The sequence below is a fragment of the Pithys albifrons genome, chromosome 8, assembly GCF_047495875.1.
Source record: "Pithys albifrons albifrons isolate INPA30051 chromosome 8, PitAlb_v1, whole genome shotgun sequence".
Classification (NCBI taxonomy): domain Eukaryota; kingdom Metazoa; phylum Chordata; class Aves; order Passeriformes; family Thamnophilidae; genus Pithys; species Pithys albifrons.
In genome coordinates this window covers 15,747,816-15,819,904 of record NC_092465.1, presented here as the reverse complement: position 1 = coordinate 15,819,904, position 72,089 = coordinate 15,747,816, and positions in this window count along the sequence as shown.

Sequence of the window (72,089 nt, the reverse complement as noted above, 5' to 3'; positions counted from 1 at the left end):
CCCCCCCCCCCCCCCGCCCCCCCCCGCAGGCAATTGTCACAGCAGGAGTACATGGTTGATAAATTGCCTAGTTTAGTAAGCCTATGCAGAATCATATACAACAGATTTTTTGAGATATTCAGCTAGACAGGTTGTGTTGATTTCAGAGGGAGCAAGACATCCTGAAACGTCTAAGCCCTATGACATTTTTCCAACATCTGAGAACATCATTCTTCATATTCTTACTCAGTTAACATGTCTACAGTATCATTCCTGGTTCCTTACTCTTAAGATTTACTCATTGTATTCTAACTGTTGTACCATGCTTTTCACTTGAGTTGATTGACTTTCATATCCCTCTTGCATCATCCTGCCCACATCTACTGGAACTTTATTTTGAGCTCAGTATCAAAAAGTTCTTTTTCTGACTTTTCTGATGTGGCTCCTCTACCTGAATACAGAGAACCTGTCTGACTTATTTTTCTTTTAGAGCCTATCAATCTTTTTGTTGGCCTTTTTTGAGGGTCTGTGTACCTGGCAACCAAGCAGGAAACAGGCAAGGAAGTGTTCTCATGCTCATTTTAGGAAACTGAGGCAAAGCAAGAGAAAGAATGAGAGAGCATTGTCTATGTGAGTCACCTAAGGCCTGTAGAGCATCAATCTCTGATCTGTAAAGTCGAAGAATACCCTAAATGTAACCACTGAGATTTCCTTCTATTCAGCAAATCATGAATGACATTTGTCTGGTGCTCCCTTATGCTAAGGCAACCTTTCATGTGATGGTTGAAGATTTCATACCTTATTTTACTCTTTGATCTTCTGCAGATTTTTTTCTCATAGTATTAAATAATTTCACTTTACCTAATACTTGACATTAAACATGGTAGAGAAAGATGTCTTTTTATGCTCCTAGCTGATTTAATCACAAGTCAACTTCAAATATCAAATCAGCCCTTTGCAAGTATTTGTGCACAAGGTTTGATGGTGGTGTGACAAAGAAGGACCACCATCCACCAAAAACAGAATAATTCTCTTCTGAACAGAAATAGGATGCTAGTGGTAAAACAAAATCAAGTCCAGTATTAAAGTCCTTAGACCCTGTAAGCCTCACTGCACCAGGGAGTCTTTCCATTGAGTCAAACGGGTGGAGGAAAACTACTGTAAGAAAACCAGGAAAACATTGCATTTCCTTTTCCATTCATGCTGGTATGTTGCTTAAATGTCATTCTCTCAAGTGCATCTGTGAATTTGAAAGAAAAATTCTTCCTGTGTATTTTTTGAACTCGACTGAAGAGAAATAGAATAAATAATTCTACTTGTAAGTAGTGCTCAAATGAATGGATTTATAGATTCTTTTTGTATTTAAAATATTAGTTAATAGAGGCACAGAGTACTGCACGGAGATCTTCCCTAGGTAGGTCTGGAATCACATGCAGGATTTCCTAGTCTCTGCCTTTGCTCTCTGCTGTGTAAAGGTGATCCTGAGAAACACTAGGACACGCTTGATCCATGGCGGGTTGTGTTCTATATTCCTGACATTAGAACTGGCTGAAAGTCACTTAAAATTTGTCCCAAGCTTATCCAAAGCATGAACTGATATCAGATGAAGTTGTCACCAAGCTCCCTAAAGGGCATCCTGGTCACGAATCGCTACATTAGTCATGTAGTAGGCCACTATAACTTCACAGTTCCTGCATGCACTGAGCCAGGAGATTGAATATTACTTACATTAAAAAGCAACAACACCCATAGAAGATAGTCTAAATTCTTTTTTCCATCTCCCCTTTCTCCTCTCATCTACCTGCAGGTGCTTCTGAAATAGAAATCTTTTGGATGCATCCCATGGGAGTCAGCGGGGGGTAAACCTTGACTCCTGTGAGTTTCAGGTGCCAGCTCTTTGGGCATGTTCAGATCCTGTGTCTAGACAAGATAACATCCTTCTATGAACCCAGGAGCTAACCTCTGGGGGATGTATTATTCATGTATAAAACACCAAGAGAAACTTTCACTGCATGCAGCTTCCTTTTTCTTTCCCTGCTCCCCGTGGGAATTTGCTTGGTTTAACCCTTTCGTACCTATAAGGCTGTGGCTTCTCTGCTTGAAGCTATGACTATTTATTCCTCCACCCTTCAGGGCTCAGTAGTCTGCACCTGCAAAAATTGTGGCTGGTTTAACAATGCCAGGTGAGCCTTCAGCACTGTCTTTAATGTGAAGTCCAAATCCAGAGACCTCCTCCTTCCCTTTGGAGAATAATAGTTCTTGGACTACATCTCCAGCCCTGTCTATAGTGCCCAGGTAGCACAAAACTGGCACTTCGCCCTGAAGAAAGCACCTGGAGTTCCTCCTGGGAAAGATGAATTCCAATAGCAAACTAGAGTAATAGGATTATGCAAGGCACAGAAGAAATATAAGACACTTTATTCTGATCAACTTGCAATAACATCAGGACCCTAGAAAGTCTCATGATAAAATGTAACTTCGTAAAAATTAAAGAATGGTTTGCATTCTGGGTGACAGTAACTGGGGGTAAAGCATCTCCAGAGAATAAGCAATGTGTAAAATCAGTGAATGCCATCTGGGCATGCTCTTCTGTTCTTGGCTGAACAAAGGGCTACAGACCCCTTTTTCACATTGTCATGGCCATGCACAGGCCATGGACAGATGCTACTGATTTCACATGAGCTAGTCTGACTGCGCAAATTCATCAACAGATCATTTTTAACCTGGTTACGTGGCCAGGTTATTTTATTTAGTCTCCAACACTGAATTGTTACACCATCAGACTTTTGCAAGTTCTTAAACACCTGAAGACTAAGTTAGTGCCTCTGCTTTCTGGTTTTCCTCAGCATATTGTCCTTTTTTATCTAAGACTTTTGTTTCAGACTATAATGGTCAGAGAGAAAAGCAGAAATAAACATAGAACAATTTTTCTGAGAAGATCCGCTTTGATCTGTATCTTGCAACATGGCAGAAGACATCTGTCCACAAAAACATTTGTCCCAATAGCTCAGTTGTTGAAAGATGCAAGGGAGTTACATGCCTTTATGAAGTCAAGTTGGCAGAAGAGAGAAGAAATTTGGTTCTACGGTGACCACTGTATCCACAAATTGTCTGGATCTTGGATATGACTGATCATGTGTATCTATGTATGGAAGGCATTTGCAGGCAATGGTAGCATGGTACTGCTCCCTGTTAATTGTATCTCAACTAAGTTGGAAAAGTCACCTCTAGGCAGGTGATGTGTTTACACTGTGTGGATTCAGCACCTCTATCCATTTATGAAAGAACAAGTGGCAATGGAAATAGGAAAATGGGATCCAGTAGACATAAGTTATACTTATTGAACAAAACAACACACCATGGATTTTTGTGGGTTTTTTTCTCAACTTTTCTTATATATTGAGAGCTGCAGACTTTTCATAGCATCACATCTGATTCATTACAGTGATAAAGGTCCATGGCTGGATCAGAATAGTAAAATTTTTGCTAGCAACACAGTAGAAAAATCAATTATTTTTAATGGTTCTACGTTTAGCAAGAAGGGGGATTTTGTGCTCTTACGACATGACAATAGTGAACTCAGATCCCAGTCCATTAGTAACTAAGCATGGTTTTAAACAAGTTCAGTCAAGGATAAATATTTTGAAATCAGTAGGCCTGGATAACTTGCACCCAAGAGTCCTAAAATGGTTGTCTGAAGAGATCTCTAGCCAACTCATTTTAGTTTTGAATAAATCTTGGCCTACCCAGTAAATTCCAGTAGATCATAGCAGTTAATTTTTTGCCAGTATGCAAAAGACCATTTAAGATGACCCAGCTAGGAGCAAGCCAGCTAGCGCGACACCAGTCTTAAACAAAAATAAAAACCAAACTAAACCGAAAAGTCCAATCACACAAAACCAGGAGTCAAATAATTGAAAATTAGAGAACAAATGTACTTATTGTCAGTCAATATCACTTAATAGAAATGGGTCATGTAGAACAAAGACAATTTCATTCTATGGTGATACCACAAGTTTCATTAGCAAATGTCCATGTGGAAAGATAACAAACCATTGTAGAGACTTTATATTTCTCAATATGCTCATTTCAAAAGCAAGATACTCTGTCTAATTACAATAAATTCTACACTAAATGGGAATTGATTAAACTGCTGTACAAAAAGATCTTGTGAATTAGGGTGCTTTTACAAGTCAAGGTTTTCTGGAGAATTTAGAAGAGGAGATGGGGGAAGCAAATCTTTTCCCAGTGTTATCCAATAGCTTGATCAAATAAAACTGCAAAGAGCAGCAGTATTCAGTTATACCTTTAGGTTTTGTTTTATTTTTTTAAAAGCACAGAACAATCTTTCCACACACAAACATGCCTGCCATGCAAGGAAGCAATGGGAAAGAGTTAAAAAATCTGAATTGTAGCCTAATTTTATTGGTTGATAATAGACACAGTATTTCAGCCCCATCATTAGATATTGCAAGAATATTTTTTCTCTTGAAAGGGGAGAAAGATATTGATTAAAAAGATGAAGATGCTTGATAAATGAAGCTTCTTCAAACAAAGTGCATACATGGGAACAAATAATTTTGAAGACACCCTCAATAAAGAGGACTGTTTTCTGAAAAGCAGTGGCTCTGAAAGGGTCATAGTGGGTAAGTGATTGAACATGTGGGAAAATTGTACTCAGAAAGTAGTTATGAATGGTTCACTGACAAAATGGAAACATGTTGGAGTAAAGTTCTACAGGGATTTTTTCCTGCTTCCTGTGCTCTTCAATATTTTCCTTTATGACTGAATGATGGAATACAGACATTTGTTACCAAGTTTGCAGATAACATCAAGCTGGGAGCAACTGTAAATGCTAGAAGGCAGGAGAACAGTTTAGTATGATTATAGCAAACTGGAGACATAACCTGAAAAAAATAAGGTGGTCTTCAGAAGAATGATTATAATTGTTCATTCCTTAGGCATAAACCGTAATTTTCCCAAATACAGGACGGATAATGCTCTCTGGGTAGTGAGGATCTAGGCTTGCACTGGAGCATGACCTGAACATGAGTCAACAGTGTCAATATTGCTAAAAAGACAAACAGTGTGGGGATGTATAAACACAAGTGTCACCTGCAAAATATGTGCAGTAATCCTCTCCCAGAGCCCTAACTAGAGCCCTAGCTAAAGGCTTTTCCAGAGCCCTAAGGGTAATTTCAGACCTGTGACACCAAACAAGATGTAGATCAACTGGAGGAACCTGAGAAGTGGGGGATAAGGTTGGAGATCTAGAAAAGAAGACATTGTTTATCCTAAACTCTAGACACAAGAAAGGATGCTGCTGAAAGGAAATGGATGTTCTGTTTCTCCATGCTCATGACAAGCCTAAGTCATGGCTCAAACAATAGGAGAGAATCCCTAGAGAGACAGGAAGGAGGGTAAATAGCTTTGTAATCAGAAGGCACTGAATCCCTCCAGAGCATTGCCTGGGGTGTTCTTCCCCTGGGAAGATTACTGAAGGTGTTTAAGAACAAATTAGACAACCAACTGTAGAGATAAAACAGCTGGAATGGATCCTGAATGACGATAGGGAGATAGGCATAAAAGGGATTTTAAAGTCACTGTAATTTATAAATATTTTAATGAAAGAGACAACTCAATAGATGTTATAATCATACACGAAGGAGTCCTAACTAGAAGTAGAGTGCAGGGAGGAGCTTTGTATCCAAAATGGTGTCACTGCTCTTGCTTTCTTAACAGAATGATGTAAATTATGATGGAGAAAATATTTCACTAAGGCTTAAGATTTGCAGGGGTAATGTAAGCTATCTTAAACTTGGTTATTATTTAGGTAATAATTTCAGTCAAAAGAAGTGGGGATATTTTTTAAATTAATGAAAAATGTTGGATTAATATTATCAAATAAAATAATTTATGGCTTTGAAATGATATTTCATTTTAAAATTTATAATTTTCAAGGTAAAAGTTTCACAGAATATTTAAAAAGTGTTGAATTACTTCAAAATTAAGCCTAATAATTTTCATTGAACCAGAATTAATTTGGGGATTTTGTTCTCAAAAACAGTTTATGGATACAAATAAAATAGAGGGGGTTTTCAGTAAAGCTTGTTATTGCCTAGTTGTACTTGTCAAGCCTTTTGAGACCTGGGAGAGCTTTACTACATAGGAGCGTACACCAGTCCATTTCAACTATTTCTCTCAGAGCAGTCTAAGAGTACTCCCTCTCCTTTGGACTGCAGACTTTCTCTCTCATTCAGTAATTTGCAGAAACCAGGGTCGTAGCTAATATATTCCTCTGTCTTAATAACATAAAGAGGCATAAAAAGCAATGAAAAATTGGCAAAAGTGAAGACAAGGACATTGATGGTCAAATAAAAGAGATGGCAAATGAAACACAGATGAAGCAGTCTTTGATACCTAGGAAAGCATGGCAGCAATTTCTCTAGATCTCAAGCTGACGGGATCCATGATTTGTCAACATATTCTTTCCTTTCTTTCCCTCTCTTCTATATACTTCTTGTGGATGTTATCTCCTGACAAGTGAACTTAATTTGACATGTGTTCCTCTAACCCTTCAATGAGGAGTAAAATGACTGTTTCCTCCTGCAAGCAGCATTGCAGCAAGCAGTCTCACCCAGCTACCTTCTGCATCTTTCTCTGACTTATCCTATCCACTCACTTCACAGCTTCCTCTTTATACTTATATCAGTGAGTCTGGGGTTTGTGGGGCCTTTTTTGAGCCCTCTTCTCTTCTATCCCTCTCCTCACCTGTTTGCATTTTTCAAACTCCCCTTATCAGTCAAGCATTTCCATGAAGAGATATCAGACTTTTCTTCCCTTATTAACATGGACTTCTGTTTTTTAAGCAAGAACTTTTGAAGTGAGGGTATCAGAAACTGTCCAATGGCTGTAGAGCCTCCTGAAGGTCACTTTCTGGTAAGGAACCCTGTGGGGTGTTTCCTTTGTATGTGGAGGCCTATTTCTAGGCCTATTTCAACTTCTACAGTTACTCACTTATGCCTTTAAACATGAGCCTTGAAGGGGACTCCTGCTAGATGCAGCTTCCTAATAGTTGATTTATTTGGGTTTGTTTTTCTGAAGTGCAGGGTGCCTATCTCCTTTCAGGCAACACATGCAAAATGAAGCGTCTGAGTTAGGTCTTGCTTGCACCAGGTCTCCTTGGCACCAAATAGGAAGAGCTAGGGGTAACAAACCAATGCAAACATGCTCAGAATTGTGCTCTCTGAATTTCTAGATATCTTACCAGGCTGAACAGGAAAAGGAGGAGTATGTAAAAAAATTCTGTTTTCCCTTGCTAAGCAAATCTGTAAAGCCTAGGTTCCTCCTCCAGTGCTTATTGAGGAAGTGAAAGCAATTATTTGTCTTCAAACTACTCTGCAGTTGTCATTTAATTCTGTGGCCTGTTAATTCAAGGACCCCAATAAATTTCAGTTTGTCCCAGCAAGTTATGGAAAGAATGTTATTTTGGAGGCTTCTGACAAGCCCCCTTTTAGGTTCAGCCCAGGGAGCTTTCAAAAGCTTTATTTTCTGAGTGATTCATTCAGGTTCAGAGCATAGGATAACTTGTTTTGATGGACAATGGGCTGCAGATGAAGCTCCTCTCCAAGTATACACAGGGACTTGTAATCTCAGTGACTCTTGCTCATCATACTCTCCTGACTTACTTCCTCTTGATGCATCTGTTTCCACAAAGTGAGCTTTGTTTGGACTCCTTATTAAGACACTGGCCCCTGAAGCTTATATCTCTGCCAGATTGCAACCATGAATGAATACCTTTGACTGTCCAGAGCAAAAGAACTGGTATCAAATCATCAAGATTATTTTCTGCTGTCAGCACTGTCTTCTGGAAGACATTTCCCACTCTCAACCATAGAGTATGGACAGCTTTGAATGACTGCAGGGCCACTTCAACCACCTGTCCTCCATCACCTTGTTGAATTGTACCAGGAAAACTGACAATGAAGCAGAACTCTACAGTCTAAACTGTCTTTCAGAAGCACTTCAAGAGCAAAGAACAAACTCACCCAGGCCAGAAAAAGGATTCCTGACAATGAATTTGGCATTGGATAAGGTATATATGTATTAATATAAAGTCTGTGTGAATAGAGTAGGTGAAACTTAGTGTTTCTCCTCAATATAATTTATTCTATGGCATTTTATGCTGTTCCATTTATTTCTAAATTAAAAAAGCAAGGAATTTAGCAAAAGCAGGATGCTTCACATGAGATGAGAGAGTGCTAATGTGAGTGTGTTGCGAAGAAAAGCTTTGCCTCTGAAATAGGTTTTATGCTTCCTTGAAGCAAGGAGTAGCTGCATTTGTACCAGCTCTGCAGCTTGCCTGTAAAGTCTTGTTAAATGCCACCCTGACACCCGATCCTGTCAGATCTCAGAAGCTAAGCAGGTTAGGCCCAGTTAGTACTTGGATGGGAGACCTCCTGGGAATACCGGGGGCTGTAGCTTCTAGTCCTGAGGACTTCACTGTCACTGTCCAAGCTCGCTCAGCCGTGGCAGATGAATCTTAGGAGCTAAAGGATGGGGCCAGTTCTGCGCACACTGTGCCTCACCTAAAAAATCCACTGCGCAGGCTCAAAGAACACACCCACGTGGATAGAGCCTTTCCCAAATATTTGTTGATGAAGCCGAACCATGATGATGACAGCCTGTCTGATATTGATATGTCTTGAGTGGTCTTTGAAAGCCTGTCTTTTTCTTCTGATAGATAAATATTACCCCAGATTATTTTCACCCATCTGCAAGAGAAATCATTACGAAATTAACCAGTGATCAACCAAACCACATGGGGAGCTCAGAAAAGGGGGTTTAGGCTTTTTCAAATGACTGGCTGTTCTGTCTCCATCTGGTTGTGTTTAGCTCTGAAATATAATTTTTGATGCTGATCACTGCTGGGTAGACCATACAATTAAGGTATTTGAAAAACAAACATTTCTAAACCACTGATCATTGGGGAGATGGCTTAGAAATGACAGCCTATTTTCCAAGAAGATGGTTGGGAATGGGAACCTGAAAGCTTAAGATAACATTGAAAAGGAAACAGAAGAAGTCCGGGGAGGGGGAAAAAAAACAAAAGAAGAAAAAAGAAACCAACCAAATAAACCCACCCTCACAAGGATTTTAACTGCTTCTCTAGTACTTTCAGTCTAATATTATTTGAATGTTTTAAGGAATCCAGCCTGATTTCTATTGGTTTCTATGGCTTCATGCTGCTGCACAAGAACTATATTATTGAGAAGACAAACATGCAACAGTTTGAAAATAGGAGATATTTGAAGTGATAGGAGGAATTTCAGCTCTGTAACTCTTCTTTGGACTTCACAATATCAAATTTCAAGCAGGAACTATGGCAGGGCTAAATGCCCAGAGACAAATGTGAACGTGCCTCTCTATTCTGGTACCCTGCTGATTTTTTTTTCCCACCTAAACTCGGCTCACTTTGGCTCACCTCCCATTATCCTCAGGCAGCTGCATTTTTCTTCTTAAACAATTCCAAAACTGTTCTTTACTGAAGATAAGTGCCTGGCTCCTTCTCACATGAAAGATGATTTAAAGCCAGGAAATATTTTAAAGTTCCATTTTAACTATTTTATCAGTTAAACAAGAAGATAGAGACAGTAAAAAATAAAGACCACATGATTTGGTGGCTGGTGCAGGAACACAAGTGTTCAGGAGTAAGCCAGAAATTAACAGCTATGACCTCTTGCACAGCTCAGATATAGGTGTGAGTGCTGCTGAAGCACTAATATATAATCCATTTAAATCAAGCCAAAATCAGGATTTCCATCTCAAGGAAGGCTCAACCTAGTTCTCAGATGAAAAAGCAAAGGTCATCCCTAGCAATAGTACTGCTATTGCAATCAACAGTTGTGAAAATAATTGGTTAAGGATAGGATGCATCTGGATTTCCTCGAAGTCCATGGTTGCCTTTGACTGAGGGGAGTAAAATTTTTGGATCCTGCAAAGGAAGGTGATGCAGAGGCCAGTGTAGAAGCCTCCAGAATCTGAGATAAGCTTTGACTAAGCCTTTTAATATGTGGATGCTTAAGCAAAGATAACCTCCAAGCTTTTGGCAGCCTTGCCTACAACTAGCTGAAACATGGAAGGACCAGGTAATTACCTAATGTGGTAAGAGCAGTTATGGGAAGTGTGTAAAAGGTAAGACAAACCAAGGCTTGCTCTCACATCTGGGATTTTCATATGCAATGCAAGTTCTTTCCCTTAATGTTTGCTGAGATATACCTACTGTTGGGATAAGTGTTAGCATGGTTTTGCTTCCTTCCCAGTCAATGCTCCAAAAGTCTTGAATGTTGTAGGCTTGTGGAAAACAGGGAGTGGAGTTTTGGCTCATTCTTCCAGACTGTTACTAGGATAGAGAGGCTGTCAAAATTCTTAATTTTACATTTTTTGAACAGTTGTTGCTCAAAATATGGTTATAGTCAAATCCACAGAGTTAGACCTCCCCAGACTTTGGGAAAACCGCATCTCAGCATGTCAGCTCTTCTAAGCAGTGTGCAGAAGTTGCTGAATCCCTGGAAAGCACCTAGGGAGCTTCCATAAACAACTTTTAAAATGATAATGATAGTTAATGACCTAATTTCCCAGCCAGGCAAAATACCTGTGGAATCAAAGTCCCATATCTGAATTAATCTAAACTCCTGGGAGGTTTTATTCTGGACTTAATACTCACAATTACTCCCTTCTGTCTGACACTTTTGGGGCCAAAAAAGACCCCAGTTTAGATATCCAAACAGTCAGACATAATTATTTATTTTCTGCAAATTACCAACATTGCAGTTTTGCATATCAGCAAGGAGTCTCAAGACAAATGCTATTTTACTTCACTGTAATGAGGCAGATGTATAGGCAGAATTCACTATCAAGCCTCAGAAAGACTCAGCTAAAAGAGGTTATATATCCCCCTAAATTTCTTGATCCCATTACAGTTATGCTGCTTTTTACTCTAACCCATGTTTTCTTTGCTGTAAATAGGTAATTTTACCCTTCATCTTTTTAATCAGTTGCTAAAGGAGTCACCATCAACCTCTTTATAACAACTTGCCATGTATTAAGACAATTTATCATTTCTCTCTCCACTTTCTTTCTTCTTTAAACAGGCTTGTATATGCAGTGAGTCCTGCATTTTACCTATAACTTCTACCTGTTCTAGAAAGGCATTCAAGCCACATTGTCATCAGTTCAGAATGAGGTCTATCTATGAGGGACTCGCTAGGCATATCTAGGCAATGTAAAATATCAGCATATTCTGCCTGCTCTTGCAAGACAGCCTTTTGTGGTGAGTTCCTTATAATTATCAGTTAATTGTCTCGGATCCCATGTTGCCAAAAATTTGAAGATGTGAAGATTGGATGCTGGTACAATTTCCAGCTCACAATGTACTTAGCTATTTCAGCAAAGATTTCTGCACCTTTCAACGGCATATGCCCACAAGCCTGTGTTCTGGTATAAATGACATTAATAGAGTTTGTAACTTGTGAAATTATGTCCCTCTCTTAGTCACACTGGATGGAGTTAGTTGGTTTGATTTAACCTGCCTTTTCTGGGAAATCTTCCTTTGCAAAAGCATTTGTGTAGCTAAAAAGTCACTTAAAGTGCATGCAATGTTCTTCAATAGCGTGAGACTGGGATTGAAAATCCTAATTCTAATCTATTAGAGGAAACAGGTTTTCCTCTTCCTTCAATTTTTTGTGAACATCAGAAAAATAACTGCCCAGTGATATATGACAGGTCTCCTTTGTGCAAATGCTTCTGATTTTGTGGCCCAGCTTTTCCCTCCTAGCACTTAGGTACTTCTGGTGAACAGACAAGTATTTGGGACCAGCTCTGGGCAGTAACCATAGGACTACTCACATGCCATGTACCAGAGAACAAGCCAGTCTTCTCCAAAATTGTACTGGTGAGATGTAGTGAATGTGGCATGAAAGTCCCCACACCTCACTCAGTGGGAACAGAATTTGTGCAGAAACTTGAACAATATCCCTTTGCACATCCTTCATAGAAGTAAAGCTATTTCACCTGAACTCTCACCAAATTCTTTCTCTGCACCCAGAGAAGCACAGCTTCCTCTTTGTGCAGCTTAAGGGTAGATCAGGCTTACAATTCAGTCACTAAAATCTCAGTGCAGTTTTTTAGTTATGATCTAATTAAAACTGATCTTCCTTGTATCTTTAGAAACTCTCATATTTCCTCTGACTGGTCCATGCAGAGAAAATCAGTTTCTCTTACTAAACTGATAAAGCCATGTGATGATATTTTTCATTTCACAGGTACTTAACCTGTTACCAAATTACAGGTGAGAAGTCACATAAATTATATGCATGCTATGTTTTATTCATTTTTGGTTTTAAATCCATCCAAATGTGATGCACCCAGAAAAACAATAAGGAAACAAATATGATCTATAGTCCGTTAGTTTTTTTACAGTGAGTAAAATAGATTCCTATAGCCATATGGAACTCATGAGCTCAAATATATCACACCATGGATTATACTTTGTGCAATTGAATTTACATGTACTTGATAACAAAAATTAGAGAGAGCTGATCAAATTTCTAAAACAAGAGGATGTTAGGAAACAGCCAGCTTGGACGACCAAGTCCAGGACCTGATTAGCTGTCAGCTTTGGTACATGTGAAATTGATTTGTTTCACTCACTCTACTATTGTATCTTTCCCCTTTTTTCAGTACAACTCAGTTTTCTTGTGTTGATTAGAGAGAATCACTAGGAACTCAAACACTCAGTCAGCATATATGCTATTTTATTTTCACTGTTTTATGAGCTTGAATATGCCAGCAAAAAAGTTTAAATACTTCTTATCTTCAGTTTCACAAATCTATATCTACATATGTATGTATCTAAAAATGAGGAATACTGTATAACTCAATATATTTCCCATTTAGGATGAAGATTTTTAATCTATTTGCTTATACAAATCTTCTGACTCTTCCTAAAAAAATATGGTAATTCAATCTGTATTTTGCATGAACTGTATTAATGTAGGGTTAGTGTTAAAATCATTTACTGTTGAGTCAGATTCTGAATTTCTTTTTTAAGCCAAATTATTATTGGCTTGTATGTGAATTTTGTCTGAGTGAAGACATCAAATTTTAGCCCTTGTATAACTCCAGGTTTCATGTAATTAATTGCAAAATATTTTAAAACTAGTTATAAGTGGCTAGTAGGTATACCATTACAGGTGAAATGCCATGATGAGTGGGATGAGCTACAAGTCATGTAAAAGACTGCACAGAAACATTTCACTGCAAGATATGACAGGAAATGAACAACATTACAACTTCAGTGAAAGTTTGTGTAAAGGACATATAGTTACCTTGCTGAAAAAAAAATTCAGTGCAGGTTTTAGTAATATTTTATCTTGACACCAACACTAAAAGAGCCTAGCTTTACAAAATGCAACAAAGTTGTCCAGAGCATGCCATTGATGGAAAGAGAGAAGGTTCAGTGTGAGGCTGGAAATAAGCTTATCACAGGAGAGACTTCAGCTTTGCAGTATTCTATAAAATTGGACTGGAAACTACAGTGACTCAGTGTTGGTCATGGCCCTGAACTGGTAAGGCAGTTGAACTAGATGATCATTCTTCCAACTGTAATATTCTCTTCTCTTCTTTCTCCTCTCCTCTCCTCTCCTCTCCTCTCCTCTCCTCTCCTCTCCTCTCCTCTCCTCTCCTCTCCTCTCCTCTCCTCTCCTCTCCTCTCCTCTCCTCTCCTCTCCTCTCCTCTCCTCTCCTCTCCTCTCCTCTCCTCTCCTCTCCTCTCCTCTCCTCTCCTCTCCTCTCCTCTCCTCTCCTCTCCTCTCCTCTCCTCTCCTCTCCTCTCCTCTCCTCTCCTCTCCTCTCCTCTCCTCTCCTCTCCTCTCTTCTCTCTTTTTTCTTCCATTCCATTCCATTCCATGTAAGAAGCTGAGAGAACCCATCCATTCACTCTGTACAAGACCCTTTTTTGACACCCAGCTAAATACTCATTCTATTTTTTCCTTAGTATTCATCTTAGTTGCTGTGTGAGTGCAGGACATACCAAACAAAAAAAAGCACAATCCACTAGCCAATTAAAATAGAGAACATTGGCTAGGGCTGTGGGGTGGGATATAGTTGTTATCTTGGTATGCTGAGAATGGCTTCTCATATTCAATTGTGTGCAACTGGCACTGAGCACCTACTCTGCAGGTACAAAGCCAAGTTCTGGCATTCCCTGCCCCACTGTACAAACAAAGTAGCTTAGTAAAGGTGTAAAGAAATAAATTAAATTAAAAAACAAAAAGATTTTAAAAAGAGCTTTGTGTAAGAAAAGTGATGAGACAGACGCCTATTACTGTTGGCAAGGAGTTAAATGTAGCTTTTAGGGAAATAATGATCTTTTGGGTTGTGACTGGCTTGCTGAGCACTTCCCTTGTCATATAATTGCCCATGAAATTGCAACCCATACGGTTAAAATATTAAACAGGATAACATTACAGTTTTTAATCCATGGCTGAGACAAAGCAGAGATCAGGAATAATCCTGTTCAGCAGCACCACGTTTACTGTCTGATGTGGGAGATGTTGATTAGCTTTTAAGTGGAAACATATTTTTTACAGTTACATAATCTGATGCTCAGATTTCCCCCTCCCCCTCGAAAAGATTTAAACTAAATATTATGAGAGATTAAAACATTCTCTAGGCCTTTGGTTTTGGGGGAAAGGGGTTGCACATGCAGCTGGAGTTTTCCTTTCCCTTGCTCCCAAGCCCATCACTCAGTGAAGCATATTTGTGCAGTGTGCTGTGTATAAGATCACACATTCAGGTCATCAGAACCTGACTCAGCTGTTACTCAGTACTTCCTCAGGCAAAAGCAATGGAATTTTGCCTGAAGCAAGACTAGGAATTGAGTGAAAATGGCAGGAGATATGAGGAACTGAGACACAGAAACTGGAGAAAGGATCTCTTACCTTGTTTATGACCCATGATGACCTGTTCCAGCAGCTTTGCACCTTGGGACACCCCTTGCTAGGCACCAGTTAGCCTTCTGTTGTTTTTCTTATCTTGATGTGGCCTCTCTTCTATAGATCTGCTTCTGGACATAATCCCTGGACCCTCACTACATCAATTTTTCTGCCTGTTGCTGTTTATGTAGTACCAAAAGACAGGGCTACCTGCTGTCCTGCATGCAGATTGTGTTGGGAAGAATTGGTCTTGGGTACTGGAAGGAGATGAGATTTGAGAGGACAATGCTCCTCAGTGAGGTCCTGGGGCAAAATGTTCCAGCTGTGGCCCTTAACGGAACATACAGAAATCAATAGAGTAAATCTATGCAAAAATTAAATTTAGAAATGTTCTTAATTTGATGTAGTTAGCCTAAGTTAGACAACATCATTTAGAGAACTAGTGGAGCCAAAACAATTTGCCCAGTCTCGTCAAAGCAGATGGGCTTCATTTATCTAGGAAGGGCAAAAGAACTGTAGCCAATAAGTTGTCAGGGTTGGTTAGGAGGGCTTTAAACTAGGTTTGAAGGGGGAAGGGATGGCAATTGGGCTCTCCAGAGATAGGCCTAAGGGCATAGAGCCCGAGTTGAGAATGAAATCAATGGCCCAGCTGAAGTGCATGTACACCAATGCACGCAGTATGGGAAACAAACAAGAGGAGCTGGAAGCCTTAGTGCATCAGGAAAACTATGACATAGTTGCTGTCACAGAAATGTGGTGGGATGACTCACGTGACTGGAGTGCTGCTCTGGGGGGCTACAAGCTCTTCAGAAAGGACAGGCAGGGAAGGAGAGGTGGAGGGGTGGCTTTATATGTTAGAGAGTCTCTTGACTATGTTGAAGTTGAGGTCAGCAGTGACAAGGTTGAGTGCCTGTGGGTCAGAATCAGGGGCAAGGCCAACAAGGCTGACACCCTTGTGGGAGTCTGTTACAGACCGCCCAACCAGGATGATGAAGGAGATGAATTGTTCTACAAGCAGCTGGCAGATGTCTCAAAATCTCCAGCCCTTGTCCTTGTGGGTGACTTTAACCTGCCAGATATCTGCTGGGAGCTTCATACTGCAGAGAAGAGGCAGTCAAGGAGCTTCCTGGAGTGTATAGAGGACAATTTCCTTCATCAACTGGTAAATGAGCCCACCAGGGGTAAGACCCTGCTAGACCTACTTTTTACAAACAGAGAGGGGCTGGTAGATGATGTAGTGGTTGGAGGCCACCTGGGGCATAGTGACCATGAAATAATAGAATTTTCAGTCCTCAGGGATGTAAGGAGAGCCACCATTAAAACCTCTACTTTGGACTTCCGGAGAGCAGATTTTGGCCTATTCAAAGAACTGATTCAGAGCATACCCTGGGAAACAACCCTTAAAGGTAAGGGGGTCCAGGAGGATTGGACATGTTTTAAGAAGGAAATTTTGAGTGCACAGCAACAGGCTATACCAGTGTGCCGAAAGGCCAGCCGGGGGGGGAAGACAGCCAGCTTGGTTAAAAAGGGAGATTCTGCAAGAAATCAGGGATAAAAAGAAAGTTTACAGACTATGGAAAAAAGGGCTGGCTACTTACGAAGAATTTGCAGATAGAGCTATGTCATGCAGGAAAAAAATTAGGGAAAGAAAAGTGGAATTTGAAGTAAATTTGGCTATTTCAGTTAGGGATAACAAAAAGTCCTTTTATAAATACATTAATAACAAAAGGAGGGGCAAGGAAAACCTCCATTCTCTGTTGGACTTGAAGGGAAATATAGTTAAGGAAGATGAGGAGAAGGCTGAGGTACTTAACAAATACTTTGCCTCAGTTTTCACCAGTAAGACAGGTGGCCCTCAAGAAAACTGGCCTCTGGAGCTGGTGGACAGGGAGAGGGAGCTGAATAGCCCTCCTGTATTCCATGAGGATATAGTTACTGACTTACTGAGCCAGCTGGATCCTAACAAGTCTATGGGACCAGATGGGATCCACCCCAGGGTGATGAAGGAGCTGGCAGAAGAGCTTGCCAAACCGCTCTCCATCATCTTCCCACAGTCCTGGCTCTCTGGGGAGGTCCCAGATGATTGGAGGTTGGCGAATGTCACCCCAATCCACAAAAAGGGCTGCAAGCAGGACCCTGGCAACTACAGGCCTGTCAGCCTGACCTCCGTGCCTGGCAGGGTTATGGAGCAGTTCATCCTGAGTGCAATCACACAGCACCTTCAGGGTGGACAAGGGATTAGACCCAGCCAGCATGGGTTTAGGAGGGGCAGGTCCTGTCTGACCAACCTGATCTCTTTTTACGATCAGGTGACCCACCTGGTGGATGAGGGGAAGGCTGTGGATGTGGTCTATCTGGACTTCAGCAAGGCCTTTGATACTGTCTCCCATAATATACTCCTGGAAAAGCTGGTAGCCCATGGCCTGGACAAGTGTACCCTCTCCTGGATTAAGAGCTGGCTGGAGGGTTGGGCCCTGAAAGTGCCAGTGAACGGAGCTGCATCCAGCTGGCGGCCAGTCACCAGTGGTGTTCCCCAGGGGTCTGTGTTGGGTCCAGTCCTGTTTAACATCTTTATTGATGATTTAGATGAGGGGATTGAGTCCATCATCAGCAAATTTGCTGATGACACCAAGCTGGGAGGGAGTGTTGACCTGCTGGAAGGCAGGAGGGCTCTGCAGAGGGATCTGGATAGACTTGAGAGATGGGCTGATTCCAATGGGAAGAAGTTCAACAAGGCCAAGTGCCAGGTCCTGCACTTTGGCCACAACAACCCCCTGCAGCGCTACAGGCTGGGCACAGAGTGGCTGGAGAGCAACCAGGCAGAAAGGGACCTTGGAGTACTAATTGACAGGAAGCTCAACATGAGCCAACAGTGTGCCCGGGTGGCCAAGAAGGCCAATGGGATCCTGTCCTGTATCAAAAATAGCGTGGCCAGCAGGACCAGGGAAGTGATCCTTCCCCTGTACTCTGTGCTGGTGAGGCCACACCTTGAGTTCTGTGTTCAGTTCTGGGCCCCTCAGTTCAGAAAGGATATTGAGGTGCTGGAGCGAGTCCAGAGAAGAGCAACAAGGCTGGTGAAGGGACTGGAGCACAAGCCCTATGGGGAGAGGCTGAGGGAGCTGGGGTTGTTTAGCCTGGAGAAGAGGAGGCTCAGAGGTGACCTCATCACTCTCTAGAACTACCTGAAGGGAAGTTATAGTCAGGTGGGGGCTGGTCTCTTCTCCCAGGCACTCAGCAATAGGACAAGGGGGCACGGGCTTAACCTCTGCCAGGGGAAATTTAAGCTGGATATCAGAAAAAAATTCTTTACAGAGAGAGTAATCAGGCATTGGAATGGGCTGCCCAGAGAGGTGGTGGATTCACCATCGCTAGAGATTTTTAAACGCAGATTGGACGTGGCGCTGGGTGCCATGATCTAGTAAATGAACTAGAGTTGGACCAAGGGTTGGACTTGATGATCTTGGAGGTCTTTTCCAACCCAATCGATTCTATGATTCTATGATTCTATGATTCTAATTCAGAATTGATTGGGTTAGGCCAATAAAAAATCCTAAACTTAAATTTGAACCTCTGCTATAAGTCAACTCTAGTTAAGAACACTGCTTATTTTTGACTTTCTTCCTTTGTCTATTTATTTCGTAGACATCCCTGCCAACGGGCACCTAAATAAAATTGGAGGGATTTTTCAGAAGCACTGAGCACAAACAAATGTAATGAAAATCAGAGAAAGCTGTGGGTGTTCAGAAATTTTAGTTGCCCAAACAGGGATTTGGCTTCACAATGTTAGACGCCCTTGTTTGAGAATTTTGGCTCAGAAATATACTACCCAACCCATTGTATGAGTATAATGTTCAGTGAAATGTCAAGCTCAGTTTAAACCTCTGGGAAACTAATAAAGTCCATGTACAATATTCACCTGGGAAACTGGCCCTTTTCATTTTCTTGCAATTACTTAGGAAACAAGACTCAGTGCAAGAATCATAATGTTGCTTTTTTTGTCCATTCTCTCTCTCTTTAAAAATTCTATTTTTAAAATATTTTTTCTAAAATAAATATCTGTTTATTTCTTTTCCTTATTTTCATCATTCTGGAATTTCAAGCACATAAAAGATGCCAGAGTAATAGCCCCAAAATCAATTTTCCAGGTTGAACTTGGAGGTGAAAGATTACATCAGTCACCAAGCCTGAGCTCTGGGGCCAGTTCAATCAACATGATGAAGAGCCTTCTGAGGAGCTGCATCAGCCTTTTTTCTAAAAGTGCTTTGTGTAGCAGGCAGTGCTGGCTGCTACAAGCTAGACAGATATAAGCATAAACCAAGAGACACAAAAGTGACCTGCATTTTACAGTGACTTTAGATGTTCAGCTCCTGAAAATGCAGCAATATGAAGCCCAAGGTGATCTAAAGAAGAGTCAGTGCTTCTCAGTGAAGGGAGAAATGCTGCACAGAACAGAGGGGTTTCGCTCCTATGTGCAAGTCCTCAGTACATGAGGATCAAGGGCTAGAAGTTGTTGGGTCATTGGTGTGTTTTGCATGTATCAAGAAGAAAGTGGACTGGAAATGGGAGGCAAGACAGGATAGAAAGAAAAGCTGAATATCAGGCTCTGTCAAAACATCCAAGAAGCTGGAAGCAGCGTTTGGCTAAAAGAAAAAGGACAAACATCAATCAATACAGAAGTTATTTCCAAGCTTCCAAGAGGGTATTGCAATCCAGATTTCTGGCCCAGGAGTCAGACCCTTGCCCAGCAGCAGCTGTGTTTTATGTACCCAGTCCTCCTTTAACATTTTCCATTTTAGCCAAGTCTCACCATACTTCCGTTCTTGCTCTCCGAAATTCAGATGAAACAGCTGCAGGGTGCACCATGCCAGGCAACTCCTTCTCTAATTTTTCTCTTTCACAGCAATAGTAAAATAATTAAGCTAGTTGATGCTGCATGAATGTGCAGGTTAATCATAACCAGACCCTGCTAGTGGCCCAGCTCCAGCTGAGCTCAGATGGGTGGCAGGGGCAGAGCCAGCTTCATGCAATGGTGGTCTATGGCACTGTACCGAGACATCCCTTGTATTATAAGTTCTACCACGGATGGGCTCTGATCTTGTTGATGCTCAGCCTTCTGCTCAGGACATCTGACTCCTCTCCTTTCCTTCCCAACTTCCAGCCTGAGGTGATTGCTCATATGAAAGCCACATACTCTTTGCTGCACTTAAGTATGAACAAGCATTCTGAGAAAAGGCCATCACAGGCCACAGGGAACATATGCATCTATTTATTTTCCACCAGTATTAATTAAATTTTTGAATTAGTGTGCTCTTAGTGTGAGCACAGACAGATGTATATGGTCAGAGGAGAAAATCCCAAACCTATGAACCAAATGACCAAATATCCCCAGGCTGAACTAATAAACTTGGAATTAAATTCCTTTTCCTTATGGAAACTCACTGGAAGAAACCATTAAGAATTTGGTTTTGGGAGGTGAGATGCACCTACATACTCAAATGAAATCAACAAAAACTTCAGATATTTAAAATATCTAATCTCAGACTCATAGGCCAGGGTTCAGGTAGTAAATACAAGACATCGAACTGAAATGTCCAAATCAGGTGTGTAATAACTGCAGGCTTCCTCTGTGAAACATTGGCACAGAATATTTCAGAGCTTTAATTTTCTGAATGGCTTTTTGGTTTATACATGGATGGAATTTACTGCTACTTAGCACTGCAGCCATGAGACTGATGTCCAAGGTCTTGGGGTCTGATTTTTCTACTTGTACCTGCTTTAAATTCCAGTTTCCTATTTTTGAACTGGAAATGGCTATATAAGGCAAAGGCTGCATCCTCCTTTGTCTCTGTGAAGATCCTAGCCCAGTTATAAAAATACTGCAAATTATGACTAATTAGATCAGGAGAGAGTGTGGCACTTTCCTTTTCATTTGATGTCTTGCATAATGTTAAATGGTTAAAACAGTTTAAAAAAAATTACAATTTACACATTTGACTGCTGAATATGAAGAATGAGAGCTGAAACAATGAAAGAGATGCATTCCAAAGGCTGATAATACAAGAAAAGTCTATCAGCTCAGCTTTCAAGCCCCAGTGGAGACCATTTGGGCAAAACAAAATGGAAGAAAACAAAACAAACAAACAAAAAAACCAAAATAAAATAAAATACAAAATATAAAATAAAATAAAACAAAATAATGTGTTCATCTGGAATTCACTGAGGGTTACTCCCTTTGAAAGGAATACAAGGGAATTGTACTCAATAATATGCATATGATCCAGAAGAAGTAACATGTCCTCCTGCAGAATCATTGAAGAGCTATTCTGTAGGTACAGTCCATGAGTAGTAAAGGAGTACCAAAATTTTTTTTACAACTTCTGCCAGTCTTCACCCAGCATATGTGCCCAGCAGCAGGCTCATATGCTCAGTCAGGAGCTTGGCAGCTGCTTTTGCTAGCTCGAATCTCCTATAAAGAGGAGGCCTTGAACAATATTAATGTTTTCTGTACTTACCCTCTGACAGCCCCTAGATTCATCATTAAATTGGTACATTTCCCAGCTTCGCTGGCCAGGCTCTTTGGCAACAGCAAATTCCCCTGACCTAGTTATTCCTAATCCTCATACCTGGTACACTGGGAAAAAAGTAGCCGTGCTGTCCTGAAAATATCTTCATACCTTTGTGAAGCCTTTTACCCATCTGGTGCCTTCCTCCCTGCTGTGCTAGGGGAAAGGGAATTCCAACATATTTTGTGCAATTCAAAGTCTCTCAAGAGTTGTCCACATGTCACCATCTACTGAGGCAAAGGACATTTCATGTGGTTTTGGCAAGAGACTGGCAGTGGAAACCTCCAGGATATGTACTGCTACTCAGTGGATGTGCTTGTTTTTCATTTGAAAACATTTTGTTGAGTTAAATCCTGGCTAGGAAAACTGCCTGTCTATCCCATTTATATTATTTTTCAGAGCAGAAGGAAATGTTTCTGCAGCATGGCACAATTGTAGAACCTGTCTTTGCCCTTAGCAACCACACAGATCACAACATTTCCATACTGAAACCCTCTAGAAGGGATTTATCTTTCCCAAGAGAACTCCCCTCCAGGTTACTCAAAAGTTAGTTGGTGATATCTGGATGACGGGCTCAGCTTCCTTCTTGTAAGGATGATTTCTCTGTCCTTCAGGACTCCATCTACAGTGTAGGAGTGAGCAGGACTTTGTGGAAGAATTTTGAAAGGAAGTTCATGGAGACTGATGGAGGTATTAAGGGAGAGGAAATGCACACATGTAATTTATGTTTTACTTGCTAGCATTAAAAATTGTTTAGAGAAAGATCCTTCAACAAACTCTTGGTTGTCATACTGAATGTTGTCCTTCAGAGGAACGAGTTTGTATGTTGGGATATTGACATTAGAAGTCTATATGCAGGTGACTACAAGTATTCATACCTACAGGTATTTAAGGTACCCCTACGGAGAAGATGTACATAATCATATTGATTCTCAGCCTATAATGTATCTGTTCTTATTATTGATTCCAATCCAGCATGGGTGAATGAATATAAAAAGGGATTGCGATATAAATATCACTTTTAAGTTCATTTAAAATTTGGAATTCAAAACAAAAAAGAAAGACAATCCCACAGCTTCTACCAGTTTAACACAGAAACAAAACTCTAGTTTTTCTTCCCCCCCCCAGTCTTCTTTTTTCCCCTTTATAATTTTCCCCTGTAGATTTTTAAACATTAGTCTGAAAATGTTGTTTTGAAAAAATGGAACATTTTTCCTCACTTGTCTTTCAGAAGTACTAAAAGTTAAATTCAGACTGAAAATGTAGAAACTAAACTGTTAAAATTTCTCAGAAAAATGTTAGTTAAGAGAAAGAAAGTCAATAAAATGTCAGTCTTGACCCAGGCAAATTTGGTTTTGGTTTTTTTTTTTTCTCACAGAAAAAGGTCCTTAATGAAAATTCCTCCTTTCTTCTCCCCTAAATCCTGCACAGCCACAGAGTCAGAGGAATGTGTCATGCTCTTCCCCCCTTTTTTTTTTTTCAGTCACAGGAACTAGTAAGGCATCTCCTTTTTCAAAACTGCTTGTTGTGTGTGTCACTTTGTGCTGTGATGTCAGAACAGAAAAGGAAGCTCGTGTTGGTTAGTGAGGCTTGTGTTAGTGCAATGAAGTGGAAAGACTCATGTGCTCTATGTTGTGTCCAGCACAATGCAAATGCTTTAGCTTAATTTAAAAGTAAAGCATACAAGCAAGAGGCACAATAAAATTCTCAAGCACTAACCACTAGCAGTTGTCAGCCTCACAGAATTTATTTCCTGTGTGAGTAACCTAGCACCCACCAGTTTCAGTGGAGCTATCTGTTTTTATCAGCTCCAGTTTGGTAGAATTTCAAATATTTCATATGAGCCATCTGTTCTGTAAAAGTTTTCTGCTAAAAAAAGTCTGTTTCCCAGAATGACAAAGTCACAGAGAGAAGTTTCTGAAATCGTCTGTCTGACTAAGCTTCTGCTGGAGTCATTCAACTCCTGGAATTTCCAAACAATTAATGAATTAATTATGCCATACAGTTAATTAAGTAATGTGAGAGCTTTGGAAAGGTATATGCTGCATATATACATATTTATTCATACACATATGCATGTATATAAGCACATATAGATCTCTTTGTTTATCTAAGTAAACAGCAGACTGTACTCCAGGGAAGTTCAGGGCTGAAGAAGCTGTTTATGCATTAGTGGCCTTGAAACTCAACCACAGAATACTAGGGAGAGTGTAAAATCATGACAGGGAAACCTGAAGCTGAGGTGATTTATCACTGGTGAATAATCCATTTTGTGAGTCAGAAGTGAGCTGCTTTAGCAGAACTGGTTTTAGGAAGAAGTGCTCAGCACTCCATCAGGCCTGTCTTTAAAAAATCTTCATGCTGTCTCATTTTCACAAATGTCAGTCAGTAGGCCAAATCATACCAAAAGGATATCACACTATGAAAAGGACTGGAACAGAAGCTGAAATGTGGTAGCAATTTCATTCTTGGTATATCTCTGGGAAAAGGGTGAATGCATTCCAACCCAAACACAGCCACTCACCTTTGTCTTCAGAACTCTGCTATTAGCCTTTAGCCTTTTGTGTTAGGTGTTGTTAAAACACTCCTTTCTAAGTCTCCCAATTTATTCCAACACATGCTATCCACCTTCCTGATAGTTAGTGTAATTATACATTCTTCTCTCAGTACAAATATCAGTGTAAATATGAATGTAAACATGGCCTTCCTGTGTCATGTAATTGCTTTTTCCATTAAATAGAATCATCATCCTTAACTCAATAGTTTTATTCCCCCTTCATAGAAGGGTCAGTGGAGAAAAATAGATTTGGAATTTGTTCAAAGCCACAAAATTTATTAACTGTACAGGTTTTCTTTGTGTGTTTCTGTGGTGTGTATTGGGTCCTCTTCCCCTTTGCCCCTCCATCCTAGCCTAATAAATATTTGAAAGTGTCTAAACCTGAGGCATAGGTGCATCTGATGTTTTCCCATGGGTGCTTTCATGGGATGTAGAAGCAGACTGCATGCCTTCCAACACTGCAATTCAAGCACAAAGACTTGTAAGCTACCTTTGTGTCTTTCATAGAGGTGTGTGGCTGAGATGTGGCTTGCTCTTCATCTATGATTTGTGTGAGCAGATCACCATCAGCATATTTCTGGAAGTCCTTTCTACCTCTTCTACCCTGCTCCAGGAGATATCAGAGTCCCTTAGAAAGCAGCCAAGAAAACTCTCCTGCCTGTTTTTAGTTTCCTAAGGTCCCAAGGATGTAGAGGAAATCAGGCATAGATAGATGGATGGTTAGGACCAGTGTAAAGGATGAAGTGGGCCCAGGCTCTCACCACCATAGTCCAGAACATAACTAAAATATGTTTTGGGCATGAGTTTTATGTTCAAGTTGGACACAGAAAGTACTACAAGGAGGTGACTGCAGGTGAGGGGAAGTCCAGCATAATTTTGCTCCCTGAAGAAGTAATAACAGAGCTCCAAGTAAGTTTGGGACAGTTAGTTACTAAGTTGGCATTGGTGTGATTTTCAGATACAGGCACCAAGAAGATTAGTCAAAGAGGGTGGCAATTGGCAGACACTGGTGTTATGACAGTTATGACGACACTTCTGCCATGACTTTAGGCCCTCAAGCATGAAATAAGCACAGCCTTGTACCTCTAGCATCAGACGTGAGCTGCCTGCAGAAAATCACCGCAGAGAATCATGTCAAAACAGGGACTGAGCATGAATATTGCACTTTATCCAGGGGAAAAACAAAGCAGAGGCCAGCACAGACAGGTGTGTGAGGCTTGCTGAAATATAAAGTGCACTTCAGGGACAGAGAGTGCAATAAAAAAGAAGGACTTGCCTTTCTTTAGACGTGGGCTCTGCATCATGTCTCTCTCTGGCTACCAACTCAAAAAGCTCCCCCATACCTGTGATCTGTGTTTAGTTTCCAGTCTATGTGTAAGAACCAGTAGTAATAGATTTCCAAAACAGGATTAAATAGGGCTAAGCAGTATTGGCCCCACAGCAGAGATCTGTGGTCAGATTTAGTGGGAAGGAGGGAAAGCCTAGAGATTGGAAAAGATTAGGGTTGCAGCAGTATATCTGGTCATCATCTCTCTGTTTTACTTTGATGTGGTTCTCTAGAAAAAACTGCAAGAACAGGTTTTGCAGCTCTTGCTAGACGTGAACTTCTAAATAAGGAGGCAAAATGGGGAGGAAGAACATTAAATCTCTTAGAGCTCTTTTGTGCATCTGACTCCTATTTCAATTTGGGAATGTTCTGAAACTATAGCAATGAGCTCATTGTCCTGGAAACAGACCTTGCGTGACATGGCTTAGCAAGGGCAACACTTGAAATGCTCATCATCAGTCCAGTGAAGGAGCTGGCAATGTTACTAACCTGCAGAGTTAGTATTGTTTTTATGGCACTGTCTTGTTTTAATGCACACATCTATGTGTCTGCATAAGAAGTGTATGTGTGGCTGGTGCTTGAATGTATGTAAAAGAAAGACTCTCAAGGCGTATGTCTAAATGGATTTTTTTGTACTCTGTACATTGTAAACTGAAGCTTGACACTCATCTGCAACAGTGGGTGGTGGAGGGCATTCTTGGGGACATACATTACACAAAAAAAACCCTAAGCAGGCGGTCTTCAGACTCTATGCAAGGCACCTGAGCAGCCAGAAGCAAGACAGAGCATGCCATGCTCAGTCACTCATTAACAATGCAACAGGCACAGGCCCAGAGTGGACCAAACTGTTCAAAGGTTTGGGCTAATTTCAGGACACCTACGTAGGCTGGTGGAATTGGCAGGATAGGGCAAAGTCCCCAAGGCCATCTGCTTGGGAGCTGCACACCTCTCTGTGGAAAGGAAGTATTTTTTCCCCCAACTGACCTACCACAGAGATGACAGGATGTGATGCAGAGGAACCGAATCACGGCAACAAGAGATGCACCTCTTTTATCCCCCACTGGTGCTAATCCCCTGCCCCACAGACCTACCAAGATATTCCAGCTGTTGTGGACAGGACTGTCTGCTCCCTTTCTTGGTATGGTAAGGGCCCTCCCTGAAACGCAATCTCATGCCTTCTCTGCAGAATGAGCACCTGGGGAAGTACCTGGAATCAGGTCATGACTAGCTGGACTGTGCTGACCACAGCCCAGGATTTACCATCTAACTAGATCAGGAGACAGATCGTGTATTTCCTTCACCTTTTGAGAGAAAGGGAACACAGCCATAGATTATCAAAGTTGTTTAGACACCAAAGTCCCAGGATTGGGACCAGCGGTACTTACCCAGGGACCCTGAAGCAGAAAATAATTTTGAATCAGTTTGCAAGCTCTGCCCCAAATCCACCTTGTCCTATAGGTGCTGCACGAACCTTGGTGCTGCCAGTTTTCCAAGCACCTGAAAAGGCAACAGCTGTTCTCAGTGCTGGGAGCATCCCTTTTTAATTCCCTTGTTACATCTGTTAACTCATTTGCCCCCTATGAGAAGGAAAATGAATCACGGATGTCTTTTGTTTGCTAAATGTTAACAGCCCTGTGGAAAAACCCTCATAAAATATTCATCCTATCCTGCTCCTCTAAATTAGACAGTTACAGTTCTAACAAGCCCCAGAGAAAAGTTCTTCATTCTCTCAGTCAGAAGTACAGTTAAACATTTCTGCAGGCTTTTCTGTATTCTGCATTACCCCCAGCCAAAATTTCTGCTCCTCCAAGCTCTGTGGTGCTTTTATTCTTTCATATCTTAGTGCATCTGGCATTATAACAGGAGAAATAAAGGTTTCCAAATGCATTCATCCACGTTCCTGCTTTAATGGTGAAGAAAAGGAATATATTTGCTATTGCAAATGCAAGGAGTGATGGGGGGTGTGTTTGCAGGTGTCACCAAGGGAATACTTGCCAGATAGGGAAGAGGGGAGCGTAGCCTAAGATATTTTCAAATCAGAAGCTAATTTCAAGACCTTGGACTTTACACCATCCTTTACTTTCTTAGTTGAAGGGATGTGTTTGTACTCTAATGAGCGCTCACCCTTCCTCTTTGTGTGTCAACAAGGCAGAACAGAGATGCTTTCACAGTCCCTGTCTGCCCATGTGCCTTCATGCTTTCCCACCCCAACCGGTTACATGTTTCCACAAGGACAGGGATGGTCGCAGCTGAATGGTACAAGCTCTCTCTGTGCTCTGACTCCTGCTAGCCCTTCCTTGTGGCTCCACCATGCCAATCCTGAGTGGATTTCTGATGACTCACAACAGGAGGGAAACCATTCTCAGATACTCTGTTGCTTGAAAGCATCAAGGAGTGAAAAAAAAGGGAGGGGAAAAGATTTAGACCGGAGGAGGGGGGAAATGGTTTTGATGCCAGCTCCCTTTCTGAATAATCATTATGGATAATGACTTGCAGATCTTCAATGTGGCCTGTGTTACTTCAGGCTGATTTGTTTCATACTGTGACCATGTGCTTTGCTGTGTTTCAGGTTCTTCTTGGAGTCTGAAAAAAAGAAATTGCTCTGAGCAAGCTGATGATGACTCCCTGGCTGCACTGTGAGCTCCTGCCTGCAAATCAAAAGATTTCTTGGTGAACAAAGGTAAAATACTATGAACAGGGTCCTGTTTGTAGGGTGGGGAGCTATCTCCTCCAGTGGTGTTCCCCTTCACTACTGCTCAGAAACAAAGCTGGTTTTTGCAACCCTGGGCAGGCTGCCTTGCATCCCTCACCCCCTGCGTGGTCACAGCCAGGAAGGGAGAGAAAAGTTCAGCCTGCATGTATGCAAGAGGAGAGGTCTTAGAAAGGTAATTCACTCAGGGAACTTCCTACTCCAGAATAATTAGCAGAGTAATAGTGTTTGTTGGAGGAAGCTTTTGGAGAGCATAGTGTTATCTCCTGGGACAGGAGCAAGTAGTTGGGTCACTGTTCCAAACCACGGACAAGTGTCACAGTCCACTAGGAGAGTCATGGAGGCCGACAGGGTTTGCAGAAAGAACAGGAAAGATTAAGGAGTCAGTCTTGGGGAACAGCTTGCTTCTGAGATGCAAACTTCTTGGTTCATAATTGAATAAAAGTCAGTCAATCTCCATCATTTTTGTTGGCAGGATTTGCTCTAATTTGGGAAAACACACAAGCTGATGGCAAGGGTGGAGTAAACTGGGTTTCAAAGAGATGGAAACAAAGCTCTCCATTTCTGTGAGCCACTCATTCTGGTGTGTGCCCTTTGTCATCAAGTGACTTTCCAGTCTGGCTGTAGAGCTGCACTGAAATTAGACAACAACCCCACCGAGCTTTTCAGGAGTGGGTTGGACTTACAGACATGCCAGAGCTTGAGAACCAAAGCCTTATAAAAAAGAATATCCTTAAATCTTCAAGGTAAACAAAAACCCACAACAACTCTGGTTTCACAGGACATAAAGTGCTCTTGTTTTCCTAGGACATATTCTATATGTGGAAACAAACAAAAAAAATACAACATTACAGCTAATAAATTTGTTAAGTGCAGAAGGGTTGTGTTTTTACATATAGCGGTGCTCAGTAGCACCATTAAAGTTAAAGGTCTGTCAACATATTCATTAATAAACCCCCAATTTCATGAGTTTATTAATCAGTCATAAAAGCCTGTATCTAAGTTCAGTTTGCCATATGAACCTTCAGGTCCCATCCCCCGCTTCTGTCTGAAACCTGTGGAGTACACACAGATGTGGTTCAAACCTTCAATCCACCCTGATTTTGCAGCACTGAACACCATTAGAAAGACTACTTATTTGCATCTTAAAGAAATAAAAAAGTGGAGGCACAAGTTTTTATGTTTATACCATGGAGGAACAGTGTTAGCATTAGATAATCTTTTAGCAATACAATGAAATTGTTTTGGCTGTATTTAGAACTGCAGGAATGTAAAATGAAGCAGGAGTACATTTCCAGGGTAGTGTTTTTGTGAAGAAGTCTGTCTTCATATAGCAGTTATGTGAGGGAGAGGCAGAAAGAGATTCAGTCTGATGTTTAGATGTGTAAGGCTCTATTTCCTCTCCTACTCGGGGTGCTTTGAGCTGCCCTTGCTCCTCAAAGGGAAAGATTACTAAGGGACAGGACTGATATTAAAAGAACCTCAAGAACGTTGAGAGGCTTCTGAAGAAAAAATCCAACAACCAAATCTCACCAAAAATTCAGTTCTCCTAGTCCAGGGGTCAGGTATGTGAAGACAAGGGCCTTCCTCCAGCTGTCTTAAAGGATGAGGAGGGCAAGGATGAATACAGACAATAAAAGTAATATCAGTTTTTCAGAGTCAAAATTATCAGTTTGAATAATCACAGCACCAAGCCTGCCAGAGTTCAAGAAGTGTTTGTACAACACTCTCTGGAATAAGATGTTCTTCTTGGGGCTGTCCTGTGCAGGGCCAGGAGTCGGACTTTGATGGTCCTTGCAGGTCCCTTCAAACTCAGAATGTTTGTGAGTCTGTGAATAGGAATACAATCTAATTTCCCTGCATTCCAGCACAGTGTTCTAACCACTAGAATGTTGCTTTGTGATTAGAAATCTTCCAGCTTTCAAAAGACACCTCACTGCTTGCTGTGCCCTATTATTTCAGTGTTTCTTAGCTACCTTCTATGTAGTTGTAGTGCATCAGATACCCAGATATTCCTCAGAATTCATATTCAGATTGCTCTGCATCATGGGAGCAGATTTTCAAGCCAACAATTGCTAGTCTGGATCCCAATGAGTATCAGAGATTTCTAGGAATGGTAGATGAGCTCCTCCGTGAAGGACTGAAAAAGACATCACCATGGACAGTCAACGTCGCGGTTCAGACCAGGACACCATGTCTCTATTTCTAGAAAATATGTATTCAGGTTTCTTTAAGTGCCAGGAACCTGAGTATTTGCTATAAATGTGGACTTAGACAACAGAAAATTCCTCTGTAGCATCTGGCCACATAGGATTATGGCTTGGAGACCTTTTTGAAATCTAACCAAGTTAGAGAAAACTGTGTGTGGGACTGGGCTTTGGAGGGGCAAGTACCTTATGTTGTTTTAAAGTTAAAGGTATTGGTAGGATTTCTTGGTGATCTCTTGAACCATTTACCTCTTCTAGGCTTACCCACTCCTTTCTGCTCCCTTTCTTTGGCAACATGCTGCAGATGCACAAAAAGGTGACTATTCATGGCCTGGCAGGTGGAAGATTAATTCTGACAGAGGAAGAATTTCTTGATGAAGTGACTTCAAAGGCAAAATACCATGGAGAGGGAGGGGGAAGCAAGCAACACGTGCGTGCGGGAAGAACAAGGAGACTGTGCCAGTTGGCATCAAACACTAGAAGGATAACCTTTGTCCTTAGGGTTGACACTGGCAGTTCAGCTTAGTACATTGGCAGCTCTGCCTGTACTGCAGTCTCAGCTTCCCCTGGTTCCTGAATGATTTGCATCCAGGGACACAAAAGGTGCCTGGCCCATGTCCAGTGCCTGCACCAGGCAGAGCAAAGAAAGCTTTGAAAGAAATTATAGAGGTATGTAACAAATCCCTCCTGAGAAAACTGAGTTCTTTATCCCTCCTTCCTACTCAGCCTGTTGTAGTAGAGCTGACTAAATCCCTGATGGTCTTGAGGTGTGTAAAGTGTCTCTCATCTTGTCACAGTTTGTAGTAGCCAGTGATATGTACTAATTTTAATAATGTTATTATTATTATTTGGATTCTGTCACATGGGCTTCCTCAGTCATGTGACTGATCTGATCCACCAACCTTGGTGAGCACCATGGGTAAAAGTCTGACTGACTCCTGTCTTCCTTTCTGGATCGCCTTTGAGTGGAAATTTCTCTCATGAGGTGGGTGTCTCAAGCTGATTATAGTGGCATTTGAAATAGGGGGAAATACAGAAATGCCAGAAACAAATTTCTGCTGTTAGGAGACACTATCTCATCTAAGACCAGAGCTTCTACAAGCTGCACAAGGAAATGAGCCGCCTGTGGGAGTGGAACAGGAATTACCCATGATCCTTTACAACTTTTCCACCAAAGCACTTTCACTCTCTTTCAGACCACACTGTTCTATGTTTCAGGTGTTCTCGACATGGATGAAGATAGGCAGATATGAAGTCCTGTGAAGGTAGCTAAAATTCATCCTGAAATATATTGTCTGTAAGAATCATACAGTTATCTTCAGTGTAGGAAACAGTACCTCTTGTAAGGCAGAGATAAATGCTCATCATAGTTCAGAGCAGGAAGTGAAGCAAAACCTGTATCAAGAACAAACTACATGGAAAATTGAAGGAGGCAGAAGCTACCACATTAGCCAAATAGCCAGGGCTTTGGTGGACAGCTTCAGCCCTTGTGATGAGTGTACTTTAGTTTCCTAATATATTTTAAAATGTGCTACACAAACATCAAGATAGTTCAGAAACTTCTGAATAGTTTTCCACAGAAGTCTTTCATTATGCAAGCCTAGGTCAATGAAGGCTCATCAGTCAAATAAATCTTTGTCTCCGGTGACTTGTTAACATCACTTCACCTGACTTTCTTTCCCTCCTTGTCTTGAAAGAAAGTGACTGACTGGTTTAGGCCATGGAAAGCCATACAACATGCTTTGAAATAATACAACCTAACAAACTTCGTGTAGGTTTTCAAACTTACCAAACATAGAACTTGGGCTGCTTCAGAAGATGAGTTTCAGAGATGGCAAATTTCTCTGATCTGGACAGAACTCAGGGAAAGATCAAGGAAAATCAGCATCAAATATTTTTATTGCAAACAAGCAAGGATTATGTATGTGGTCATTGAGAGCCCTTTCTTCAGCTTCTACCAGCAGGCCAGGAATAATATCATTTGTGGATTATGAAAATGTTTAACCAGATTGGTCTCTTGGTTAAAGGCAATGGAGCAATCCCAAATATGGTGTGTCTGATAATGTCCATGGCCATATAACTTGTTAAGAAAAGCTCTGATAGCTTTGAGCAAGACAGTTATTCTGGGACAATAAAATACAGGTTCTACATCTACTCCCCATCTTTTATAGCTGATTTTAGTAGCATTTATCCAACTGTAAAGGCAAGATAAAGTGTGAGGTAAAGATAAAATGAGGGTCAGAGACTATCAGCATCTAAGCCTCCAGTCTAAAAGGCAGATGGTATTGGATACATGATCTGTAAGAACTTCTATGGCACCATGCAACCTCAGCTGCTCATTCCAGCTGCTGAACCACAGCACATTGCTCTACTTGTTTTATATGCACTACTGTTGAGTTCCATGCTCTGAGCCCTTTGTGTTACTCTTTAAGGAGGAGGAGGATGTGATCAGGGAATTTGATCAGATCACAGGTTCCATATAGAATCAGAGCATTGCTGTCAGGGAAAGGAAAGGCAAATATGTTTTTTTGACAAACAAACTAAACAATCCCTAAAACATTTGCAGACTGTGATTATCAAACCTAAAAGAAAAAATATCATTCATAAGGGCCTTGTGTGCCTCCAGTCACCTGTGGACCACAGCTCAAGGATGACAGGAACTGAGAGACAAGATGCCAAAACAGTAAGGAATTAATCCCAAAAGTGTTACTTGGAATTGCTTTAGATCATCAATTAAAGGTTTCATTGTTTTAAACCTTTACTTGTATGCTGTTAGCACACACCCCTCTTCTGTTCTCTGTATACCATACTCTCACAGACTCTTTTCCATTCTTGTCTACATACTTTGCCCTACACTCTGCCCAAACTCCAACAGTAACCTAAAGGGAAAGAGGCTATCCTGAGGCTGTTACCCTTCTAAGGAAATAACCTCTTCCTAAATCCTCAGTAAGTACAGAACACATGCTGTCTTTCTCCTCAAGACACTCTCTCATCCTTTAAGCAAGAAACTAATAAACCCATAACCAAACCAAACCAAACTTCTAAAATTTTGAAAGAGATGTGACAGTTTTAAAGACACTGAGTAAATAGTTTATCCCACAAGGACAAACAATATTTTTGTTTCTCTAAATAAGTTGTCTTGGGCATGTGTGTGTGTGGCTCGGCTTCGCGAACGAAGACTTGGGAAGGGCTGTCCCCACGTGGGTGTGCCCTTCCAGCCTGCGCTTCCAGCCTGCACAGTGGATTTTAGGTGAGGCTCAGCGTGCGCAGAACTGGCCTCACCCTTTAAGTCCTGAGGTTCATCTGCCACGGCTGAGTGAGCTTGGACAGTGTCAGTGAAGTCCTCAGGACTAGAACCTACAGCACCCGGCATTTCCCAGGAGGTCTCCCATCCAAGTACTAATCCGGGGCTGACCCTGCTTAGCTTCCGAGATCTGACGGGATCGGATGTCAGGGAGGCATTTAACTGCCCTCTTGGGCATGTAGAATTACTGAAAACCCACAGGAATCTCATGGCTGAGCTCAGAGATCCTTTGAGACTGAACTCCCAAAGGGCAATGGTTCCAGCCCAAGACCAGCTCTGGAAGGTAATTTACAGATGTAAGGGTGTAAAGTCCTGGGCTTACAGCTCAACTTAGATCTCTAACTACAGGGTATGTTTGAGTCCTCAGAAGAGTGAGTAATACATTCATAGCTGGAGGTTTTACAGTAAAGATTTAAGCAGCACCTGTCAGGACTAATTTAAGCATTTCTGTTCCTACCATACGGCAGAAGGCGCACTAGAGGACACCTCATGGGCCCTAATGGATATAACCATTAAGTAGTAGGTAGAATTGCAGGCTTGTCCTCACAGTGTCCTGTTACCACTGAGGCTTGAGCAGACATCCCTTCATTTTGTGGCTCTGAGAGATGCTCTGATGCCAGGATCAGCACAGATTTAAGAAACTTTTCAAAGACTCCTAATGATTCTCCACAGGTTATACCACTTGAACTACTAGCTCAGGTGAGATCAAAAGGATTTGCTGAAGTCCAAGACTTCAGTAATGAGGAACTGAAGAGTTGCCCCAAATGACTTTCTTCAGCATTGGTCTTCACTACACCTTCACTTTCAATCTACTCTTTTACTGCTTGTTTGTGGGATGGTTACCACGTCCTTGTTCAGTGATTCCCTTCCCTGAGCATTTAAATTCCTGATGTGATGTGCACTTAAACTGAGTTCTAGCTTAGCACAATTTTTCTGTATACATATATATATTTACTGAACATTTTTTAAAAGCATTCGTGTGGGATTTAAGATAACATTGAAATTCCTTTTGCAGATGATTTATAAAGCTATTTCGCCGCTGTCTAGACGCTTTCAATATTTGCAATTGGCTGATGGAAAAATAAATGGTGAAGTATTCTTTACAAACCTCCACTGGAGAGGAAAAAGGGTCTCCATCATGTAAATACTCTTCTGTCAAGTCAGTCAGGAAGAAGCTTCTAAAAGGCAAAAGACATGGAGGATGAGTTCAGCTAGTGCTGTACTGAGGTGTAGAACTTGGATAAAGGAAAACAGAGTTTTTTATAGCTCCAGGGAGAAGAAGGAGAAAACAAGCTATTATGCCAGAGACATTTTTCTTGGGGTGATTGCAAAATTAGCTGGAGCTGAAGCTAATTGATTGTGTAGGCAGATGAAACAAACTTGAGATGACTATAAATAGCAACAGTCTTTCTTTCCATACAGCTGTAAATCTGAGCCGGAATGCTGTCTTAAATTCATTGTGAACATTTGCAAACATGGGAAGAAGTGTAGAGTAAAATAAAGGAAAATAAAGTAAAGTAGAATAAAGCACAGTCAAATGAAGTATACACATATAGAGCCCAACATAGAGAGAAATTGTCAGGGTCAGCCCTTACACAACACATGAGAGCTAGAATTTAATCTCACAGATATTGTGGCCTGTTGCATTTTACTTGTCTCGCCCCCTCAACCACAGCCTGGGAGAAGCAGAATTCAGTTATTTCTTTCTTTTGTCTTTACCAGATTTTATGTTAGATAATGTGTCTGCCTCTTCATCGAGGAAGAAAGCAAGTGAGGAGCTAGGTCTGTTTGTCTGGATACCAACAGAAAAAATGCCACATCCCACCAACCACTGGAAATGGGAAAGGCATTGTGTGCTTTATGAAAACTGTGAATACATGTAAGCTGACCCTTGCCATGCTGCTTTTTTTTCCCCTTCCTTAAGGTGAGGTAATTCGCTTTTTTCATGAGGATTAAGCTACGTTGTTTAAACTCTGCTCTACCAGCTGTGATAGCCCAATGCAGGAGAGATATGGCTGAAAATCCAAAGGAGACATGGCTGTCAGGGTTTGGGTTTCCTTCGTATGTGGCCAGTGGCAGCTTTTAGCATCTGTACATGGACCCTCAGCTTAGTGGTCTCCAGAGAAAATTATCTCCTCATGGTGTAAAGACTATGGGCATGGATGCAGCCTTTCTTGCATCACTCCCTGAAGAGCTACTTGGGGACAAAACCTTTGATCCACATAGGTGGTCTCTTCTCCCAGGCATTCAGCAATAGGACAAGGGGGCACAGGCTCAAGCTCTGCCAGGGGAAATTTAAGCTGGATATCAGAAAAAAATTCTTTACAGAGAGAGTAATCAGGCATTGGAATGGGCTGCCCAGAGAGGTGGTGGATTCACCATCCCTAGAGATTTTTAAACACAGATTGGACGTGGCGCTGGGTGCCATGATCTAGTAAATGAACTAGAGTTGGGCCAACGGTTGGACTCGATGATCTTGGAGGTCTTTTCCAACCCAATCGATTCTATGATTCTATGATAGGTCTGCTCTCGGTCATTTGTCTGCCCACCTGCAGGAGGGTGGCACTCTGTAAGAACCAACTGACAACATAATTCTCACAGTTCAAGGGCAAAAGAGTAGAATGCCATCATCTGAAATTGCAGAGTAATTTGAAATTAGAACATGAGTAGAATTCAGTTAGAATGAAAGATGTAATAGTTGGACTTTTTCAAAAGGGTTCATCAGGCTTTTACCTCTAGAATTACCATTCCAGTCATATCTGTGGGCTACACTTTACTGTGTTGTGTTGGGATCTGTTTTTAGCAGGAGAGATTTCCTACACTGAGGACTTATGGTTTACAGATACAAGCCACACAAGTGTAGAAGGAGAAATGACAAACACAAGGGTTTACCCATCCATTGGTTGGAGGTTGCCCGCTTCCCACGTCTTTCACAGGAAGGCAACTGGAGTCACTGTTTTACAAGTAGGGTGAGCAAGGAGTGCTCGTGTGGTTAGTTGGGTGTGGAGAGTGAGCAGTAACTTTTCCAGCTTGGGTAAATCTCTTGGTTGGCCATGCTTCTACTGTGTGATGAAAAGGGAGTTCATATGCCAGCAAAGGCTGTTCAGAAAAGAGGGGCAAGCTGAGACACTACATAAGGGCACTTCGTGCCACCATGTGCTCTGCTATCCGTAGTTTGTCTATTAGATGTACCTGAGAGCTGCCACCCTGGGGAGAAGACTTCCCTGGCTTGGCTGAACCCAGTCCAGCTCGGCAAAGAGCTTTTTTAGTGTTCTTCTGCTAAATACAATGTATTTATATGAATTTTAAAACTGTGCACCACACGGCCATAGAGACTGAGCCTCTCTGCTTACACTCAGAGAAAGCACATCATGATGTGACCATGATGCCTCTCTCTGACCCCTTAAAACCTGCTGAAGGTCTAGGATCTCTCCAAGGCACAAGTAGCCTGGATATTCCTAAAGCGAGTGCTGGATAGGCAGAGTTTATTCTCCTGGGCTCATTCACATGCTTGGGTTTGACCCAGCCTGCTGGGAAACATCTGCTTGATACATTTCAAGGCCTGCTGTATCAAAAGCACCAGCTGCTGCGAGTAAACCACTGCAGTGGTTTGACTCCTGAACCACCTAGGGGAAAACCCTCTTGGATTGTATTTCTCATGTCCCTTTAAGAAAATACCATTCCAAGAGCCTAGGAGTAACATCCCTTCCCCCCGCCTCTAAAATCATGCATGCAATCTCCATCTGACCTGTCACCTCCCTTCTGATGACTGAAAGCATCTGTGTTTATCTTCTCTTTTACTGGGTTTCACACAACAATGCTATGCTCTCATAGAGGATCCTTTTATCAGCTTCAGGGCCAGGAACCTAAAAGGAGTTAACCTGGAGGTCACTTTCTAACCATTTCACTACTCAGTCTGAAGAATCACCTTGGAGATTCCATGTTTAATCAAGATATTTTTACAGCTTTTCTGCTAAAGGGAGAGGTGCACTTTGATTGAAGATAAAATCCATCAAATGATGCAATTCATTTCATCTGGCGTCGCAAAGTCTCTGTCCTTTAGAGGAAACGACACTCTTCACATGTATGAGTGCATCATGTACAGGAAGGCTTCTTTTTTGGAGGATGGGGGAAGGAGGATTGTTGGACCTGTTCTTCAAGTCCACTTTTAACATTGCTCTCCTGCTGAACCCTATCAGACTACTCTGAGAAGACAAACAAGGCAAATAGCTTCCACTGAGTATACTCTGCCAGGTATGTATATCACGTTTGGTCTTTGGTTTCACCAGATTCTATAAGCATACCTTCCATTTAGAAGACTCTCGCCCTTTGGTATGACACTATCATTTCATGAGACATGGGAATCAATTATATAAACCCACACTTATTTGACTGTATCTGCTAGTGTGTTATATCATACATATTTTACTTGCAAAAAGCCTGCTCACCCTTATCCTGGATGCAGAGGTGAATAGGAAAATTTGAGTTTGCCATAAAGTCTGTGTCTACATATAGCCATGATCAGGGATCCTTTCCCTTTGCTTCTGCAACAGGAAGTATTCTTCCAGGTTTTGAAACAATCTAATTTCTATCACACACCATATGGGTCCAGCTCCAGTTTGGGTTAACACACGTATGTCTGAATGGGAATCAGGTCTATCTAAAATGTGGACCCCCTACCAGGATAAGGGGAGAGTTGCAAAAGCACTGCAATACCTGTATTGACACACTTAAACCATCTGTGTAGCAAGCAATAAGGAAAGGCTTGGTCTGTGTCTCTTACCCACTCACACTTCTTTCATGTTTTGCCCAGTTGGACATCTGGCATGGTTTTTGCTACACACCCAATGCTGAGCTTTTCATTTCAGGCAACCTGTTCTGATTCTATCAGAGCTGACTTCTGCCCTTATAAATGCATGAAACTCAAGACTTGTCTTGAGGCAGAGCCAAATACAAGAAATGTTGCTCAGCAATGGGTCAACCTCAAAGGGTTTGAAGCATCTGTTCTTTTGTGCTCCCAGGGATTTACATGCTGATGCCCACAGCTGTTGGTCTCTGAGTGAGGCAGATGGTATTGTCCTGGGTGTTTGGCCTAGCTGATTCCATCACTACAGGATTTTTCTGCAGTTCATCTTACATCTATTTCTCTCTGGAACCATACAAGAAGAGACTTGCTACTGTGGCATTAGGTTAATGGAAACTGAATGTAAGCACCTGGTATATCTTATAATACTCAATAGGCATCCCAGCTGAGATTGCATAGGGACCTAAAATCACCAGCTGCTGAAAGGCCTTGCAGAAAGAAGTTGCAGGAGTGTCTTATTTGTCACTTCAGAAAGGAGAACATTGTTTCAAGACGTAAAGAGAATGAGAAATTAACCTGGGAGGAGAATACCAATACACAAATATAATGAGATACCTTAGCCTCACACATGACAGTGATTCAACAGACAGCATGTACCTCAGACCCTCAGCCCAGATTTCCCAAAGCAAGGAGTTCCTTAAATTGTAATCAGCATTGACAGAATTAGCTGATCTTCAAGTTGTAGGTACTTTAAGTCTCCAGCTGTGCCAATCATACTCCAGTATGAACTTCAGATATGCTGTCTAGTTCTGCCTGTGGCACCATTATATGTGGTCAGCAATGTCGTATTCCCTACTGGGTATAAAAATATTTTCTTAAATGTGAATTCAACTTTGTTCATCTCACACCCTAATGTCTCCTCTCTTTTAAGAAAAAAACTTTGGGAAATTCTAACTCCCAACATGTGACTAAGAAAGAAGCCGTCAGAAATGTCAGTGGGTCTCAGGACTGAAAAGAGAGAATCAGAGATCTCAGTTCAAGGCAGACACAAAAACTTTAGAAGAAAATACAGGGGGGTATGGAAGCTCCAAGACAAGCCAGTAGACTGGGTGGGGTGGAGGGCAGCTGGGAAAGGGGTGATAAAGTAAAAATGGAAAAAGTTGCTGGGTGGATCAGTCTAAACAAGGATTTATGAGAGGCACAGAAGAAATATGAAGGGTGAATACCATGAGCAGTGGTGAGATTTGGCCATATCTAAAGGTTTGGGGTGAAGGAATAGATGGATTTCCCAAGAAAAGTTTGTCTTCCCTGCTCCTTTACTTCTGCATTTTTCAAGAGCTTGACATTTGTTCCTGCATCAGAACCTCCATCTTCATCTTCCCTTTATTTTGCACCATTTTGCCATTTGTCCTTCTAGTTTTGTAATCTCTTGCCTTACTCCATGCCCCTATTAATGCCAAGATGGCTTAGCACTGAATTCTCTGTTCACCCTAGCCAGGTTGTCTCCCTCTTGTTCATCATTTGTTTGCTCAAATCCATCTCAATGAGACCCAAATGCCCCAAATTCCAAGGGTTCCTTTTTTGTGTGTTTCTTTTCTCTCCTTGAAAAATCAAATGATGTTGCGAACTCTCAGTTCTGGAACATACCAACGATGGAAGATCTACATCATAGCCACCTGATTCTTTTGCGGCAGGCAGAATGACAAAGATAAAGAAAGCAAATCACCAAAAGTTTAGAAAATTATGGGTACACTTTAGTCATCTCTGGTAAACATAAAGGTCCTGTGACTTCTAATTGCAATGGATTCACTCTGCTAGTGCTGCTGAAATGTGATCTCTCACCACACCACCCCTTGTCCTCAGCAGGCTTGGAAGGCACAAGTTGTCTAGTTGAAGTAAAAGCAATTAACAGAGACATTTTTACTACCCTTATTAAAGGGAGAAGGAGACTTTGATAAGGCAAAATATCCACTAGATGATGCAATTAATTTATTTTGGCTGGCCAGTGCTCTTGCCTGAGTCTGTGTGTTACTAGAGGGTGGTGGAATGGTTGTTCTTTCCACTGCTTGGAGGCCCTAGGGTCAGGTTCTACTCCACCAATAACATGACTCATCTCTGCATAGAACAATTCCTCAAGTGATACCAAAGTGACCACACCATCAGTCAGCTTCCAATCATCTGAATCCAGTAATGATGGCTACTTCCCCAGAATCCTCTTTAGAGCAGCTCACATGTTTGTTCCTAACCACGAAATGAAAGTCAGCAGGGAACATGTTGGTTTTCACAAAATAACAAGTGAGAAAGGCACTAGGCTGGATATCATTTACATTTCTGTCCTCATTAATATGTCTCCTCACTACTGAATTAAGTTGAATGATCTTGTAGAAAGATACACTTGTCCTAATGTTAAGAATGGCACTGTGACTGTAGGCAAGCCACCCAACACTGGCTACCCAATGCAACCAAGCACCTCTTAGTTTAAGGCAGAGAAATGGTCATCTGACAACACTGATTCCATTTGCCCTTTGGGGAACATCAGTTTGCACCGATCAGCTGTAAAAATAATAAAAGATAGCAACTAGATAAATAGATTAAAAAAAAATTATGTGAAAACCCTTCTGCTCCACACTCCTCCATTCTCTCTTCTCTGGCTTCTCTTATACCAGAGTCTTCTAGGTCAAATGTGTGAGGGAGCTAATTACAGAAGGTGGGTAGGTTAAGACAAATATACTTCATCTTGGAACACTGAAAGAATTGAAGCAACATTCTCTGTCAATGTTCCAGAAGGTTATTAAGAAGTAAAGAGACCTCAGCCAACCCCACCTCAGGTAAATGGTGCCACTGTGGGGACAGCCCCAGAGTGTTTCTCTTGTTTAATGGATGTTAGGCAGGGGAAAACAATGGGATGGAGAATTTTCATCCTCTGTGTTGAAGAAAGCTCTTAGGGGCAAGTAACACAACTTGATTTTTTAATTAAATTGTTATGGTCTGCATAAGTAGAACTACTAGTTATGCAGTAGCTCCAAAGCTCATTTAGGAAAGCTGGGTTCTTTATGGCATACCAAATGGAACTTAAAAGGAAGATCTATGGTCAAACAGTTATAATCTAAGATTAGTTGGAAAAGTAATCTCTGATTCCATCAAAACTGCTGTTCAGCAGCTCTGTATCGACAGTTTACTGCCTCACTTGAGACTAAAGAAACAGGGGTGTTCATTTTATGATATATCCTGTATCCATGTTATTTCTCTTCCCTGTGGTACAGATAATCTAAGAGAATCTATCCGTATATCCTAATACATTCCCTCCACTTTGACATTTGTTATGAACTTTCTCCTGTGTCAGGATATAACTATATCATTTACAGGAATAAGAAACAACACTCATGAAAGCCTAGACCTGATGTGATCATGAAGGCTGATCTTGTTCCCTAGGGAATAGAACGTCAGCCGTCACATTGAGAAGAAATTTTGACAGTTCTTAGAAATCAATTCTCTTTTCTGGAGGTTTAGAACAGGATTTCCTGCTAATCAGAGTAATAGATCACTTTGGAAGAGCAACTTTGTGATTTCCTTGGATTTGACATTATTTTACAGTGATGAATTTGGTTTCTGGCTATACTACATACAACAAACACTGAGAGCCAGTTAGGCACATGAGTGTATTATGAAAATAGCATCTGTAGGATGGGGACTTATTTTTCCCAGAAAACATTCAGTATTTTAAAATATTTGATGTTTTTTGATGTTTTTTCACTTTCAAGCACTTGTTAGTATTTATTCTAAATGGGGTTCAGATGTGGCAAAGCCACGAGATACATGAAGATTGATTCGCTTCAAATGCTCTGGGCATTTTAAGGTCTTGACCATGCTGCATTCAGGAGCAGTTTCACTTTGCACATAGTTACCATCTATTTATTTCACTGGGAACTGAACTGAGATTCTACCAAAATTACTGTGTATTTTACCAAAAAAGGAAATGCTCAGTAATATCACCTGCTGGATAGGTGCACATGAGCCCAAGTCCTGTGATGAGCCACTAAGGGAACTGGGGTTGTTTAGCCTACAGAAAAGGAGGCTCAGGGGTGACCTTCTTGCTCTCTACAACTACCTGAAAGGAGGTTATAGCCAGGTGAGGGGTGGTTTCTTTTCCCATGTAAGATGTGATGGGACAAGAGAAAGTGGCCTTAGGTTGCATCTGGGCAGGTTTGGACTGGATATTGGGAAAAAATTCTTCACTGGAAGGGTTGTTGAGCATTGGCATTCTTGTGCTGCTACAACTTTTGTACATGATGGGGGAAACCATCCTTAGAAGTAGATCCACATATTCTTAGATGTATCAGCCATCAAGTGGTACTTATCCCAGACATCCCTTGTAGGTGGGCTTAAGCAGAATAAAAAACTAGATCATCAACAAATTGTCTTACATTTTCTATTGGAAATGCCAAGACCAGGAGTGACCTAAAACCCTGCCTCCTTTTCTGAGCATCAAGCAAATACCAGGATTTCCAACTTTTCCTTCCTTCCTAGACCTAAGCAGATGTGCATTTTAATATAAAAACTCAAGGGGGAATCAGTATTTGCAAAAATATTGCTGTTTTGTTACAATGGTAAGTGAATTGGAGGTAAAACCATATACATTAAAAAAAAATCAGGGACCTGAGACAGAATATTTTATTTCTGAATTGGCCCAAAACATTTTGAGTCAGATGAGTTCAGTAATGAATTACTTTCCAATTACAGTTCAGGGTTAAAATGCAGGATGTTTCCTTGGTAGATGGGACTCTCTTTGTTATTCTATAATGCAATACAGATGTTTCTCTTTTTGCCTTCTGCAAGGATGTTTATCTATATGGGTTTTCAGACTTTTCACACAATCCAGACATGGAGACTGCAAAGAGCAAACTTCCAAACTACATATCCCAGAAGGCTGTAACACAAGAGGCAAGTGCAGTCTGAACACAGAAGGGACTTGAAATAGAGCATTTTGGGGTCAGTTTGACACACCACAAGAGAACATTTTGATTTCAGAAATGTTGAAATATTTTGTTTAGTTTGAAAATGTCAGGCAAAAAGGTTTTTTGCCTTTTTGGATTTTTTCCCAAAATTTCCACCCAGAGAAAAAGTCTTGACATTTCAGCTCTTTGTTCCAATGTGGGATGAAAACAAACATTGAAATGTCAGGATTTGCTGCAGAATGAAAATTCTGAATTTTGCCAATTTTTTGGTGTAATACCTTGGCCCCAGTATTTACATTTTACTTTGAAGTATGGGTGGATGCTCAGAAAGTGGGAGGGATTTTGTAAGAGAGAATCATATGTTCATAAAAATTCAACCACCTATGTGTTCCAGTTCATTTAAAGGTTGCAATTAACAGGTAGTGGATGCAAATTGACTAGAAGATAGCACAATACAACATAGAAGTTCTTGTCTCTTTACTTAACTTTCATTCCTTCTATAAGCAGGGAAATTGCCTTTGGTCTGTTACTGACTTTAGCTTGATTAATGAAAATCAGGAACAATGGGAAGCTCTTTGTGTTGAAGTCATTGGGAGTGTTGCCTAAGTGAGGTCTGTTGAAGGAAAAAAACACAAATCAACCTTGGACAGCTTGGTCCAATGCAAGCTTTGGAGGTATCTCAGCAAGTATGGCAAATGCAGTCACATTCCCTATTGGATATTAGTAATTAAGAAGCATAAATCTGGGTTACTGTCACAATTTGCTCTGTAGAAATATCCTTAAAGGGATTTGGTTCTGCCAGCATTGAAAAATACATTGGTGGGAATGAGCTATAAGAGGATTATGTGTGAATATTGTTTTATGAGGAACAGGTACATTGACAATAGGGTTTATGGTTTTACTGCCTTCATGGATTTCTTACAATGCTACCCTTTGCATGGGCAATCATAAACTATAAAATAAAAAATGAAATACAGAAGAGTTGGACAAGGTTTTCAGTTAGCTATGGATAATCAGGCAGCAGAACATCAATACCCGTTTTGGAACCTCATATACAAGCACCTAGAGGTGGTAGTATATATCCCAGCTCCAAAGGCCAGATTGTGTTTAAGTGCAGAAAAGCACAGGGCTGATGAACATAAGAGCATCCTTCTTCAGTCAGCCAGAACCCTATCTGCAAGAGGCCTAAGGTAAGTATTGGTTTAGGGTACCAGGAAATGTAGCATGTACAGAGAAACTCTTCCTTGTCTCCTGTGGATATCTAGTCATTACTGGTGGGAAGCTCTGACTAGGCAATCATACTTGGAGCCACCAGTGGACCTGACCTTCAGGAGTTATCCTCATCCTTTTGGCCAGAGGGGCTGTTGGACTTCGCATGCTTCCTGGCAGCCACTATCCATCCCACTCAAAGCAAAGGTGGGATGCTGCATGTAGTCATATCTACAACCTGGAACCAGCAAAGGCACCCATTTGAACATCCCTAAATTAAGAAATCCCTTTGTGCTATCATGCAGAGTTGCTTTACCTCTCTGTTTTACAAGATTCTTTGGGTCAGCAGGACCATGACCCAGAACTCTGGAGAGGTGTTGAATTTTTGCCAAACAAGAAGAGGTAACTCTCACCTCCTGTTCTAAATTTATGATGTTACTGAGTTAACAGATCTGAACAACTTAATCTAGGAATTTCAAATATGTACAGTCAAAACTGGTCAGAGGGGCGTGTTCTTCATAAGGCAGTACAGAAAGATGGGATGAAATATTTTCAACATCTCAGATGGGCTTTTTTAAAAAACTCTTGAACAGTGAAGTGCCAGAGGAGATCACTTTGAGAGCACAGGAAACATGCAGATCTTTCAGTAATTTGAGAAGGGTATATTTCATAGTGCAATAAAGATGATAACAAGGTATGACTGCTAGAAATCCTTTTTAAGGCTGCTAGAATTACACCCTTATTATTTATTTCACAATATCTCTGGGATATAGGATGAACTGGGTTCAATGTAGTACATTCACTTTAGGAAAAACATTTTTTCCCCAAAAGATTTTTGCCTTCATGTAATGGAAACGAATTTTGCAACCAGACACTGCTTTCCTGAAGGAATAGAAGATTTTTTTCTCAGCTAGGCATAGAAGAAGGCCAACATTCTTCCACCTCCACAGTACTCTGCTTTGTCCATAACAGATACCAATGACTTGGACCGATAGGTCATTCTGACTTTATGTGTCTTGTTAAAAAAGACATGAGGAAAGTTTTGTAGCTAAGAGATCATGAGCCCACTTGCACTCAAGGAACAAACTGGAGGTGGGTGGGACTTTGAGAAAAAGAAGAACCTACCTTTTTTTCTCCCTTGAGGTCAAGGGGAAGTTGATATTTTAAAGATAGTCCCTTGCCTACGTAAATTTAACTGTCTGCAGTCTGGACTACTATTTCATAAAAGCTATCACATTTCTCAGGAATGGCCAGACAAACAAACTCACTGTCAAGAGACCTTCTACAAGTGTTTATTATTTTGCATGAGTGCCCCTGTTATTCTGGGACAAAATCACCACCTTTTCAGGCATCTTAACCCCTGAAGAGAGAAACTAATCACAGTGCCTGTGCTGCTCTGAGTCCTACCCATCCTCTGAACCCTGGGCTGCCTCATAGATACCTCCAGTCTGCCTGCAGAATGTCTCGATGGGCATGCTGAGTCCTGTTCTATCCAGCTGGCAGAGTCATATCTACCTGGAAGGATGCTCTCCAGCTATGCAAGAGGCCATGGCCAAAGTCTGTGGGCAGGAGGCAAGCATAGTCTTGAGGCCACCGTTAGCAGACAGCAAAGACACATCCAGAAAATCAAGTAGAAAACTCAGACGCCAAGTCTGAAGACGTAGACCCAAGCTAGCCAGCCATCTAAGTATGGAAGCCAAAAATAACATGCTGCAGAGCCTGAACAGTCCCTTCCCATTAGCCTAAGAGAAATTCTTCATGAAACACAGTTGAGCCAGTGCCTTACATATGAAGAGAACATGTCTTTTTTCTAAGATGTCAGTCCTTTGCCTAATAAATATTTTACATTCCTCCTTCCCTTCTGGAACATAAATGATTTCCAAAGATGCAAAATTGTTTTTAATGATTTGCATGTCTCATTTGTAAGGCAACAATTAGAAGTCTGGATTAAATTTTGCCATTCTTTTTTCCTAAGACAAGTCAAACCTTACTCCGAAGAAGTTTGCTCTTCTGGACACCTTCTAGCACCTGTTGCTTCAACTCAGCACAATGCTGATTAACATCCATCACAACACTGCATTTCCTAACCAGCCTTGTGTAGCTCCACTGTCAGACTAATCTGCAAGCTTTAAGCATCATCAGAACAAACCTGCTGCTGTGATTAATGAGGATCCATGGCATCGAGAGAGATGGATTTCAAGCTAATGCTGATGAAGAGCAAGCAACCAATTTTCTATTAAAGAAGTAAACACTGGACAATTCTACATCAAAAGAACTAACGAGCCCAAGGAGAAAGAAAACAACAAAAGGAAGAAAAAGAAAAAAATCCGTGCAGTTCTCACTGGGGTTTTTATTAAACTTGGATAACTGAATGTTCCCAGCTTCCTCACAAGGGAAATGATTTTATGGGCTAATGTTACAGGAGAGGTTTGGAGGCTGCCTCAGTGAATGGAGTAATGCGAGGCAGCATGGAAAAAATAAAGGAAAACAGTGGTAGAACACTGATAATGAAACAAGTCTTAAAAACAGAGAAGTAAAAAATGGTGTTGGGAGCTGAAGTGCAACAACTCGCAAGAAAGATTTTCAAAGGGAAACTCTTGCCCCTTTTTGCCTTAAGTGAGCAACAAGTCTGTTCTGATGAAGCAGTGAGGAACAGTAGACAAGGTACTGTATTCAGACTCAACTGATGAAAATCCTACTCCTGATTTTAACCCCAACATATTGTGTAACCCCAGACAAGTTCCTCCCCTTTCCTGGGACTCATCTTTCCTCCTACTCTTTGCCTGTCTTCTCCAGTGTAACTGTGACCTCTTGGGCAGGGAAGAAGGCAGTGTTCCTTGGTTGAGAACATTCTGGGAGTGTCTTACTTCATTCCCTAGCAGGCTTTGTTTGCTGCTCCTTCAGCTATCAGCAGGTGACTCAGAGGGGAGTTGGAGGCGGGGCTTGCTCGTTAGCAGGAGAGTGAGAAGGCTTTAAAGGGAGGGAAGGGAGCTGCTGGGCTCATTCCCTGGCAGGCTTTGTTTGCTGCTCCATCAGCTATTAGCAGGTGACTCAGAGGGGAGTTGGAGGCGGGGCTTGCTCGTTAGCAGGAGAGTGAGAAGGCTTTAAAAACATCTCTAGGGAGCGCAAGTGACCTGGAGCGCGGCAAACAGGAGCGGGCAAACAGGGGCGTGGCCCGTCAGTGAGGGTGTGGCACGGCAGTTTGCACGGCAGTTCGAACAGGCAGGGTGATCAGGCAGGGCAGAAGCCTAGGTATTCTGCAGCCTTTTTTTTTTTCTCCTCTGTTCGTTTGTTTCTTTGTCTCTTTCTACCTTTCCCCACAGCTTAAGGCAGTCATGCCTCCCAAAAAAATGAAAGCTGTTGCTCCTGTTACCAGTAGAGGGGTGTCAATACAGACAGAACCCTCTAAAAAGGATGCAGCCACTCAGGCCTCTGGCTGCATAGACTGTCTGAGCCTGGACCTACTACCAGAGGACAGTATGAGAAGCGCCTGCATGCGATGTGAGCAGGTGAACGATTTGCTGGGTCTGGTGGCAGAGCTAAAGGAAGAGGTCGATAGGCTCAGAAACATAAGGGAGAGTGAAAGGGAAATTGACTGGTGGAGTCACACCCTTTCCACTCCTAAGGAAGCCCAGCAGGAGGTGGTGAAGCCCAGCCCCTCCTGCCATCAGGCAGACGGAACAAACCATAGGGTTGGGGATGAATGGAAACAGATGCCTGGTCGTAGAGGCAAAAACACCCCCTCTCGACCCCTTTCACCTGCCAGGGTGCCCTTAAAAAACAGGTATATGGCCCTGGACTCAGACAGTCTGTTGGAGGACAGTCAGGAGGAGGATCTATCTACAAGGTCTTCTGGTTACCCCCAGCCTACCGGACGGGTTACGACTACAGATAAGAGGAAAAAGAGAACGGTTGTTGTAATCGGTGACTCCCTTCTGAGGGGAACTGAGGGCCCTATATGTCGGCCAGACCCGTCCCACAGGGAAGTTTGCTGCCTTCCTGGGGCCAGGGTGAGGGATATTACCAAAAGACTTCCTAAACTTATCCAACCCTCAGACTATTACCCACTGTTGGTTGTTCAGGTTGGAAGTGATGACATTAATAAAAGGAGTACCAGAGTAATTAAAAAAGATTTCAAGGCACTGACCCGATCTCTTCAGGGGACAGGAGCACAGGTAGTAATTGCCTCAGTTCCTGTGCTAGCTGGGATGAATGAGGAGAGGTTTAGGAAAGCCCAGCTTACCAATAGGTGGCTTAGGGGATGGTGCTATCGTCAAAATTTTGGGTTTTTTGACCATGGCGCAAACTCTGTGTTGCCCAGTCTCGTCAAAGCAGATGGGCTTCATTTATCTAGGAAGGGCAAAAGAACTGTAGCCAATAAGTTGGCAGGGTTAGTTAGGAGGGCTTTAAACTAGGTTTGAAGGGGGAAAGGATGGCAACTGGGCTCTCCAGAGATAGGCCTAAGGGCATAGAGCCCGAGTTGAGAATGAAATCAATGGCCCAGCTGAAGTGCATGTACACCAATGCACGCAGTATGGGAAACAAACAAGAGGAGCTGGAAGCCTTAGTGCATCAGGAAAACTATGACATAGTTGCTGTCACAGAAATGTGGTGGGATGACTCACATGACTGCAGTGCTACTATGGGGGGCTACAAGCTCTTCAGAAAAGACAGGCAGGGAAGGAGAGGTGGAGGGGTGGCTTTATATGTTAGAGAGTCTCTTGACTCTGTTGAAGTTGAGGTCAGCAGTGACAAGGTTGAGTGCCTGTGGGCCAGAATCAGGGGCAAGGCCAACAAGGCTGACACCCTTGTGGGAGTCTGTTACAGACCGCCCAACCAGGATGATGAAGGAGATGAATTGTTCTACAAGCAGCTGGCAGATGTCTCAAAATCTCCAGCCCTTGTCCTTGTGGGTGACTTTAACCTGCCAGATATCTGCTGGGAGCTTCATACTGCAGAGAAGAGGCAGTCAAGGAGGTTCCTGGAGTGTATAGAGGACAATTTCCTTCATCAACTGGTAAATGAGCCTACTAGGGGGAAGGCCCTGCTAGACCTACTTTTTACAAACAGAGAGGGGCTGGTAGATGATGTAGTGGTTGGAGGCCACCTGGGGCATAGTGACCATGAAATAATAGAATTTTCAGTCCTCAGGGATGTAAGGAGAGCCACCATTAAAACCTCTACCTTGGACTTCCGGAGAGCAGATTTTGGCCTATTCAAAGAACTGATTCAGAGCATACCCTGGGAAACAACCCTTAAAGGTAAGGGGGTCCAGGAGGGATGGACATGTTTTAAGAAGGAAATTTTGAATGCACAGCAACAGGCTGTCCCAGTGTGCCGAAAGGCCAGCCGGGGGGGGAAGACAGCCAGCTTGGTTAAAAAGGGAGATTCTGCAAGAAATCAGGGATAAAAAGAAAGTTTACAGACTATGGAAAAAAGGGCTGGCTACTTACGAAGAATTTGCAGATAGAGCTATGTCATGCAGGAAAAAAATTAGGGAAAGAAAAGTGGAATTTGAAGTAAATTTGGCTATTTCAGTTAGGGATAACAAAAAGTCCTTTTATAAATACATTAATAACAAAAGGAGGGGCAAGGAAAACCTCCATTCTCTGTTGGACTTGAAGGGAAATATAGTTAAGGAAGATGAGGAGAAGGCTGAGGTACTTAACAAATACTTTGCCTCAGTTTTCACCAGTAAGACAGGTGGCCCTCAAGAAAACTGGCCTCTGGAGCTGGTGGACAGGGAGAGGGAGCTGAATAGCCCTCCTGTATTCCAGGAGGAAATAGTGACCGACTTACTGAGCCAGCTGGATCCTAACAAGTCTATGGGACCAGATGGGATCCATCCCAGGGTGATGAAGGAGCTGGCAGAAGAGCTTGCCAAACCGCTCTCCATCATCTTCCAACAGTCCTGGCTCTCTGGGGAGGTCCCAGATGATTGGAGGTTGGCCAATGTCACCCCAATCCACAAAAAGGGCTGCAAGCAGGACCCTGGCAACTACAGGCCTGTCAGCCTGACCTCCGTGCCTGGCAGGGTTATGGAGCAGTTCATCCTGAGTGCAATCACACAGCACCTTCAGGGTGGACAAGGGATTAGACCCAGCCAGCATGGGTTTAGGAGGGGCAGGTCCTGTCTGACCAACCTGATCTCTTTTTACGATCAGGTGACCCACCTGGTGGATGAGGGGAAGGCTGTGGATGTGGTCTATCTAGACTTCAGTAAGGCCTTTGACACTGTCTCCCATAATATACTCCTGGAAAAGCTGGTAGCCCATGGCCTGGACAAGTGTACCCTCTCCTGGATTAAGAGCTGGCTGGAGGGTTGGGCCCTGAAAGTGCCAGTGAACGGAGCTGCATCCAGCTGGCGGCCGGTCACCAGTGGTGTTCCCCAGGGGTCTGTGTTGGGTCCAGTCCTGTTTAACATCTTTATTGATGATTTAGATGAGGGGATTGAGTCCATCATCAGCAAATTTGCTGATGACACCAAGTTGGGAGGGAGTGTCGACCTTCGGGAAGGCAGGAGGGCTCTGCAGAGGGATCTGGATAGACCTGAGAGATGGGCTGATTCCAATGGGAAGAAGTTTAACAAGGCCAAGTGCCGGGTCCTGCACTTTGGCCACAACAACCCCCTGCAGCGCTACAGGCTGGGCACAGAGTGGCTGGAGAGCAGCCAGGCAGAAAGGGACCTTGGAGTACTAATTGACAGGAAGCTCAACATGAGTCAACAGTGTGCCCAGGTGGCCAAGAAGGCCAATGGGATCCTGTCCTGTATCAAAAATAGCGTGACCAGCAGGACCAGGGAAGTGATCCTTCCCCTGTACTCTGTGCTGGTGAGGCCACACCTTGAGTACTGTGTTCAGTTCTGGGCCCCTCAGCTCAGAAAAGATATTGAGGTGCTGGAGCGAGTCCAGAGAAGAGCAACAAGGCTGGTGAAGGGACTGGAGCATAAGTCCTATGGGGAGAGGCTGAGGGAGCTGGGGTTGTTTAGCCTGGAGAAGAGGAGGCTCAGAGGTGACCTCATCACTGTCTAGAACTACCTGAAGGGAAGTTATAGTCAGGTGGGGGCTGGTCTCTTCTCCCAGGCACTCAGCAATAGGACAAGTAGGCACGGGCTTAAGCTCTGCCAGGGGAAATTTAAGTTGGATATCAGAAAAAAATTCTTTACAGAGAGAGTAATCAGACATTGGAACGGGCTGCCCAGAGAGGTGGTGGATTCACCATCCCTAGAGATTTTTAAACACAGATTGGACATGGCGCTGGGTGCCATGATCTAGTAAATGGACTAGAGTTGGACCAAGGGTTGGACTCGATGATCTTGGAGGTCTTTTCCAACCCAATCGATTCTATGATTCATCAGAAGTCCTCCGAGAAGCCAGAAACCTTGCTGGTGAAAAAGTTCCTGTTTCCCCAACCTCATCAACATGTTGCAGGAAAGCAGCTGAGCTCTTGGCAACTCTGTATGCTCCAGGCATCCTCGGTGGTACCAGGAAACTGCTCTGAAGTGGGGGATTTCCCTGAATGGCAGGGATTCCCCGCATTTTCCTGAGATCCAAGTCAGTAACACTGGAATCCCAAGATCCAGCGCAGTGGACTGATTTTTTTCTTTCTTTCTTTTGGTCTTTTTTTTCTCTTCAGAAAACAGTCAGACAAAAGTCTTTTAATTCCCCTTCTCCTCCCCTGTAAAAATAAATAATGAAAATTAAACAGTAGACTCTACTACATGGGAAATAATATTTGGCCTTTTCCTATAAACTGGAAAAACACCCCATTTTTTAATATGGTGGAATTGATAAGGAAGTCATTCCTGCTGAGGGCTGCGGGACAGAATCCTTATGTCCCTCCTTAAGCTTCCACATATGAACAAAAGAACACTAATGTCAAAATGGGACCACAAGTTCAGTTGTGGTGACATCCATGACTAGCAAATGACAAGGGACATTAAGGACACTGCAAATGTGTTATGAACCTTCCTCAGAGCACTCCTCAGGGCATCCTTCCTGCCTAAAGTCCTCTGTAGCGCTTGCCGAGTCACAAAGTGTGTTTCAGAAAAATATTTTCTTCCTAAAACTTTCTATTAAGGATTTTAACCTAGGAAAGCAACCTGTGGCAGTGATGCTGGCTTAGATATGCATGGTGAAGAAATATCTATTTTCATTAGTACTGAACAATCTGGTTTCACTGGCATTAATTTTGAAGGCTGAGTTTAGGATTCTAGACTCCATTTACTGTCTGTGGAGATAGATATGCACCCTCAGGGAGCAATTAATCTCATCTTAGGCTACATGTCTCAGACACAGGTGAAAGGCTGAAGACACCAATTTTCCTCCCCACCTTTTACCTCCTGCCTCCTCCCTCTAAAGGCACTCTAGAGTGATTAGCTCAACTTTAGAAAACTAAATTTTAGATATTCAGACTTAATTTCTCCTACAAGTTCCCAGTGTCTGTGACAGCTCTACCAGAAATCATAGGATCCCAGGTAACAACACAGACCAAGAATTCATCATATTTTTACAACTGTACTGTTACTCTCCTCGATGATGGAAGAGATATCTGTTGAAAACAAGTGTAATCAACAGTCTCAAGATGCAGCTCAGTAGATCACTATACTGCCAACTGCAGTATCTGAGAGGAGATCCCTAGGAACAGATTACTAGATAGACTCTCTGTTTCTTATACACTTTTCCTTCCACATTCTGAGGTAGGATACAGGAGCGTGGTTTGTAGGTCTGACACTGTGACAGTCACCTTTTTATTTCTTCCTGTAATAGCTCACCTAGAAGCTAATGGGATATAAATATATATTAATAATTACAGGCACGGAGAAGCAGAAATATTCACCCATGTGAGAGACGTCCCATTGAAATCTTTACCATTATCAGATACTGAGGAGAGAATTTCATAGAAGCAAGTGTCTGAAACCCCACTTCAGCATTTCAATCACTTCTTTATCTTATCTTCACCAGAGGGAGGGAAACAGAGGATTTTTGGCTTCTCCGTTCTTAGCCATCACAGGCCCTACATCTTTCAGGTCAATAAAGGGCTCACCCTGTGTTTCACCATGCTAGGGGTGGGATGTTAGTCACTACAGCACACGGAATTCTTCACAGTGCAGGCATGTCCAGCAGCACAGGATATGAGGATTTTCACCTTATGAATAACCAGCTCTTGATTCAAAGAGGTTCAGCCACACATAAACATAATACATTGCTTTTCTCCCTCTCCCCTTCTTTATTCTATCTAAATGCTGTGTTCTCTCAGGATTCCAATTTTTGGAAGCCAAGCAGTTACTGACACATGAGGAAAACTCTGAACATTTAAAAAAAACCAATAAAGATTCAATGAAATAGAAAGATTCATTAAAAAGAAAACATACTTTCTGCATTAAAATTTGGCTTAGATAAATGAGTGTGTTACAACACTCCTATACAGATAGGGTTTGGAACTTTCACAGCCAGCAACAAGAGGATTATGAACTAGGGTCCAAAGTAAAGTGAAGACTTTATCTCAGAATTACCTCCTTTTCTCTCACCTCAGTAGCTGCTCAAACTACCACTGTACTGCTTTAGAAAGACTCAGTCCTTAACATTGCCATCAAATTCTCCCTTTTGGACCCTCTCCCCACTCCATTGCTAACCAAGCCTTCACCTTATAAACATGCAGCACTTAATTTGATTTCCATCCCTTGGGATTTACATCTTTGATGTAATTCTACTAAGGTCAAAGGCATTATGGCAAGGGCTCATCTGGGACCTTGTGTACAGCTGTTGTGTTCCAGGCTGGAGGAACTCATATTCCTCCACCACACCCAATCTGACCTGGATTATCAATACTCTGATAACCAACTCAATTGCCTTTAGACTGTTTAGGGAATTTATCTACTCCAATTTTCTTCCTTCATTTTCCCTGGGCTACTTTACCTCCACTTCAATTTTTCACTTTTCAGGCCATGACATTCCTGATAATTCCTAGATCTCTGGATTCCTACCTCCTCCTCCTCCTGTTGTTGCTAACACACAGCTGTCTGGAGCCAGATTTAATTATACCACAAGAAAAATTAACCACAATTAAGTTACATCAAGGGTGTGATTTCAAGACACAGGAGCCAGAAAACCCAGAAGACTAAAAAAAAAAAAAAGGAAATAAGCCCCCAAAAAATAGAAATGAGGTAGAAAAATTTACAACAAACTTTGTCCTAACTCTGGAGTTGACCATCTCTAGCACAGTTATGATGTTCAAACACAGTTTACGCAACAGGGAGTTGACGAGGAAAAACTTTGGAAGGGAAGGAAAGGCCTGGGGAGGATCTGCTGAAACACTTTGGCCCTATAGGTTTACTGTGTGTGGGTTTGATCCTGTGCCAAGCTTCATGACACTTACATAGAGGTTATTCTCTGCAATGATGCACCATTGAAGCTAAATCACCTACCCATCATGGAATTCACAGTGATTTCACCGTGCTTTGATTGAGAACATGTTATCATTACCTTCCCTTTTTTTATTACCCCAAATACCTTTCCAGCTTACAGCATACTGTGTTCCAGGAACTTTTTTGCTGCCATGATTGTATGTCATTGCATAAATTCAGCAGTGAATACAATAGAGACCTGGTCTATCCCAAGGCCTCCAGGCACTGATGTAATAGAAATAATAAAGTGTAATCATAAGGAAGAAAACGACATGTAGCTCTGTCATGTGGAGTATGGAAATGGATATGGGTGACTGACACTGATGTAATTCATTCCTACCAAATGGAGGCAAACAGCCCAGAAAAAGAGTCCTCCTGCACAGCACCAGCAGAGTTATGCCAGCTTCAATAAAGCCCTTCTTTGCTGGAAGGAACTGTCCTAGCTATTGTAACACAGTGAAGTTTGAGGCTGTGCCTTCCTAGGTTTGGAGTTTGGGTTTTTTCTTCCATTGATTACTTGCAAAAAATATTTTAATTTACCTAAAAGAAGACAAATAAAGAAGAAAACATTGTCTGATGACTTGTGTGCTGGCAATATATTAGTAGGGATCTGTTCCTAGATCTGTTTCGCATCTCTTTTTCCCTCAGTTTCCCCCTTCATGAATAAAAGTAGAGTAGAAAAGTTTACAAGCTCTGCACCGCTATGGGGAATTCTGAGCTTAAAAGGATGTTGCTGGTTTGGAATAGTAAACTCAAACTTGACTAAACTCAAGTGTTCTGTTAGAAATTGTGCTGTGTAAAATGCAAAGGGCTAGTTAACTTTCTGTTGATTTATAATGGAGCTTTTTGCTTGGTTCTCAGTTTAAATTCAATCTCTGTGCCTGTGAATTATTCCACTGAGAGGTGGAACACATAGTCATTGATCATGTCTCATTTCATGTAGGACAGAGGCTTTCTTCCACCTGGAAAAGTGGTGTTAACATAAACCTCAGGTTCATAGCTTTATAGGACAAGTGGTTCTGTAGCTGGCAGGACATTTTTGTTGGAGGTTCAGTGCTGTGATTGGATAGGATCAAAACCAGAGATAAGAAACTTCACTCTGTAATGAACTTTTTAGTGGACCTTTCTGGTTGATTGTATTCCAGGTGATTTAAATGACGGGCTAATTAAAAACAGAATGTAACAGGGAGGTGAGGGAGGTGAGGCTAGGCAACCGGGGCATCTATAAGAGCAGACAAAGTTAGAAAGCAAGCCTTCCTTTCACAGGCCTTGTCTGGCAGCTAGCTGGGGTAGGAGATGAGAGAGGCTTTGTTAGTGGTGTATACCACCTACTTTTAGATACAGCTCTAGTAGGGAACTTTCTTTGTTGCATGTGGGAGGGGTTTGGCTTTAGCTAGTCCTCTCTTTGTAGATGGAGTCAAGCTCTTCAAAGAACAAATTTAGTCTCCATATTATCTACCCTTCGGCATTTCGGCATGACTCATCAGTGTACTTAGTTGAATACAGAACAGTTAATAAGTCAACCACAGGATTTTGCAAGCCGCCTTAGCACCGCTGTAGGTATCTCTTGAACACACCTACTCTTTCTGCATGTATAAGGGAAGAAAATGCTAAAAACAAGTAAGTGATCTTACGTGGTTCTGTTTGCTGTCCTGTGCAGTGAATCAAGGAAAACCCATTGAATCACATAATGGTTTGGGTTGGAAAAGACCTCAAAGATCATCTAGTTCCAACCCCCTGCCACTGAAGCTGAGCAATATGTTACTAATGTGCCTCTGCTCATGTTTTGAAAGACAGAGACTGGAAAAAGATGGCAATATGATCTGATCTGGAAGATCTGTTCGTCAGGAGAAACTGAAAAAAAAAAGTGGGAAATAGAATGTGCTGCTTGTTCCTTGACTCTGTTGACAGATGCACACACACAAGCAGCTTTTACAGCAATCAGGAGTAAGTGATGAGTTTTCTGCCATTAGATATTTTTTGCCAAGCACAACAAGCTTTTGAGAAAGCATGAATCTTTCAGCAAGTAACAGAAACATTTACAGTTAGGAACATGCATTGGGGGGAAATGAGATATTATGGAAGAGATGACCCTTGAGATAAATCACACTGAGAATCAAGGAAGCAAGTTGCTTTTTCTGCTTCTTTCCCTGACCCTCCTGCATGGCTCTGTATAAGACTTTTTCTTTCTGAACTTGTTTCCTATTTGATTCTAACTCACAGCACAAGGGCCTTCTCTGTGTGTACAGCACTTGCAACAAGTGACCTTTTGATTTTCCCTATAGTCTCTGAAAGCCCCCCAAAATAAAACACAACCTTCATATTCTACCTTTTTCCTTGGGACTGGAAATAAATTTTTTTCCAAGATAAGCTGTGGGTCTCTTCCTCTGAAGCATCTATTCTGGACACTGTTCCTGCTTTCTCCTTCAGTACAGAAAAGACTAAGCCTATCCTTAGAGAAAGTAAAAGCCTTTCCTCCAGAAAAAGGACTACAGACATAGGAAAACCACGTGGTTTCCAAAGCAAAAGAAATTTGAGGAGGAATAGTCCCTGAAAGACCACTTCTTATACCGTTCCAGAACAGTACCTGACAATGTGAGCTGCCTGCTCTGCTCCAGCTGGAGGCTGGCAGAAGAGGAGGCAGGGAGCAGATCACTGGGAACATCCATTCCTTGAGCCTTCTGGTGCCACTACTCATGGATGTCTGTTCCTTCACACTGTGCATCTAGCAGGAAAGCCAGCTTGCTAGATCCAAATCTACTAGGTCACTAAGCCACCTGGGGTTTTGTGCATGTCTGTGAGACACCAGATTATTATTTACTAGGGTAAGTGTTATTTTTTTCTGTACTCCTAGCATTAGGAATTGTCTTCATGCAAAAAGGATTTGTCTGTGCTCAGGAGAAATTCCAGAAGCAACAGTGGGCGGAAAACAACAAGAAAGTTTCAAGAGCAGAGGTGCCAAAGCCTGGGCTCTAAAGTTGTGTTGGCAACAGGGATTAAGGGCACAATGGAGCCTACGGAGGACTTACTGGCTATGCACACTGTTTGCACACCAAAAGGCAAAGGACAAGATATAAATTGTTCTTGAGGAGGAAGCTAAAACTTGGGCTGCTGCCCTATATATGGGTCCTTGTGCCCTCCTCATGAGTAGTCCAAGCAAAGATGAGTGTGCTACTGCTCTGTGTGGCAGGAGATGGGCAGAGCCTTGGTACTGCCTACAAGGGGCATGGAGGAGCCAGGGTCAAGCACCCAGATGATAACCCAGCAATGGCAGAACAGACCTGTGTTTGCAGGCTGAATCTCCTGCTGCTACTGCAGACAGTGCCTTAGCAGGAGCAATTGGAAGAAGCCCTTTAAATGAGGGATTGGACTGGTTTCCCTTTCCCATACTACACAGTTTTGGTGGCCTTAAAATACCTTTCTAAAGTGCAGGATATGGGTATGCAGTCAGAACATTTTTCTAGTTCTGGAAATGTTGTTCCTGCACTGAGCTGCCCTCATTCTCCACTTTCTTCTCTTCTCGCAGATGGAAATGCACGAGTAAGCCTACGTATTATTTGCAGACCTGCACACAGGCCAGATCTTCTCATGGTTGAATTACAAGCCAGCTACTCAGCCTGTCTCAAAGAAATGCTTTCTCTCATGAAACTTTCCAAGCTGGTTTAATCCACCTTGGGTGGCAAGCTCCATGAGCTCTTCCTCTGCTGGCATACACTTTGCATTCACCAGAGCCTAAATTAGCTCTGGGTAATTCCAGCAATGTCTCAGTCTGTGGAAAGGATTCTCCAGCTGAATACATCATGCTGCATGCTCCCCTCTCTCTACCTAGGTAGTCTCTTAAGTTCAAGGGCTGGGAAGCAACGGGCTGAAAAGGAAAGAAGGAGCAAGCCAGTTACTAGGAAATATTAGCATATCCTCTCTCTCCAAGGCAGGAGACTGAGTGGTTTGAATAGATGTCTCAACAGCTGTTTCACAGGAGGCCATTGCAGCTGGGGATTCTTGGCAGGATCAAATGGATCTGTGCTTTTTCCTTCTAGACAGGGATGCCTCTTCTCTTTTATGTTCTTCCCCCTATCTCCAAAGTGTCACCTACAATTATAGCCCCCTTATGGGATGGTTTGTGGTAATATCTCCCTTTCCATCTATAGGGACAGGGATACTCTTGTGACAGGATTCACCAGAGGGTGCTGTTACACATAGGCTTTTATACTTTCTCTAGCCTGGAAGGATAATATAGCCTTTTAAGGGGATACTGAAATGTTACCCATTTTAATATGTCAGTTCCTCTTCTGACTGGGAAGCTGCAAAAAGTAGCAGTTTTTAACTTTTCTTCCTCCCTGTTTCCTTGTGAGTTTAATTTTGGGGGGTTAAACTGGTTTTGGGCTTTTTTGTTTTTTTGTTGTTGTTGTTGTTGCTTGGGTTTTGGTGGTTTGTTTTTTTTAACTGTCAACACAAATTGATTCTTGTTGCAATTTTCCTCCTCACAAGGAGGAGTTAACTGACTGCTTCTGTTCTGGGACCACTGTGAATAGCCTAATTAATTGGTTTTGCACTCCAAACCTGCATGCCATGGGCTGGGTTTCTACTGTGGCAGAAAGCACCTGCATTTGAATTGGCTAGATAGAAAGAAGGATGCCATAGTTTCCCTTCACCACTAGCATGAAGACCTCTGAAGTCTTGCTTGAACTCAAAGGACCAGCTGCATTTCCAGCCAGCTGAAGGAGTTAGGAACAGGCTGCAAGAACTGTCCTTTCTGCAGCATGGGGACAAGCAGCCCAAATTAGGACACATTTATCAGTCCTGCCTTCCCTGAGTAGAAGAGAGTGGTAAGGATGAGGCCAAGGGACTGCTGTTCCAGTCAGCTACGGCAATTTGACAAGCACAATAAGAAGCATGTTGCAAATGGCTCTCAGTCTTGCAAAAGAGACCTGTTTGTTTCCCCTGTTTAATTTGGGAACCTTGCATCCAAGCACACTTGGTATGCCTCCATGCGTAAGCCTATTCTGCAACCTATTGATTTCCTTCACCCTTGGCAAGAATATCACAGCGGATTTTGGCTTTGCCTGTAATCTCTTGAGTGGATGAGACTAGAAATTCAAATGAGAGCTTAGCCTGCTGACTGTCTGCACTGGCCACATGATGGCTGCTCCTTTGGCTCTAGTCTGGAGCTGTCTGTTTGAATGAGAAAACTTGGGTACAGGGCAGGAATGGCTGGTTCCCATCTGTGCTCTGCGCCTACAGACAGTGTGGATGAAACTGGTTCCAGGGATTTGACTCTGCAAACCAGATCTGGAACATAAGCATGTCTTCCAGAGGCTGCATAGGTATAGGCTCTGTTATTTTTGACATATGTCTGGTTTTAATCTTGAAGCGAGGCCCTGGATGAAGCCACTTGGCTCACCAACAGTACTGCATGTTGCCTTGAAGTACGAGCAGAAGATACTGGATCTATTTCTTCCTCTCCCTGTGCTAGATCCAACCAAAGAAAATATGAGTTTGTGGTGAGGAAGTAACATCTTATTTTTGGGATGGTCTTTTGGGCACCATATGGCTTCAGTGAGACCAGTGACCACACGTGCAGTAGAAGGTTTGGTGATCCAGCATAGAGTTCTGCAGAGAGAGATTTTTTGATTACACATCTTTGCTTGTAATGTGGCTTCCTCTAAGCTTTTCAGTTTGGAAGTGCTGTTAGTCATCTTGGATTTTCCTGCCCTGCCTAAAACTAGCTGTAAATATGAAAATACAGTCACATATATATTTGCATAAAGGTAAGAAATCTTCTCCAAGTCAGCAAATACAAAGGCACCAGTAAATTCCATTTCATCGTTACTTTGCTAATCAAATGAGCCTTTTTCAATTCACTTTATAGTTTGAAAGGTCACAGAAACCACTGCCCTGAGCCATTAGTAAGAGAAGGTAAGCAATAATCTTAATAGTGGTAGAATGTTTATCAATTTCTATGTGATTTTTTTATTTCTTAGAAAAATAGTGGTAAACTAAAGGCGAGACTCCCAATAGTAATCCCAGTGGACAGATACCTTTCTAGTTTATTCCAGCTGGGAAGGGAAGTGATGCTCCCTTTGAGTATTGGCATATTTGCTCCACTCTGCTTTGAATTGCCTGCAAAGAATAATCCTGAGTTAGCCCTTTCTGTATTGGTGAATTTGAAACAATCTTTCTGTTTGTCAAGCCTTTACAAGAAATGTAAAGCTTCTCCATCAACTGCATAGTGCTCAAGGTCACTGAATCAGTTTTCAGGACATCAGTTTGATTCCACTAAATGGAGAACTGGCGTTCCAGCAGTCAGACCTGAACTACCACTGCTGGAGAGAGGTGGGGAAGGAGGAAGTTTGCCTCTTTGTGTGATTCACCATATGATGCTCTCAGGCTCTGAAATGAAATCCTGACAATAACACATCTGTCCAGCAAATGAACCAGAAAAGGTCCATTGCACTGCTGTCAGTCAAATTCATTAAATCCCCATTTTCCTACCCTCTATGACCTTTTAAAAGTGTTTAGGAAGTCAGGGAATTATATTCTTGATGGGATTACAGTGTCTTATTTTAACAGTATTGAAGTTAGCGTTTTCATCTATAACCTCCTTAGGAGTTTGAAAGGTTGCATTCATTGATACTTATTGAGTGCTGTTCAGACAACTGAACTGGCTTGTGAAAGGCAAAATAACTTAGTTTGTTCTATTGATAACCATACAGGATAGGAAGAAACAAGTAAAACCTAGATGCACAACTATTTTGGGGGAGAAGTGAGGTTTCCAGAAGTTCTTGAGATGTGACACTGATTAAATTTGCTGCCTCTAAGAACTATGTTAATTGAGGGCCTACAGGTCTAATAAATTCTCTTTTAAGAAATCAGAACTCTCAGCATGGATTTACCAGGCACAAATCAGGTTCAATCAGCTTAAATGTGCCTTTGTGATGAAATGACTGTGTTGGCAAGGGGAGAGCAGTGAGTATAATATTGATTTATTAAGGCTTTGGAGACAATCTGACACAGCACTCCTGTTATGAAGCTCATGAAATACAGGCTAGATGATCAAGCTGTTATGTAAAGAAAATTGTCCGGAGTGCTGAGTTCAAAGAATGACATTTAATGACTTGGTGTCCACCAGTGGTGGCTGGTAACTAAAGGAGAATCCTTGGAATCTGTACTGTGGTTAATATTTTCACATGCATTATGACACAGAATGTATCCCCATCATATTTGCAGGTGATACTGAATTAGGGATAGTGGTTGGTGTTTCATATCACAGAACTTTAGGGTAAGATGGAGAAATCTGAGGGTTGAATTGACAGAAACTTTACAAGACTGAGGAAGAAGTACCTATAAAGCAGAATAACCCCATGCATTGATATTATCTGGGAAGCAATTGGCTGAGCAGCAGCCTTCCCAAAAAGGACTTTGGAGTTTATGATGGGTACTAGGATAAAGATGTCCCAGCAGTGCAGTGTCACTGAAAATGAGGCAAATTGACTGCTGAGCTATGTTAGAAGGAAGGTGGCCAGAAGCCTGAAGGAATCTGGGGATATACACACACTGCAGCAAGCTACAGGAGCTTGATCTTCACTTCCTCTGCCTCAGCCCAACTTGCATGCTTGGTCCTCTATCCTCTGATATCAATCATTTCATCTTTGTTCACCTAGGGACTTAAGGAAATAAGATCAAAGCTTCCTTAGATACCACTCTGTAGGTTCCAGTTACACCTATAGTTGAAATGGAGACATATTTATGCCTTGATTTGCTCCTGGGAGTTCCCTCCTCTTCCTCTTTCACTCCTCCTCCACACCTCAAAGCTTGCAGTCAACCTCAGTTGACTATCAAAAGACATTAGAAATGTGAGATAGCTGTCCAGATGCTCAGAGAAATGACCTGAGAAGAAAGAGTCAGGTGATGCATCCCAGGAAATGGATACTGTCCTAAGAGGAAAATGCATTCATCATTCAGATAAATTCTGCCACAGAAAAGCCATCTGGATAAACAAGAGCAGAGTTACACAACCATTGTGGAGACTTTCATTCCTTCCTGGTCAGTTGTGGAAAGGCAGATATATAACTCAGGGTTTCATTTGTAGACAGAGAGAGAATAGGACAGTGAGAGAAGAAAACACAGGCTGGGATTTTTGAGGGTAGCAGCAAACAGGGTTAGTGCTGTGCTTCCTTCATCAGATCCTTTACATCACCCACAAGACTTGTAACTGGAAGCTGGTCAGAGGAAGACTTAGACCAATACAGTTATGTTACCAGGAGACATAAAACCAAGAGAGAGGGGGAAATGGGACTCTCAGAAGTCCACTTTCTCCAGCTTCTTCACTGCTAAACAAACCAAGGTGAGGTATCACTGCAGGACCCACCTCCTTCCTACAGCTCAACCCCACTGCTGTTTAGCTAAGAGCTGCTTTTAACCTGCTGGAATTATTGGCTGACCATTTTGCATTACCTGTCCTAACACAGCAGCCCTGTGTCTCCACATCTCTTCTGGCTGCCCCTTACCCTGCTCCCCAGCCCTTCATCAGGAGCTGAAAGATTTCCAGATCTCTCCTTCATGTCCTATCACTTCCACAAGGAAGAAAGCAGTCTGAGGTGTTTGTTGGCTCAAGAAAGCAAAGGAAGAGTTTGATGGAAAAGTGAGAAACTGAAGTTCAGTAGAAATAACTGGAGCATTGTGATGGTTTGCTACAAAGACAGCATGGAGGAGGAATAAATTCACACCAAAGATTCACAGGCTGACTAGAGCCTCCATTTTCTGCAGTGTTCCCATTTATAACCCCAAATAATAGGAGAAAAATTAACCAAATAAAGCCAAATGTTACCTGTCCCCAGTGGAGGAGCAGACCTTTGAGGAAGAGTCGATTTTTCAATTTGGAAAGTGTAAACACTGACATCTGACTGACAGCCTCAAAAAGTGGATAAATCCTGTACACCCTGAAAGCCAAGTAAGGCCCAAGTACTGCCTTAGTACAACTATCACTACCCTTCACTAAAGAGAGAAGGCTGTAGGACAGGCTGAGAAGTCAAAACAGGCTATGTGAATTCACATATTGGCCCTCATAAATAGTGGAATATTGTCCCAGAGAGAGGCTGTTATGAGAACAGGCTTGGAAGCTAGCTAGAATGTGGCAAATCTATCGAGCAGCTGAGATAACAAGAGCACACGCAGGAGAGTTAAGGGCAGAAGGAAATGGGTGTACAGTGTATGTCATAAATTACAAAAAGAGAGTAAGCAGGGTGTGCATGGGAGACTGAATACCATGAGAAAAGGTCAGAACCAGACAGTAAAATGAAAAGGTACATGTGTGATGCAGCAGAAGCCATAACTTAACCAGCTTATGAGAAAATTCACAAGGAGATGGGAAAGGAAATATTTTTTATTTACTTTTTTTTTTCCTCTGCTGCCAAATACTGTGGGGCATTAGCTGGGACATGCTCTGTGGATAGCAGAACAAACTCTCCAGAGGCTGAGTTCTTATATCACTGCTCTGAGTCCGCCAGTTAAAGCTGAGGCATCTCAGGGCCACAGCACCTACAGAAATCAGCATTCCCTACAGGACAGGCCTGGGATGCTGGACTGCAGTGCCTGCTTCTGTGAGAGGAGGTGGTTACTTATAAAAATGAAAGCAGCAGGAGGCAAGCGAGTTGAGGTACTGGGACTGGCCTAAGTGATCACTTCCAGCATAAAGAGAGATACTACAGGTAATCCCACACTATTCATTTCCTCCCACTTTCCTCTGGAGAGATGAGCATTTTTGGAAAGCAATTTAAACTCCTGCTCTTGGCTCACCTACCCTGACAGTGCAAAAGCTGGGGGTCTTGACTCAGGGTTGTCAGTCCTGCATCAGTGCCATCACTGCAGGAGAGCTGTGAAGTATTTAGAGCAGTAACTTACACCACGGAAGACATGGGCTATAGTCTTTATTTTTACTATTCAAATCGTCTGTGTCCTGTGACATGGTTTGTCATTAATAAACAGTGAAAAATATTGCCTCCATGTTCTGAAGATGTAGAGCAAGTACAGTGAGATGCTCCAACACAACTGTGGAAACCATGGATTTCTTCAGCTGAGAAATATTGCTGTATTCACACACAAAATATATTCATATAGTGTTGCTTGCACAAGGGATGTGAGAATCAGCCTTTCAATAGTTGGGTGAACCTCAGGATTCTGGCATTCCCTGACTGAAAGTCTGTCCTTTAAAAGTATATATCCATATTTCATACAGAAAAGCCAGAGTTATGCTCCCAGCCTCCTTGGTTGCTGAATATAGTTGCTTCTCCAACTGGAAAGCAAATAAAAAGGGAGTTTCACTTCCCACCCACCCACCCAGTTCCCCCCCAGAAGGCCTCATCCTGCACTTTAATGTTTTGGTGGCTTTTGTGCTTTTCCCAAGTTTTCCCCTCAAGCACCAGCTCAGTTGCAGAGCTGCAGGCAAGTGCAAAGAAAAGCAGCCCGTTTTCACCAGGCACTGTGATGAATCTAACCCGCTCCCCTCCCCCACTGCCACCCTGCTCGATGTATTTAAAATCTCCAAAGATCTTCCTTTAAGATACCAGGGCTTCCCATTGTCCTGGCTTTTATTGGATTTCAGATTCCATTCAGTCAACCTCCTCAGCTGTTTAAATTCTTGAAATGCTAGGATCATATTTCACCTGATCTGGCACTGAACCATGCTCGCTATCTCACCCCAAAATTAATTAAACCATAAATTTTCAGAATAAACATGCAGCATCCCCTACCACTGAAACAGTCTGGGCTTTGTTGAGCAAATTGCTGCAAGAACAAAGCTGCCTCTTTCTCTTTCTTCCCACCCTGTACTTCTCATCTCTTGATGTGTATCAGCGAACACAGTAAATACAGTACTCTCCTTCCCTCATACAGAGAGATAATTCTTATTCTGCCATTGTCACCTTTGTATGGACTCAAAAGAAACTGCAACAGCTCACAGGGTGAGATCTTACAGCAGAGCGTTAACTCTATAAGAAGAGGAGCTGTTCTCCAAAATGACACAAAATTATTTTCCCTTTTGCAGGCACCCCTAGAAAATGCTACTTTATTTTGCCCCTTACCTCAGTTTCCCATCTATAGTACAGTGATTTTTTCTGTTTAACACTGGATCTGGGCAGTTAAAATTCATTAATGAAGCAGAGCTTATTAGCTAATTCACCCAAGGAGATTACTTAGGTATGCACAAAACTGTTATTGATAATCTTGTAGCTGTCTCAGAACAAATAGTCGCTCCCTCTAAACCCTTCCTATCCTATAACTGTGAAATTTAGGCTCTGATAGTAATTTTTAAGGCTAATATCTGCCATTCCAAAATACATACTATTTAAAACTACTGATGAGATAATAACTAAAACAGGGTTTTCCATTTCCTATTCTGAACCTGTAAGTAGTCTAAAGGCTGCAGAATCCCTCTCAGATCTGAAGAAAGCCTTACCCCTGAATTTTGTTTAATTTTACTTTTCAAATAGCCTGATCATTCCCGTTACAAAGCACTACATCTCCCCATGGATCAGGACCAAGAACTCTGCCCCTTCACCAGCATGATTCAGAGGAGACCTTTACCCTTATCCTCAGATCTTCTAATACTGTCAGAGCCCATAAAGAAAACTGGACTGCTGCTTTGGTGGGAGACCTATGGAACATTGCCTGGCTGCTATAGGTATTGTAACCAAAGGTGGCATTTTTATTCATTGAATCAACTGTCAGCCAACACCCTTGCCTGGTATTCAAGGTTGTTGTGGGTTGATAGATATAAATCTAATCTCCTGACCAGCTTTGGTCTTTAGAAATTCTCTGGTAATATGATTGCAGTTCTGGTGCAAATGCCAGTGTCCTGGCTGCATTCCAGCTCTGCTGATTTACATACACCCTTCTGACTCAAACTCTTCATTATCTTTCAATAGGATGTTGTGCTCTTCTTCAGTTGGTCAGCCTCTGTCTAGTGCAGATAAACATTGTTTCTCTCTAGCCAAAATAAAGTGAGTTTTACATTCATTCTAAGGTGTTTTTGATGAAGGGTGTCACAGAAAGGTGAATGTGGGACCTGACAACTTTCATTCCAGGAGAAATCTGATCTCCTGTGCTACAGGACCTTGACTGTGAACTAAGATCCCTAGGGTATGGATCCTCAGTTGTACACTTGCTCCTGCCAGGATATTCCAGTTGGCCAAAGGGATCAAACGTAGAGTCTGGTGTCAAAGTATCATCTGTTGTGGTATATTTTCCTTATCATCTGCTGGCTTGGTTCTGCTCAGTCCCAAGGTTTGCATGCAGAGTCTCCCAGCTCTGCTAGCAAACTAGAAATGTGATATATTTGTGGAAAAAAAAACCCCAACAACACAGGAAAAATCTTTTCTCTAAAGAAGCTTTCTTTCTGTTTCTGTTCTCAAGATGGGAACCAAAAAATAAGACCAGAGAGAGGGGAATACAGGAGAGTTTTTACATACTTGAAACTTCAGAACTGGCAATCAATTCCAGGTCTGAGTTTTCCTTGAAGGATCCTACAAGCTGTTGTCTATTGCCTATTTTTCACCTGTTGCCATGGATGGACTGGTGAACAACTGTGCACTGTGAAACAAGAGAGCAGACCCTTGGTTTCTAGGGCATTAATCAGCTCTATTTCAGACAAGAGCATTTCCCTGCACTTCAGTTTTCCCTCACTGCAGGATCTCCTGCCAGGATGTCCCGCTGCCTGCTGGAATTAATATGGCTTAAATATCCCTCAGGATTCTACTTGAGGTCAGGAACTCAGTCTCTGGATCCTCTTCACTTCTCTTTTCTAGACCCTGAAACTGTATGTTGCCAAGTGAATTTTGTCTCCCCACCCCATTCTTCATATTTTCCAAAGTCACCTCTCACTGGCAAGGAAAGACTTTGAGAGGAGAGACAGAGGAGAGAAGCCAGGCCTGGATTGCCTTTCTCTCTACAATATCAGTCTCCCCCTCTCATTCCTCAGGATCATTTTTTCAGTGCACTATGATGTGCTACATCCCAAGCTGTTGGCACTTCCCAGTGCAGTGTGTTGAACTGTCATAAAATATTCCTTGCCCTTCATAAGGAATGAAATTTTTTTACTTTTTTTTAATATTTTTTAGGAGGGAGCACTGAAAACCAATGAACTCTTCCTCTGTGCTTTTCTTTTTTTTCTCGAATGAACCTACTCTGCCCTTAGTGCTTTCTATCTTATTCTCATCCCAAACTCAGAACTATATTCCAAGGAGACACATCCCAGACCAAACTGTATTTCATTTCCCTGCTTTCCACTGCCAATCACTTTGTCTATATAGCTCACAAACTTTCTCAGGAAAATGGCCCTCAAGAGAATATCTTTTGACTCATGTTTCTCCTTACTGAAATCCACTCCAGATCTTGTAGATCTGGAACTAGCTGGCAAGCATGGGGGTTTTTTTCATCCTCATTCACAGTGCTTTTTATTGCTTCCTTCCTTTCTTCATCATATTGTGCCCAGTGAGCTTTTAAAGGCAGATCAATATCTCTTTGTGTATGTCAGAAAAACGCTTGGTCTACTGACGTTTTCCAGATTTGTGTGGTTAGTCAGGTTAGACCTAATTTGACTGAAACCTTCTTTGGGGTCCTCCAACTCATGTTTGCTTAGCCTTGTGCACTGTTTCACCAGGCTGAAAATATCCGACATCCAGGATACCTGCTCCTTACTCAAGCACCCTACAGGCCACTGTAGCTCTTTCTACAAGAAGACCTTAACCTTCCCCAATGGTGTCCAGCAGACCTGAAATTCTTAGGCTTCGGCAGAAACCTATAAAGGAAAAAGGTTCAGCATATAGATGGACCCACCCAGCTAATTAGTCTCCTGTTGAGATACATATAGGACAATTCGATGGGGCAGGTGGGTAATGAGTGTATCCTGGAAGAGGCTGTGGCTTGGGCCAGTTCTCTTCATGGGAATGTCATGTGGGCCTAAACACTCCTCTGTGAAGCTTCAGTCCACCTACTGGCCAGGCTCCCTCCCCAGAAGTGTTAATCTTTCTTTTCTCATTCACCTAACACTCTGCAATCATGCATCACCTCTTTCCCAGACTTTTACTACAGAGCTGTGTATCGTTAACCAGATGTAGCCTTAATATGACTCTTCTACCCTCAAATTGCTGAAATGCCTGATCACTCACAGGGCTGGCACTGGGTATTTCAACAGGTTGTTTCTAACAGCGTAGGATGAACAGCTGATCTTGAGACACCCATTTCTTTGAGCAAGAAACTAAAGTGTTACTACATTTTGTATTTCTCTAGAGACTCAGGGAAAATGACAGAGTTTCTCTGCTGATTCATCAGCAGATGAATACAGTTTTGGGTGTTATGTTTATTTTCCCAAAGTGTTTTTTCTTACCCAGACTCTCCCAGGTCCCAAGGTCGGAGCTGATGTCTGCTCTCCAAATGCATCCTGTTTGTCATAGAATCATTTAATTGCCATTTAAGAGAACTTATGCAACTGACCTTTAGTATGACAGAGTCTCCCTGCTGCTCTTAATTTCTTATGCTGACATATGAAAAGAAAGGAAAAACTTATTTTGGCTAATGAGAAAGTCTTTCCAAAGGGAAGATGAAAAAGGCAGGTGGGGTGAAGGAGCTGATGGAGTTCAGAGTGGTTGGTGGTTACACAAAGGACTTGATTTGGATGTTGCTTGTTTCCAGGGTAAACTGTATTACTAATTGTTCAGCAGTGAGGAGGAGGAATTTTTATATAATGGGAAAAATGAATTGTGTTGTGAGAAAATGTATTTTATTTCTAGATTGCTGCAGAACAGTTCCATAAATCCTCTTCTCTAACCTCAGAACTCAGACTTTTGTCTGTCCATGTTCTCTTCAACCTATGATTTTGATTAATAACTACCTGGTGTTGCCTGACTGACAGTCTGGCAGTGGATTGGCTATGTTGCCAATCCAGATCCAGAGTTACAGGATATTTCAACACCTTCCTGCCTGCTTGGCCACAGTTTTCAGAAGCAGAGAACAGCAGAAATGGATAACAAATACAACATATCACACTTTCCAAATAAACAATGGATTAGATGACATGAGGAGAGTTTGGAATACCTGTCACTCATACTCTTTCTTGTGAACTGACTTTGAAATTCATCTCATTTTGCCCTGAGGCAAATAGCTACACACAAAATCTCACACGGAATCAAATCATAGCTCAAGATTTTCAGCAGTGATGTGGTGATATTCCAATTTCCTTCATCTTTTTTGTGTCACAGGCACAGGAGCTGCTGAAGTCCCTATCCTGGGGACTTTGTGTCTTCATGTTTATTCTCTGAAGTTTCGAGGTACCAACTGCAAAGAAGAGCCAGAGATAATTGGTGGGGTGAAGAGCAAGTAGGGATAAATGGAATTCAACTACTCTTTATATATGTCCAAGGCAGGGAGATAATGCACCAGGAAAAAGAATGAGAAAAAAACCCAAAAAGCAATCAAACAAAAACTCCAGACTAACAAAACAAACGTACACAAAACCCCCAACTTTCCTTCCTTCCGTATGTCTAGTAAATTATATGAAGTACAACACACTGAAACCAGTGTCCCTTGCCATGACCTGGTACCCCCATAAGACCTTAGGATAATTTCCCCCAAAACTGGCCTCCCTCCAAATAATTTTGTTTTGCAATGAAGAGGCCTTACCTCTGTATAAGTAAGTGCATATAGAGTTTGGGGGTAGACAAGCACACCTCTTATTAATTGAAAAACCCAACAGATTTTCTGCTGACAGTGCTGAAAACAGGAATTTACACAGTGATATTTAGTTCATTTGTGGTGTGGCTTCCTATCCTCTGAGAGCAGGAGCCGTGGTCCATTCATCATTGGTTCCAAACAAACAGTGTGTATTTTTAGATTCTCCTTTCAGGGAAGATAAAAAATAGCTTGAGTTAGCATGACATGCCTTAGGTGGGGACACTTTTATGTTTTTTAGTTTGTTTAGATAATTGGGTCACAGGAAAGCAGTCCTGTGAGAACCACTCTCATTCCCAGAGATCCAGAGAAGTGAAGGGGTGGGAGAGAGTTGAGATTATTGCTAAAATAAAACATCCTGTGCAAAAGATCCATTGTCTACATAGCACTAATCTTAAGGTAGTTTAGAAGGATGACAGAAAAGTTCAGCTTTAACTCTGTCTTTTTTCATCATATGTGTGTACCTTAAAATAAATATCTGTAGACCGTGTCTTCATTTTAGCACATATACCTCAGTATGGTGCACCCCAGACTTGTTACATCTAGACTTCATATAGCAATTCCCCACTGTGCATTTCTGGACTGTCCAAATTGTCAACATTTTGCAGCTACTATTTTTTATTCTATTTTTATTTTTTCCAAATTTCAACTTTTTATTTGGTTCTCACAAACAGTTTTATGTAATCTCTTTTAATCTGTAATGTAATTACATGTACTGTGTTTCCATGCACAGTTTGTGGTTTTTGAGCTAGCAGCTTTAGACTCTTGCAGCCAAGGAGAAATTCATCACAAAAAGCTACCGGCCATTTTGTAATTATATCTGATTTAATTAGGAATCAATTCACTTATTGAAAAAAACCCAACTCTCTTCTATTGTTTTTTGAACCTGGTGATGGCTCTCTGTGTGTGGCAGCAACCTCAAATAATTAGCCAGTGCCAAGTAAAGGCTATTAAACTTCCATCACCCTAAACATCTGACTGGATGTACAGAGAGGATGTTTTAACAGTGATTTCTGCCTTGACATGTTGCAAAAACAGCTTCTGAAGATAAATGTGGAGGTAAATGTGTTTGAGTTTGAGCAATATTCCCCAGTCGCCTGTCTAGAAAAAGCCTGTGGGTTCACTAAATAGCACTTCTGTTGTATGGTCAAGACTGTACCATGCAGTGTGGTCCCTCTGCACTGCTCTACACACTGCAGTGCTAAAGGATCAGGGGCACAATCCAGCTAGCAACCGTTTGTGGCAGCACATGGGAACATTTATGGATTTCTATTGTTCTTCTGGTTTGGAAAAATGCCATTTAAGAAGTGCCACCTCCCACTTCCCCATTCTTTTAAATGTTCTTTTAAAACA